The sequence below is a fragment of the Chlorocebus sabaeus genome, chromosome 21, assembly GCF_047675955.1.
Source record: "Chlorocebus sabaeus isolate Y175 chromosome 21, mChlSab1.0.hap1, whole genome shotgun sequence".
Classification (NCBI taxonomy): Eukaryota; Metazoa; Chordata; class Mammalia; order Primates; family Cercopithecidae; genus Chlorocebus; species Chlorocebus sabaeus.
In genome coordinates, this window is record NC_132924.1 from 115277786 (window position 1) to 115349874 (window position 72089).

General features: G+C 40.9%; 3 protein-coding genes and 1 pseudogene across 3 annotated transcripts; all 4 read right to left on the reverse strand.

The window, feature by feature from the left end:
- Positions 1-3761: 3761 nt before the first annotated feature.
- Positions 3762-11551, reverse strand: LOC103227050 (putative DBH-like monooxygenase protein 2). Its single transcript, XM_037991111.2, is given in 14 exon segments — positions 3762-3871; positions 3874-3991; positions 4282-4396; positions 5198-5328; positions 6780-6839; positions 6973-7069; positions 7346-7437; positions 7788-7954; positions 8147-8249; positions 8441-8608; positions 9448-9531; positions 9777-9938; positions 10474-10620; positions 11264-11551. Coding segments are annotated over 14 exon segments (1842 nt in total).
- Positions 11552-22671: 11120 nt separating this feature from the next.
- On the reverse strand, positions 22672-29493 carry PRSS58 (serine protease 58). Its single transcript, XM_073009422.1, has 6 exons — positions 29373-29493; positions 28395-28467; positions 26287-26425; positions 25799-26055; positions 23230-23369; positions 22672-23128 (listed from the first exon to the last, which is right to left on the reverse strand). The coding sequence occupies exons 2-6, from the start codon at positions 28432-28434 to the stop codon at positions 22979-22981; spliced, it is 726 nt and encodes a 241-aa protein (XP_072865523.1). The 5' UTR covers positions 28435-28467; positions 29373-29493; the 3' UTR covers positions 22672-22978.
- A 7605-nt stretch (positions 29494-37098) lies between these two features.
- Positions 37099-42567, reverse strand: LOC103227055 (uncharacterized; annotated as a pseudogene).
- Positions 42568-53965: 11398 nt separating this feature from the next.
- Positions 53966-55718, reverse strand: LOC119621596 (trypsin-like). Its single transcript, XM_037991112.2, has 3 exons — positions 55507-55718; positions 54805-54941; positions 53966-54250 (listed from the first exon to the last, which is right to left on the reverse strand). Exons 1-3 carry the CDS (start codon positions 55634-55636, stop codon positions 54101-54103), a joined length of 417 nt encoding a protein of 138 aa, XP_037847040.2. The 5' UTR covers positions 55637-55718; the 3' UTR covers positions 53966-54100.
- Positions 55719-72089: the final 16371 nt, after the last annotated feature.

A 72089-nucleotide genomic window follows, 5' to 3' on the forward strand; every position in this document is an offset into this window, starting at 1 on the left:
CACTGATGTTCATTTTGACTGGTCAGTGCCTGTGCTGTGGCTTAAATGTGTGGTATTAGAATGTGATTTCTGTTCCATCCAGGAAGTAGGCTAGTGAAGAACATTTGAACTTCTAATTCAGGGGTCCTCAGTCTTAATAGCATATTGTTCAACACTAGGCCTCTGGAGTAGTGACACAGAGTTTGCTGAGACTATAGTTCTGGTTTCTAGGGGATTAAGATCCCTCTAAACACCTTTGGATATCCAGAGTAGGAGTTCCTCTTAGATGACATGAACAATGAGCAAAGCGATTCATAGATGAGAATGGAGAAATGCCTCGAGAATTCAATAACCTACAAATGCCTGGGTGGTACCTCATCATCAGGTGATGCTAATATGCAGTCAAGATTGACAGCCACTGGGTTCGTGTAGTCGAGAGCTTTCCTGTTCATTCTCAGCTAACTAAGTAGTAGCAGAGAATTAGACACTGATGGAAACCCTCGCAAACAGAGAGAAGAAACTAAATTATTAGACTCACGAAGGTATGGAGAGGGAGGGAGGAAGACAGAAAGAGGAGAAGGAGGAGGAGAAATAAGAAAAAACAGAAGGAGAAAGAAATGGAGCCAAATGTAATCAATGGTTAGATTTGGGTAAAGAATATATGTGAGTTACTGCCCTTCTTTATGAATTTGAAATTGTATCAAAATATTCTTAATTCACAGGAAAAGACAAAAGTCACCGTAAACATTAGCCCACGGCTCCTCTTGTCCTCATAGAACCACAGAGAAAAGTAAAACTAAGGAATACATCTTTTGTTCACCCTCCACATTTAATATGGAGTTGTGAGTAGAGGAGGTGAGGGAGAAAAGGAGTTACATTCTCATAGTCACTAGGAGCAAACCTGACCTCAGAAACCCCTGAAGGATGAGAGATGCCAGACAGGCCCAAGTGACAGAGTGTCCTCGGAGGAAGTTGAGATATTTTTCTCCTGCAGCGTGTAATGCAGTCAGGAAACTGCCATCCAGAACGTATGATCTGGAGAGGATCCTAAAGTCATCGAATTCAAGCTCCCACCACCTGTGGGAGTGTTTAAAGCACTTTACCAGTGGTATTCATATGCACTCTCTGTCTAATATGTGTAATACGAACACATAACTTTTAACTATAGAAATGCATTATTCTCTACAGGTTGACAAAAATATAGTCCATTTCTTGAGGCGACTGGAAGAGGAAACATTAGGTGGTATGGAGTAAGGCTCAGAGGGGGACAGTGTGAGCTCAAGCAGAGAATGGCTGCTGAGGGGCTTGTAGGCATGTAACTGCAGCTCTGTAAGGGAAGATAAATGCATGATCCATTTCCTGTTTATTTCAGTGGCACCTGTTCTTGACCTGATGTCAAGCAGATAGATGGTGCTCAATAAATATGTTCATGATGACTGAATGCTGAGACGAGCAATAGATAGAAAAATAAAAGGAGAAAAAGGAGGCTACAAAGGAATATAAAACTGAAGGAGAGAGCAAGGAAGAACAGCACAGCCTGGGAATCTTATTGGCCACGACCTGGGCAAAGCGAGCCATTGGAAGGTTCTGGCTGCAGAATCTGGGGGCACTACCCAGCTTGAACCTGCTAGAAAAGGCCCAAGAGTAAGACTGTAGCACAAACTGAGGGATAGCATCTGAAATCCAGCCAAAAAGGGTTTTGTTTTGTTTTGTTTTGTTTTGTTTTGTGTGTGTGTGTTTACCTAAAAGATGCTGAAAGAGTATGCTTGGGGACACTTGGAGAAAAACAAGTTGGATTAGAAATGATAGACTTGCTCACAAATTGGACAAAGCAATGAAGAACAAGTGATCTGTTCTGGTTGTTTTAAGTTTTAATGTAGTTAATATTTTTATCTGTGTGTTTCCTCATACTGTAGAGAGTACAGTCATCCCTAGGTATACGTGAAAGATTCATTCTAGGACTGCCCATAGATACCAAATTTCAAGTATACTCAAATCCCGTAGTGGGCCCTTCACAACGTGTGTATACAAAGAAAATCAGTCCTCCATGTATACAGGTTTTGCATCCCATAAATACTATATTCTCAATATGCACATTTGGTTGAAAAAAATTCATGTATAAGTGAACCAATGCAGTCCAAACCTGTGTTGTTCAAGGGTCAACTATATTGTGTTTACCTCAAATAGTGGGCAGACATCTTTGGATTATTACATAAAATGATAATTTTAATTTCCCTTGAATAGTGACAAGGGGGAAGACCAGCAATGAATATAGACACCGTAGGATTCAGTTGAGCCTAGTTTTTTTCCTAATCACGAACTTTAAAACGCATCTTCAGGTACAGCAAGCCCCGTGCTCAAACACGGCCTGGAAGTGATGCTGATCTATGAGAAGGGTCAACGTTGAGACTGCAGGCACTGAATGTGAACACCGAGGATTTTGCAGAGTCTCAAAGTGGAGCATCCAGAATTCTCCAGGGGAAAAGATAGCAAAGGCCAAGGGCTCATTACCTCTCATGTCACCAATCCCAGAGGGACATATTGCTCTGCCAGGAAGCAGAGCTATGATATTAGCTCAACACTAGGCCTCTGGAGTAGTGACACAGAGTTCGCTGAGGCCGTAGTCCTGGTTTCCAGAGGATTCAGATCCCTCTAAACACCTTTGGATATCCAGAGTAGGGGTCCCTCTTAGATGACATGAACAATGAGCAAAGCGATTCATAGATGAGAATGGTGACTTTAAAACTTGAAGAATAGGGTGGTGCTGAGCTTGTCAAGCTTAGAAAAATACATAAATGACTCCGGAAATTCTCAAGGCAGCCACATTGAAAATTGTCCTTTCCTGAAAACTGACGTTGTGAACTGCAGCCTGACTCCATGAACCATTTGCACCTAGTCACTGCTCTGTTCCTGTGCGAACCTCCTTGACATGCCTGGGCTCCAGTGCTAAGGACTGCCTCTCTCTGTCTTGCCCTTGTCCTGATCTTAGCATTTAATCCAGCCTGCCTGCTCAGGTAGGCTCTTGAAACCTAGTGGCCTCAGTGTTGACAACGTGACACTCAATGGGATAAACAAAGATCGTTGGACAGTAGGGATACAGGTGAACAGAGCAAAGCTGTGCATTAAATGTCACATTTGGACAACCAGGTCCTCAAGTGCTCCCTGAGGACCTAATATAGAGCAATTTGAGACCGTCCAGCTGCCCCTCCTGGAATAAAAGCTCAAAGGAAAGAGATGGCAACAGGAAGCGAGCCGAGTTTTCTTTAATACGATGTATTGAGATGTGTCCTTTATAAACAGAGCCCCTCCCTTTACTGCAATTACTGTTTTCTCTCCTCAACATACAGGGTCAGGCACAAATGCCAGAAGAAACAGAAACAGAAACCACCTCCAGGGCCAGGTATGGGCCAAGGGAGGTTTACAGGGCTCTCTCTCTGATTCAAGTCCCTTCCTTTTCATACATCTTCTTAAGAAAGCTGGGGCACCAGCCTCCTCAGAGAGTGGATCCATGACCTCACACCCAGCCTTGGAACAAGACTCTGCCAGAAAATATGTGGCCCCACCAGTGATTCTAATGCTTTACAGGATGATTTGCATAGCTTGTCACAGAAGAATCTTTATGGAATATGTGCAGTACCCAGGCCTGCAGTGTCAAGACCTGGGTCATGAGAAGGAACACAGATGAGGGATTTAGAGGGGCAAAGCAGGGAGGAGTTTCTGTGTTTGATGATAAGGGAGGACTGAGGAGAGAGCGTCGTCGGTATGTACATGAAGAGACAGCATCAGACTCCAGTCTGCGGCATAGCCAGGAGCCAGGAGAGTGTGCGCTGCACCAGCAGGACAGCTGCCAGGGGGAGATGCCTCAGGGTGGCCCTGCTAGAGCTTGAGAGGGCCTGAAGCCTGCAGGGGTCTTGTCCTGGGCCTCCACTTTGCCTCCCAAGGACTCCAGGCAGGGCCCCCGGGGAGTAGGGATGATGTCTGGAATCCAGCCTGTTGTATTTTCCACCACCTCCTGCAAGAGAGGGGAAAAAACAAGCTAAAGGTAAAGATCTCCCTTTTCTTTCCTGAGATCATCCCCAGTCCTCACAGCGCTCACAGGCTAACCATGAGGCTCTGACCACATCTGCAACCCAGGACGGCAACAACTCACCTTTCTGCTTTCTCAGCACCCTGTTCCCTGACCCAGTGTTCCTACCATTGCCATTCATGTCCCTCATTCTTCTCTTTTCCTGCTTCCAACCAGCACCACCCCCGACCCCTCCATCTCTAACTCTAGAGGGTGGTCTCTCCTGGGACACTCACATCAATGGTCTTTATTATCACTGTCTGCTGGGCCTCCTTGCAGGCTTTCTCAGCTTTCTTAATGCTCTCCGGGGTCCACTCGACATTGTTCATGGCCATGATTCCCTCCATGGAGCTGCCGTGGGTGGTACGATCAGGACAGGGGGAACAAATCGTAGTTTAGGGTTGACTCAGAGCTTCGGCAAAACATGTACCCTCATTTTTGTTAGAATCAATTCCATGTCAGTAAAAGCCATAAGTAATGTCTTACAATACAAAGAGAAAATTATAAGGAGTTTGACAAGAGAAATATGAGAACTCAGAGATGAGAATTTTAAAACATGAAAAAGCGGATCTTCTGACTCTTTAGGAAGTGGTCCTTCCTCTGGAGGGCATGGAATGAGACAGGTTCCCTGAAGTCACTTTATTGCCTCCTTCTTGGAAGCAACTTCATTGCCCTGAAATTGTATGTGAAATAGGATGTATTTGCATAGATGTACATTTTTTTCATGCAAAAACATTTCATAGTTCTCATGAGAACCTCAGAGGGGATCCTTACCCCAAAGTAATGAAAGGTCATGACTTGAAAGTAAACACAGTCTTTGGCTGAGTCAAGTAGTGTAAGCGAAAAGAGGCAGACAAAGAATTTGTAAATAGAGGATCTCACTTCTAGGGTTCAGATTTATCGGTTCCTCTGAATGACCTTGCTGATATGGGAAAAGAAGTCCCACAAAAATTCCTGTCTTGTGCCAGAGCTTTCAGAGTTAGATCCTGAGGGGAACAGGAGCGAGGTGGGCAGGAGCTGGTCAGGCAGCCCCCGAAGGAATCCTGGCTCACCAACTTAAGAGGTAGTGGGTAGGGCTTCTTTTCTTCCTCCCCCAGTCCTCCCCAAGGTCCCTCCCCCACACACAAGGTCTTATATTTCAGGATGACTCACTCTGATGCCTCCTCCCCCAGCTCGTGGGCCACGTAGATAATGTCAGGGTACCCCATGCAGCTGGAGATGTTATTTCGGGGATAGTAGAAGAGGAAGATGAGGCACATCTCATTCACGGTGCTGGGGCCTCCCTGGAGGAAATAGACAAAGACAGAGAGACAGAGATACAAAGGCATGCAGAGAGAGGAGGACAAAACAAACAGAAAATAGTTGAAGTGGTTATCTTACCAGTGATGCCATTCTCCTTTTCCCTTAAGGTAGAGCCAGCTCACTCCCCTATTTGCTGCTCTGTTTTCATTGGTGGACAATTATTGATATTATTTCCAAAAAACCATTCCATATATCTGCCCTGTCCTCAGCTTCACTGCCACTATCCTGGTTTGGGCTAGATCATCTGCCTCTCCACTAGTGTCAGTTACTCATCTGTTCTAATTGCAAGCTGACCTCTGTAGAGCTGCCAGACAAGTTGTTTATAATTGAGCTTGCATCCTGCCATTTGCCTATTCCGAAACCTCCAGTGGCTTCCAGTAGTCCATTAAACAATAGTCAGTCATCACTAAACCAATTATTTGATTCTATCTAATAAATTCCAACCTATTCATTCATTCTATTTACTTACCTGGCAAACATTTACAGAGTTAGCCCTCCTGTCCTGGAGATATAGGTAGGTCGGGATCACCCCTGCTTCCAGGACTGTTTCCAAGTTTATCATCCTCATCCTCATTCCATTCCTTCAGATATCTTTTCCCAATTTTTAACTTCCAGCCAAACTTCTTCATGTGCACCCCATGCTTTCCTTATATATGGCTTTCTCAGTTTTCTCCTTCTCTGGAATTCCCCTTCTCTATGTGCCTAAAACAGGACTCATTCACCTACGTCACATGTTCAGTTCACTGTGGTAGGATCTCGTGATTCTTTCCTGTGAATTTCCCCAGTGGATTATTCCCATTCTTCTTTCATGGTATATATCACTTACTACCTTATATTATAATCATTTGTAGGGCAGTATTTTTTTCCTCAGTAGCCTGCAACACCTTTTGAACCCCACAAGCACTGAACCACTCCTGATGCACAAAACAGGGGATTTTCTTGTGATCATAGAAACAATAGCCAACTTTAACTGATCATCTACTACAACTCAGGCAATGATCTAGGTGTTTTGCGTGTGTCAACCAACTCTCACAACAATCTTTATGAGGTAGAAAGTAGTATTAATCTTATGCAAATTGGGAAACTGAGATACAAAGAAGTCAAATAACTTGTCTAAAAATGTACTAAATGATTGCGCTGACATTCAAACCCAGGCAGTGAGGCCCCAGCATCTCTGCTGTTAGTTGCTATAGCATACTATATTTCCATGATCTTGGTGAGTTATTGGCAGAGAATGTGAGAAATCCCTGTTCCTATCTTACATGCATGGGGTGTGAGAACATGAAAAGCCCTGTGTGGATATGTGATGCCATTGGAGGAAGGAAGGGGCTTCAGTGAAATCACAGGGGTCACTGGATAGCGAAAGCTATGAGTGGGCTTTCCACTGGGGTTATGGTCCATGGTGACCATGGTGGGGAGAGAGGTCACTTACAAATGTCATGAAGTCACGCTCCAGTGTCTGGTAGTGACATTCTACCAGCAATTCATCTCCCTGTTCAGAGTGAAACATGAAGGCTGAGAGTAAGACACAGAGGGACTGGCACAGCTTGAGAACTTTCTTGGCTGGCAGTAATGACATATGATGCTGCTGCCCCCAACTCTTCTGGCCTCCCTCAGACTCTCACCGGCTTGATCTCCACTCGAGAGGGCAAATCTCGAGTCTCCTGCAGATTAAAGTCATAGGAATCGTCTTTACAGATTGTTCGAAGTTGTGTTCCATTCCTAGAGGAAGGCGAGAATTCAGTGAAAAAGAGATGAAATAGAGAGGGATCTGCCAATAAAGATGTAGCACGTGGGTGGGGTCATTCTGTGAGTAGATTATCCACAAAAATAAACAAAAAACTTCTTCCACTATCTTATTCCAGTTATTTCTACTCTAAAGATAGTTCTAGCTCTTCCTTATTCTCAACCGGGCATAACCATATGATACAGAATAAATCACTATTCTTGAAACTCATTGTCAACTACAGAAGGGAAAGCTTCGAGGTCTTTCCTCACCTGTATTGCACAGCTTGCAGAGCCCGTCCAGCCAAGTGGGTGTGCAGCAGGTAGCCATACACCTGTATGTCAGGCACGGGGCCTCCATTCATCTGTAACAGGGAAGAGGTGCACCTGATTTGTTAAGGACGCTGTTCTTGACCTGCTGCTTGATTTTCCTCCCTTGATATTTGACACCTTCCTCTGATGACTGACATTTGCCAATGTAATTCTTATTAAACCTTTCTGGCCTTTCTTCCTTCCCCACTCCCCTTGTTCTCAAAGCCCCTACTCCTTCCCTTCCTTGCAAAAGTCATGTTAGTGAATTTCCTGAGCACCAGGCTGTAATTATTCTCCAAGTCTGGGGCTCAGGCTGTGTGGGCTTGTGGATCAGACCAGATCTGGGATGGGGGGCGAGGAGAGCGTGTTTCCTCCTCAGGAAGGGTGCGCCTCCCAGCTCCACCTCCTCAAACTTCTCCGTCCTACATAGCCCATAGGACAGGAAGGACTCAGCGCCCGGGGGGATGAAGTGGATGGGAAACGTGAAGAAGCCCAGCTGGAGGACGCCCATGTCATATTTGCGCAGCTGAGAAGTGTAGTACACGCGAATCCCCGAGGAATCATACACACCTGGTGCAGAGAGGAAAAGTCAATCACAGGAGGCAGGAGAGCGGGTCACAATGCAGACAGAAAGAGGCCCAGGAAAGCTGGAGTGGGGCTGTGACCACACAGAGTCAGCACGCATCCCACAGTGCGCTCTCAATACCGAAAGAACCAGCCAGCCCCACCAGCCTCCCTTCCTTAAATCCTCTGGGTGCTCACCAGGCAGGTTGTTAAAATTGCTGTAATGAATCTCCAGTCGGATCCACTGAGGGTCCAAGGGAGTCCCAATAGAGACACCCACATCATCTGGAAACTGGTAGCTCTGTTGGAAGAAGGGACATTTGGCAGCAAGAAGGACTGGGAACCAGGTGTAGGGACTCGGGGCTCCTGCCCTTGTTTTCTAATTGTCATCCCAGACTTCCCCTATCCCCTGGTCTTCCACCAGCCCAGTGATCTCATTACCCAACCACATGCACCTGCTTAGCCATGTGTTTCCCCCATCACAGGACTCACAGTGCCCCCGACAGCCCAGCCCACGATGACCTGTGAGCAGAGGGAGAAGGCAGGGTCGGCCCCATAGCAGTCGCTGATGCCTGTGGGGAGAACGCTAGCATTGCCACAGGCATACACCAGGATGTGATGCACCATTGTCTCATTGTGGTAGACCAACTTAGGCTCAAACTGGGTGGAAAAAGGAGAGCAGAGCATGATCAAGACCACCTACATCAAATCCATATTATCTTCCTTCCTTTTTGTCAAATAAAACTATACCCATTTCCCTCTTCTCTCTGTTTGTCTCTCTCCCTTTTTCTCTGGTTTTGTTCCCCAAGCTATCATTTTCCCACCCACTCAGTTTGACTCTTCTCTCAACTCCCTCCTCCTTTAAGCCTCTTCTGGAGAGCAGACATATGAAATCTAGCCAGGGACATTCCAAGACTTCTGCCTTCCCTTAGTAACCTCCTCAGTTCACTGTATCTGAACATGTAGCCATGCCTTCTCAAATTATCTGCCTAAAGAAAAAAAGTCTCCACATTTGTCAGTTACGATTGTGAGATCATACCTTTATTTATTTGATCAAAATTGAAATCACTCAAATATGAAATTGAGTTACCTAGTTTGAGTTCATTCTAGCCAGACTTCACTAACCTCCTGACAGCCCCTGGCCACATCCTCTCCCTGCCTTTACCTCCTCTTGGGCTAAGAAAGCACAATTCTGGGGCCAGGTTGAGGCTCATACTTTGTTCTTTGCAAACAATTATTAATTCGTAACCTTCATCAACATGTCTGTTGCATTGTGGGGCTTAAATAAAACAGCGCTGGGAGTTACAGTTCTGGGCTCAGGAAATGATGTAGCCACAGCCTCCACCAAGCCCCGCCTGTCCCCCTGTTCTTGCAACTACTTCCCTCTTGCTTCCTCCAAGAAATTTTCCAGACTTCATCATCCGGGGTTGACCACACCCCCTGCTCCGCTTCAGCACCCTTCCCTGCCTTGACAATGCCCCACATCTGGTCCACCATACCTTGTAAATGTGATGTTTCTCGCTAACAATGGGGAGAGGAAGAAAGGTGCAGGCGTATGTGGTGTCATCCTCTGGAATGAGGAACTGTGGAAGGGTGCACAGAAGCTGAGCCAGATGACAGTGAGGCTCCAAAGAAATAGGGTAAGGGCCAGGCCGGGGAAGGAGTTTCATGTTAGGGTCAGACTGGCAGTCCTTAGGGGACAGAGAAGAGTCAGAGTAATCTCCACCCAAGGGATGTACTGAATACTAAGGGCTAGAGGCGGGATCTGGGTTGAGTGGGGAAAGGAGAAGGGAGCTGGAGGCTGCTGGGTGGGACCAAGGCATCTTACATCAGTGATCTCCAAGTCATGGATGATGGTGTCCTTGGGGACATCCAGATCGTCAGGGTGGACAACTTGTAGCAGAAAGATGGACTTGACAAAAGTACGCTCCTGATCCAGCTTCAGAGTGTCATCCAGACCGTAGGCGGCCAGCACCCTCACAGTGTCACTCTGCGGGATGCCGTGAACATTGAGGTGCTGTCACCTCCGAGCAGCACTCTTCATATCCCTGTACCCGAGGACCTACACAAGGTACTTGCTCATATCTACGTGGTGGAATGGAAGAAGCTTCACACTAGGAGTGAGAACTGGTCAGGCTCTATTTCTGCCTCTGAGGCTCACTTGCTGGTGATCTTGAGCAAGTCACATTCCCTCTCGCATGCCCTCTCTAAGCCTGTGTCCACATCTGTAAAATGAAAGGACTGAATTAAACTCTTAAATCCTAACACTCTAAAGGTCAACGAAACTGGTTAGAATTCTTCAAGAGGAGAGCCCTGGGCTGGGTGGGCAGGAGGTGAATCAGTGGGAGGCCACCCTGCGGAAGGCTTGTGGATTTCAGCAGGTGGCACAATTGGAATATGACCTGAGAAGGCTGAGAGGAATAGAAGTCCTGGGAATGATGACTAGCTGCCTGACTGGGGGCAACTATCTCTCCAGAAGGAAAACCTGCTTGTGATTAAACGCTTTTCTCTCCTCGCTATTTTACCGTAATATCCAGGTCATGCGGGTCGCAGGAGCGGAAGGGCCTGGAAAAGCGCATGGTGGTGTAGACAGCATCTTCTGTCAGCCCCAGCAGCTCAGCATCCTGGCTCCCATCCTCCTTCAGAGTGTCTCCGTTTACCAAGTGCTGATCCTTGGGTCCAGTGAAGGTCAAGAAGTAAGAACTAGGAACTTCAAGTTTCATGCTTTGGAGCAGTAGCTGTCCCTTCAGCTCCCCTAGGATACTAGAGTAGCAGAACCCAGGTGTTCTTTATTGTGTAGTTTTCTCCTTGGGCAGAGCATGGGCTGAAGAACATGGCAGAGCACCCTTTTATGGATAATGGAGTTTCACCACCCGACCTTGCTTTACTTCTCCCATTTCAAATCTCATCTCCATAAAGTCTGATATTCCTGCATCCCTAATACTTGAAGACTCACATATTATCTGAAGTATGCATGACATTCATTTTCTCTCATGTGGCTCTTCATGTAACTCTTTCTCAAACAGTTTTGAATTTTCCCCAGTGACCTGCATTTAGTGGGCTATCAGCAAGTAAGGGGTGCAAAAGTATCTCACAATTTAATGGTTTCATTCTCTCAGCAGTCTTAGAGACATGTGGTATAGAAGACCTAGATTTCAAACTCTACAGTGGATTATTTCTGGAGGGAGACAACCAGCATTCATTCTGGGAGTGTGTTTAGATATCCTTGGGGAATGTGGATTGTTTCTGGACAGGAAACCAACCTCAACCCAACAAAGACCCTCATCCTTGGAAGCAAGTCACCCCCAGACTTACCGAGAAATAGACATTGCCATTGGGCAAGACTCCTCCGACAACCAGATCACTTCCCACGTTGGTGTAGCGATTTGTGACACCTAAGCCCACCCAGCCAGCTGTCCGGACCTGGAGCTCAAAACTGATGATTTCAGCCTCAAGGTCAAAGTCCCAACGCAGGAAAATGACATTGGAAGGATCTAAGAACCTGGAATAGCGCAGGCGAGAGGTGGGGCCAGGGCGGTTGCTTTGTAAGGGGGCTGCCAGGGCCAAAAGCGGAAAAAGCCTGAAGAGAAGGTCATGGGCCATGGCTCCTGGGACCTGGAGCAACTCCCCTGCAGAGGAACATTGGAGAGCTTTGGAGTTTTATGTCCTACCTGGGCCAGGCACCATGCCACGGGGGAGGGCCAGGCTGGGGCACTTCTGATCTGATTATCCTTCAGGTTCAGAGCGGTGCCCCTTACATAACTCTGGAAGTGAGAGGTGCCCGGAGAGGATACAGGGCAAGTTGCTTTCACTCTGAAGCAGGGGCCTGGCAGAAAATTCTCATGATGGAGTCATTTAGACTTTCCACCCTGACCCCATGCCAGCGTCCTGCCAGTGGGGACCCTGTAGAATCAAGAAAGTTTAGTTTCTTTTACTCCCCCTCCCTTCCTGCCCCTCTCTTCCATCTTCTATCCTGGGATGTCTTTACAGGACATTCTGCCTCTGGAATATGCCCCTACCCCACTTTTTACGGGTATTTTCCATTTTGTCTATGTATAGAACTGCAGTACTAGCAGGGATATGGGACCGCTTGTAAACCTAGTCTTTTAGTTTCCCAGTGCAGTGCAGGAAGGAGGGAAGTTGCTGGCAGGGACTGCGGGGAAGGCTGTGATTTCCATCTGCTGGAGGAGGCTTTGCTACTAATCCCTAGAAGGACACTGAGAGGAGGGATAATCAGCTTCTCAGATGGTTGAGTCTGGGGCAGCTTTGGATTTCTGCACACTCCTGGGGAGGAGCAGGAAGCGGGGGGAGGTGAGGGGAAGAAGAGGGAGAAGATGAGAAATAAACATGAGTTTGCCTTTGGGATGCTTTGTGCTTTCTCTTCCGGCCATCAATTAACTTTCAGAGAAATTAGTTTAATGGCTCTATGGCAGGCTGAACTTGCCCGATTGAGCACATTAGTATTATGCAAACAATGTAAGCAACACAGAAGGAAGGTTAGAATATTACAACACCAGAATAGAAAAGAACTTTAGAGCCACTTAGTTTTCCAAACATTCCAATCCAGTTAATTTCTAGATGATGTGAAACGGGAGCTCCAAAGGATAACAAGAGTGGTGCTTGTTGCCCCTTGAGTCAATGGCGGGTCATGGTCCCTGACCATAATTTCCTTAGGCCACAGACACCCCACAGGTACCAGATCCCTGCCATGCGTTTCCACATGGCTTGTCCTGGAGGAGGAATTTAGTGACATTTGTTGGCTGCTTCTTAGGGAAGAAATCAAAGCCTGACTCTAACTCCACAGTATTTTTCCCCTGGAGACTGACACAGCTGACCTAGAGCTAGAATTCACCTCATCTGACTCCCGGTTGCTAGCTCTCCATTTGACAATGGAGAAGACACGGGCCCTGAGGGCCTCTCCCATACAGACTGGACCTCACATCTCCACAGAAGAATTCAGCTCAGGTGTGGGTGTACGGATGCCAGTGCGGTCTGCTTACAGCTTCTCATTGCAGGCACAGTCTTCCTTTCAGCTACTGAGCTCCTCAAAGCTGGTAAGGACTCAGCTAAAGTTGTTTGCTGCTGCTGTGAGCACTTGAATAGTAACTGGGGTGGGGTTAGGGAGAAAACAAATGCCCCAAGGGGGCAGTCACAGCCCCTAACTCTACGACTGACAGAGAAGGTAGGGAGCTAGGCAGCCACCTGGAAGCAAGAGGCATATCTTGGCCTAGGACCAGAGCTGAGCCAAGAGGAGAGGAGACGTCGGGGCCTGGGAGGCACTGACCTTGAGGAGCATTAACACCAGAGAGATAACAGGTGCACGGAGACACTCTGATCCCAATCTCACTTGAGGATTAAGGGAGGGGGCAGCAGGGAGACAGGAGAGCCAGTCCTGTAAATTGAGACGGGCCCAGGATCACTTATCCTGCAATCTGTCCTGCTGGCCAGAGCACCCTCCTCAGCAAAGAGGCAAGGTACTCACCAAAGAGCTGGAGCAGCGACTGCAGACTCAGGGGGTCTCTTCTCCTGGACCCTTATCTGGCTTCCACCCCAGGAAGCCAGGCCATTGCTACACCTACGTGGGGCTCTCTAGGGAGATGGGGCTGGGGTTGACCCTGCTTCCCTTCTGCATTTATCAAGTGCCTGTGACAGGAAAGACACCGCAGGAGGGACACTGACCTGAGGGCAGTGCAGTCCCAGTTCTTGAAATAGTGAAGTTCAGCTTCTAAACTCCTCTGTGCCTCCTTCTTGCTCTCTGTAAAATGCTGAGTTTGGAGAGATGGTGGATACAGGGCCTTTTAAGTCGAATTTCCCAGATGATTGGTTTCCAAGCTTTCTGAAAAATGAGGCCTCTTGTTAATGTTGAAAAATAGGTGGATCTCATTCTTTTTTATGGCTGAACTTAAAGAATGTAATTGGATTGTTTGTAACTCAAAGGATAAATGCTATTTATTTATTTATTTATTTATTGAGACAAGGTCTCAGCTTGTCACCTAGGCTGGATTGCAGTGGCGTAATCATGGTTCACTGCAGCCTGGACCTCTCAGGCTCAGGCGACCCTCCTGCCTCAGCCTCCTGAGTAGCTGGGATTGTAGGTGTACACCACTATGCCCAGCTAATTTTTGTATTTTTTGTAGAGACAGCACATCACCATGTTGCCCAAACTGGTCTCAAACTCCTGGGCTCAAGCGATCCGCCTGCCTCCGCCTTCCAAACTGCTGGAATTACAGGCATGAGCCACCGTACCTGGCCTAGGCTAAATGCTTGATGTGCTTATTTTACATTGCATGCCTGTATCAAAATATCTCATGTACCCCACACCTACTATGTACCCATAAATTTTAAAAAAAATAATTTTAAAAATTGAAAAAATTATGAGAATTCAAGCTTTTTAAAAAAAATTATACTTCAAGTTCTAGGGTACATAATCTCGGTTGAGTACTAAGTGAATGGTAATTAAAGACTGAAGTGACTACCAGTTGTCATATTTTAATTGAATTTAAAATTTACCATTGCAATCATAGAAGTCAACTCTTACTGAAAGCTTGGTCTGTGCCAAACTCTATTCTAAAATGTATTGACCCTCCATTTATAGTTTTTGTTATTATTTCCATCCTATGGATGAAGCTGCAGAAGCCCAAGGTCACACTGCTGGGTAGTGGCAGCATTATGAGTTGTTGGGAAAATATAACTAAATCTATTATTGAGTTTCAGTAAAATAACTGAATGTTATATACTTATATGAATTAATCAAATATAATTAAATATATTTCATAAGTAATTAAATATTATTAGAAATAATTCAGGGAGAAAAAAATCCCCCATCCCGGAAAACCTCTCTACAAAGGTAGATGATAACAAAAATAGTTTTAAAATCTTTTTTTTTTTTTTTTTGAGATGGAGTCTCGCTTTGTCACCCAGGCTGGAGTACAATGGTGTGATCTCAACTCACTGCAGTGTTTGCCTCCCAAGTTCAAGCGATTCTCCTGTCTCAGCCTCCGGAGTAGCTGGGATTACAGGTGCCCGCCACCACGCATGTTTAATTTTTATACTTTTAGTAAAGGCAGGGTTTTACCATATTGATCACGCTGGTCTCAAATTTCTGACCTTAAGTGATCCACCCACGTCGCCTCCCAAAGTGCTGGGATTGATTACAAGCGTGAGCCACTGTGCTCGACCAAAAATCTTTTTTTTTTTTTTTTTTTAACTTATTTTAAGTTCAGGGGTACATGTATGTGCAGGCTTGTTATAAAGGTAAACTTGTTTCATGGGGGGTAGTTGTACAGATTATTTTGTCACCCAGGTATTAAACTAGTTATTATTGGATAAACATTAAGCCAGAATGTGATGCAAGTTAATGCCAACCTGCAAAGAGATTGTGAAAATAGAAAGAAATCTCCTCTGCTGTACAGCTCAGCAGATACAACCTACTACATACATGTTCTCAAGATAAACAGCATCTACTCCTCAAGTTAAGAGGACTTGACAGGCTCAGGCAGGTGGATCACCTGAGGTCAGGAGTTCGAGACCAGCCTGGCCAACATGGTGAAACCCTCTCTCTACTAAAAATACAACAAAATTAGCTGGGCATGGTGGCATGTGCTTGTAATCCCAGCTACCGGGGAGACTGAGGCAGGACAATCACTTGAACCAGGGAGACATAGGTTGCAGTGAGCTGAGATGGTGCCACTGCACTTCAACCTGGGTGTCAGAGCAAGTCTCCATCTCAAAATAAGTAAATAAATAATAAATAAATAAATGTAAGACCTCAAACTACAAAAATTCTAGAAGAAACCAGGAAATGCCCTTTTTGAAATTGGCCTTGGCAAATAATGTTTTGCTAAGTCCCCCAAAGCAATTACGACAAAAATTAAAATTGACAAGTGAGACTTAATTAAACTAAAGAGGTTCTGCACAGTGAAAGAGACTATCAACAGAATAGACAACCTACAGATTGGAAGAAAACATTCACAAGCTATACATCCAACAAAAATCAAATATCCAGATTTGATAAGGAATTTAAATAAGTTAAGAAGCAATAAATCAAATAATCCCATTAAAAAAATAGGCAAAGGAGATGAACAGACAGTTCTCGAAAGAAAACATACGAGCAGCTGAAAAACATGAAAAATGCTCATCATCACTAATCATCAGAGAAAGGCAAATCAAAACCACAACACAATAGCATCTCACACAAGTCAGAATGAACATTATTAAAAAGTCAAAAAAGCAACAGATGCTGGTGAAGCTGCAGAGAAAAGGAAATGCTTATACATTGTTGGTGGCAATGTAAACTAGTTCAGCCACTGTGGAGAACAGTTTGGGGATTTCTCAAAGAACTTAAAACAGACCTACTATTTGACCCAGCAGTCCCATTTGGGTAATTATATTACCCAAAAGAATATAAATCATTCTACCAAAAAGACACATGCACTCATATGTTCATCCTTATGCTGGCCACAGTAGCAAAGACCTAGGTGCCCATCAACGGCAGACTGGATAAAGAAAATGTGGTATATATACACCATGGAATACTATGCAGCCATAAAAAAGAATAAAAGCATGTCCTTTGCAGAAACGTGGTTGGATCTGGAGGCCATTATCCTAAGCAAATTAATGCAAGAGTAGAAAATAAAATATGCATGTTCACTGTTATAAGTGGGAGCTAAACACTGAGCACACATGGACATAAACTTGGGAACAAGGGGCATTGTGGACTACTAGAGAGGGGAGGGAGGAAAGGGGATGTGGGTTGAAAAACTACTTATCTAGTACTATGCTCACTACCTGGGTGCAATATTCCCACGTAACAAACCAACACATGTAGCCCCTGTATTTAAAATAAAAGTTGAGATTTTAAAAAAGTATTTGAGTATAGTTTTTCAGTAAGTATTTAAGTGACTTCTCTCTGCTTAATTTACTAACTTTAAAATCTGAGAAAATGTCATTGCCACACCACCAAACAAAATTATTTCAAATTTACCTTGTGAAAAATTACAACTTCTAAGAAAGAAATTTGAATTTTTACTATTTGTATGAACAAAATACATTACATGCTTGCCAATAGTTATCATCTAGCAGTACTCAGATAGATTAACTATTTAACTAATTGGGCGTCTACAACAGAGACTGTCACTAAAGAGTCCAATTACAGCAAATTCTCAACTACCCTTATAAATGAATTAAATTACAGTCTGTGAAAGGAATGAAGATCTTACTAGACCACTGTTGGTGGTGTAGTTACCCAATTTGAGGTTAAATTTATTTCTCTAAAATTTGAAAATGGTAGAAAATAAGAAACTATGGGCAAGAGATAAAAATTAAGTTTCTAAGACAATATTGCTGATTTGCAAAGAGATACACCAAACTATAAGTAAATAAAAGATAATTACTTCCTTTTAATTATCTACTAATTCACAGCTAATTCTTAATGCTCTTTCTACATACATATATATGCTAATATATGTATGTGTATAATACAAGCATATAAAACAAATAATTATTTCACAAAAGTCAGCTAGTAAAATGGCCTAATTTTTGAAATCTGAATTTATACAACAATTAAAGTAGATATGACTTTATATCATAGAAAGGATTTTTTAACCTTGTGAACAGTATTCACCAAGAGTTTCCTTTACCTTACACATGCTAGGTATAAAAATGTATGATTTGATATTTACAAAACTTTTCAGAAAGTGTACTATTTATTTGCCACTTGCAAATAACATTTAATTATCCTTCACAATAGTCCTGTGAAGCATAGTTATGAATTATGCATAAATATAATTAGATAAGGGCCTATGTAATGAGAAGTCCAACTACCAATAAATGTACTTGTCAACCTGACTATAATACCCTATGTCTATTTTTCACTTATGCCTGTCTATTACCTATTACAGAATCTGTCTATTAGAAGCTATCCTTTTAATATTCCCCTCAAAAAATGTATTGTTGAAACAGAAAAGCAGCCATTTAAAATGGAAAAATGCCCATCCATTCAAAACTTCGATAATGAGAAATGATTTTGTTAGCATTGTGCCATTTTCTTACATTTAGCAAGGAAAAAGAAAACTATTCAAGTAAGAATAAAGCCTACAAATTAATGCATTCCTCTTCTCCACACAAAAAAAATATTGTGGAATTCTAAGACTGGTAAGTGAATATAGCCACTTAAGAGAGCTGTTTGTTCTCCCTTGTCTCTGTCACCCTCTCAATTAACCGATAAATGTATACGATACTTATTCAACTTTTAGATGTTTACTAGATACAATGTGACTTTCAAGAAATATGTGGCGTATTTCCTCTTCACTTCCTCCAGATTTTACTCCTTTTCTTTCCTTTATTATTTCTTCATTTAAAACATTCTCAGAGAACAAAAAGCATGAGCTCAAAAATTCACTTGCACTTCTGAAGGCAGAGAGAGGAGAATACTCCTTTATCATCCAGATTTATGCAAACCAAGCAGAAACATAGCCTGAATTTATGGCCTATATCCCATTATTTCAGGGCGTCTGAGGAGGAGAGCAGAAATGGATCTAATGGAGAGGTAGGGGCTTAGACACAGGTGAGCCTGAGGAGGCGTTCATAATGGGCTAATATGTATTAGGGCTTCAGGGTTGGTGGGAGGCCCTTGAGCTTAGGCACACATCCAGCGTTCTCTGTTGGGAGCTAATATTAAGGAGTCCATAAACAGATAAATGGCGTTTGGTGGACTTAACACATCCTGACATGAATTAGCAGCTAGTAATCTAAGGAGGAAGTACAGAATACTAGAAAACTCTACACAATTACTTGTATAATTAGTTACATAGGGGTATGGCGACTTTAACACTGTTTTGCTAATTTTGGGGTTTTATTCATTTTCTGCAATAGGTGTTCATTAATTCTGAAATCAGGGGGAAATACTTCAATAGCAAAGCATCTTTATATAGAAATTGGTTATCAAAATGTTAAAATGTACTTGTCTTATGGTTATTATATTTATAGACTTCTATCCAAAGAAGTACAATACTATTGTTTAAAAAGATCTTCTCTATATTTTATATTTAAGGGCCTCTCTTTCAGTCAGGCTGGGTAAGGCACAGGTGCCTCAAACTTGAGAAGGAGTAACATATACAGGCAAATTCAGTTAGAATCTTTGGCTCTCTGACTTACGAGTTATCAATTATTTTGTGGACATGAAAATAGTTCCCACTCTGATTGAAGAAAGATAAACACAGGTGTTATGTTTGAATGTTTGTGTCCCCCCTGACATTTGCATTGAAATTTAATTCCCAGTGTTAAGAGGTGGAGCCTTCAGGAGGTGATTAGACTACATGGGGTCCACTCTCGTGGGAGGATTAGAGCCTCATAAAAAGGCTCTTGGGAACTAGCTAGTCCCTTGTTTGTCTTCTGCCTGCTGCCATGTGAGGATGCAGCCAAAAGGTCTTCACCAGACACTGATTGCTGGCATCTTCATTTTGGACTTTACAGTCTTCAGAACCATAGGAAATAATTTTCTTTTGTTTATGAATTACACAGTCTCAGCTATTTTGTTGTAGCAGCACAAATAGACAAAGACAAGTGTGAAAAAAAATAGTGATCTAGATTACCAATCATTCCTTGTCAAAGACATAAGTGAAATTACAATTTATTGAATGCCTACTGTGTGCTAAGTACTATGCTACATGGCTTACATAAGTCATTTTATTTATTCCCAACAATCCAGAGAAATATTATTGATCTCATTTTAGAGATAAAGAAAGTGGGACCAGAAAGGTTTAATTACTAATTATTGGCTTAAGGGCACATAACTAGTAGCTGTTGAAGTTGAAATCAATGATTGATCTCAAATCTGTGCTCTTTGTACTACACTACAGTGGACAATTTGATTCTATTCCAGCTGTTATAGACAGTGACTTCAAATCAAAGCTTTTTTCTACCCTGATTTCCTATTTCACAAAACCAGTTTTATGATTTATAAAATCCACCTGTTCCTGGAGTGAATACACAAAGAGGAGAGTTGCAAATTCTAAGAAGTCTTGAAAGTCTCATCAGTGCAGTAACTAGTGTTCATCTCTGTGCACAAAAATAGGCTCTACCTTGTTTTTGTCAGATCTTGTCCTATCAATGGGCATTTATCTTTTAAGATCATAGCTTTTCAAATTTGATAGAGGTATTTATAGAGGATCTTTCTTACTAAATACCACATGAAAGGCAAATAAAATCTTGAGACCCTAAACTCACTATGCCAAAGGGAACAGTTAAGCTTCAGAACTGAGTAATGCAAAACTGTCTCCCATTTTGTTCTTAAATAATAGCTGCGAAGATAGGATGCCACACATCTTTCCAGGGAGCCCACCTCACAATTTTCTCACAAGAAAATTCCTTGTGGGTCGCAAGATCTTTATCCTAAAAGAGAGTTCTGTTGAATTCCACCCTGACGATGTAAATCAGCAGCTTATTGTTACAGGTATGGATAAAGACTGAACTAAGAGTCACTCCCCCCTCACCTGAGACAAATGCATATCTGACTGTGTCCTCTATTCTATGTCTATCTTAAGTAAAAATGCAGATTCACTGAGTGGAGAGGAATGCATAGTTGACCATTCCTCTACCCCTCTTTTCAGATGCAAAATGTGAATTTAGTGAATGCTAATCAAGGCCTCAAAAGAATGCACCCACTTGCCTTATTGATCTACCATCCCCCTTTTACTTTCCTCTTTCCCCTACTAACCCTTCTTTCCCCTTTAGTTATTGAAGTACCAAACTCTCTTTGGAAAAAGTATGGGCCACTGATCCTACTGTGGCTTGTGTCTCTTTTTCCCTGGGTATGTTCTCAATTGCAGCAAAATAAACTTCTAAATTGATGGAAACGTGCCTCAGTCATTATTCTTTGGTTTTACAAGAACAACTTTCTCTCCAAATCCTAACATATTGTTAGAGTTTGAGGAGGTTAAAAAATGACACTCTTACTGATACAATAATTGATAGAAAAATTATTTAGGTAGTGAGGGCAAGAGAGTCCTTGGCAGGGCTTCCCTTCCAACAAAAAACAGCCAAAGAAATGATTTTTTTTTCTTTTTCTTTTTCTTTTCTTCTCTTTTTCTTTTTTTTTTTTTTTTTTTTTTTTTTTTTTTTTTTTTTTTTGAGACAGAGTCTCACTGTTGCCCAGGCTGGAGTGTAGTGGTGTGATCTCAGTTCATTGCAACCTCCACCTCCCGGGTTCCAACAATTCTCCTGCCTCAGTCTCCCAAGTAGCTGGGACTACAGGCACACGCCACCACTCCTGGCTATTTTTTTTTTTTTTTTGTATTTTAGTAGAGATGGGGTTTCACCATGTTAGCCAGGATGGTCCCAATCTCCTGACCTCGTGATCTGCCTGCCTCGGCCTCCCAAAGTGCTGGGATTACAGGTGTAAGCCACTGCACCTGGCCTCATTTTTTTTTTTTTCCTAACAAAGAGTATACAGAAATATTAAGCTACAAACATAGGTAAGAAAGCTGGAAACTTGCATGGGGAGATGCCTGCAGCTACGCCAGAAGAAAAGGTGTACCTGGGGGCCAGGCATGTCCACCATGGAAGCTCCATCTTCCCTTTTTTGTTAGCACATGTACAGTAAGAAAGAAATGGGCAGCATGGTGCAGCTCAGGCCAGAGGGAGTAGCTACTTGTCCTCACGCAAAATAACATATACTGAATTTGGATTTTCTTTCCCCATCACCGTTACTGTCCTAGCATCACATCCCTTGGATTCTCTGAACGCCTTATTGCATTCCACACAAAAATGATGTGTTCTCCAACCAAGGAGGTCACCTCACTGTGCTAGTGGAGTCTTATGGATAATGCTAATGCTCATGGAATCCAGTGACCTTTCCATGTTTCACCACCTAGGATCAGCTGACCTTATACAATATCACTATGATCTATTGAAATTTTAGGACCAGCTCAAGTTGGGAGACATCTTTAGAGGCTAAGGTGCCCCTCTGAAAAGTGGCCTCCCAACCATTTTTCTCCCGAACTAAAATTTCAGTTAATAAAATATGTGACGATGAAGCCCTCACAGTTGCACTTAATAATTCACACTCAAAATTTAGCTTCTCCACACTGCCAGCTAGGCATTACTGATTTAGGGGTTTCAGAGCCCTGGAGAGATCAAGTCTTCCTACTGGAACTTCTGCTTCCTGAGGGGGTTCTCTTCTTCCCTAGCTGGGCTGAAAGACTCCAGTAGTCCACTTGTAGCAGCCACAGGCTGAACTCTCTAAAATCTCTTCTTGTTTTTGTTTTTTTAAATACTCAGTCAACTGGCCAAAAAAACACCTCCCCACGTAAAACTATCGATTAAAACTCTCAGGAGGTAACAGACTACAGGGTGAAGTTGAAAGAGAAGGAAGGAAGGGAGGAAAAAATACTATAGAGTGAGAAAGTGGAGTTCCTGGGCAACTAGCTTTATGTAAAAGGCAAGTATGTACTAGGAAACTCTGTCATTGGTTTCCCATTTATCTGCTGTGCCATAAACCTCAGTTAACTTTTAGAGTAACTCCTCATGTCTCCAGCAAACACCCAGAATCCTGCAAAATGAATGACCAGAATCCATCCATGGCATTGAGAGCTGTACGGGCAAGGAGAAGTTAGTGTAACACCTCCCTCTCACCTTTGCCCTCCCCTACACTTCTATTTAGATGACTCTTTATTAGACTTTCTTTTTTCAATCAGCATAGTAATGTGCCAAAATCACACATTGTCTAATGGCTGTGGAGTGGTCTTTATTTTATGTCAGTTACCAATTCGTTACAGAGAACATAATTACCACTTCATAAACTTCAGTTGTTTAAGGAATTTGGGGTTTTCCATTTTTATCTAGAAGGCAAGAAGGGTTGTTAGGAATAATCACAGTGAAGATATGTACAAGTAAAACTGCTCAAGCACCCATTCTGTTTAGCAGAAGTGAGACAGGTATGCATGGGGCAATGTAAGGAATTAATTTATATTCAATTCTAAAGCTGAACGATGGGGACAAGCGTGTCACATGGTCCACAACTGCCGCAGGAGCTCAGTTATTTTGGATTACATTTTCAATCCAGGGTACATAGTAAAAAATTTTGGCATAGATGCCAACATCGGCTCTCAAAACACATCCATCCGCAAAAGACAGGATTCCTTGAAGCATCCCATTGCAGATTGCCGGGGCAGCAGAAACTTCCTGCCAGGAAAACAATAATAACAGCAACAAAAAAGCAGGTTATCTTTCTGGCAAGACAGAAGGAAGAAAATGGGAAAATTAAAGCATGGAGAGTATTTTACCTTGCAGGGCTGCCTCCTTCCTGGCACGATGCCCACACACAGCATATTTTCCTTGATGTTGTAGGTTTGATAGGCATCGCGGCACTGAGGCTTGGAGATTACAGAGATGTTCACAGTTTGCAGTGAATCAGGCTCCTTGTCTAAAGAAAAGACAGAAGTCAAACTTCCTTAAGAGTTCTCTTAGGTATTCAACCTTCTTCTAAAAAACTTTTCTTCTCCTACCATCAGAAATTAAAAGAGATCAAACATTCAGAGAAATCAGAACTGTGGCACTTAGGACAACGAAGGTGCAGGAGATAGCTCAGATTAACAATTTCTTATGATGCAAATGTCTGACCTTATAAAAGCGATCAAATTCTTGGAAGTTATATGTAAATATGAGACACTCCTGCAATGAAATGAAACACTTTGTTTTAAACTGTTTTGGAAATTTGGCTGGGCACAGTGGCTCACGCCTGTAATCCCAGCACTTTGGGAGGCCGAGACAGGCGGATCACCTGAGGTCAGGGGTTCGAGACTAGCTTGGCCAACATGGTAAAACCCTCTCTCTACTAAAAGTAGAAAAATTAGCTGAGTGTGCTGCTGAGGGCCTGTCATCCCAGCTACTTGGGAGGCAGGAGAATCACTGGAATTTGAGAGGTGGAGGTTGCTGTGAGCTGAGACCCTGCCACTGCACTCTAGCCTCGGTGATAAGAGTGAGACTCCATCTCAAAAAAAAAAAAACACTTTTCTCAAAATTTAAGCATTCAAAGAGTTTCCTTTGACATGTAATTTTTAGAGTCTGGAGGAATTTATAGATATCTGGCCTACTTTCTCATTTGTCAGGTCAAAACAAAACCAAGTATCTGCACAAAAAAGTCACTGAAAAAACAGTTTTCTTAAACATATAAAGCTGGTCTGTGGTAAAGCTGGGATTTAAAACTGGATTTCCTGGTTCCTAATTAAAGTTCTTTTCTTTATGTCAATGGTCCACAAATACTGTGAACTGTGCACACTTATAACAAAATTTGTCCAATCTGAAACAAAATGAGAAAAGCAACAAAGTAATATGAACACATGCGGCACATGTTCTTTCCACAGATGTTTCTTTGGGAAGAAGTGCTGAATTTTAAGATTTTTTTTTTAATAATGGAGGAGTATGTTTAATGTTTTCATTTGAAAATAATGTGTTAGTTCTTGAAAAGAAAATGTTTGAGATCCTTCACTTTATTTTCCAAGCAATAATTTCATGGCTAAACATTTCTTTTGGGAATACTTCCGTAGGAAATTCTTACTTAACTACTTCATGAGCCAGATAAAAATAAGATGCATTTTTTTTTTTGAAGTTATATCTCGTTTTGACCCATGTGCCATAACCCAGATGAATCAAACATACTGCTCACCGGAAGGACATTTGGCTCTTTCCAAAAATCAAATTGACTCTCAGAGGACAAATAATTTCTACTTCTTAATATATGCAAGAAAATGTGCTCCAAATCTGAAGGTATTTACTAAGGAGTAGTTTTAAAAGGCTTGAATCATGGCAACAATGATAGAATAAGTATATATCTGCCCACTGGCTTCTGTAAAAAGAAAGTAGTGATGGATAGATGAATGTAACCTGACAGGCTTGTTTCAAATAAATCTCCTTTTCATACTATAGTATCTAGTGTATGATGTGTATTATGCATTCTCAAACTTATGAGTAAAGTTGCATTAATAATTCTTCATGAGGGATTATATCATTGTTCTATTTTGCTAATAGGTAATCAACTCCCTTTCACCACGACTCTCAACTCTCATAATTAACAACTATAAACAGTTAATTAGGATTTGCATAAAAATTTGGAGATGGGGTAATGGGCAGATGGGGATGCAACTTAGAAAACAGAAAGCTGCCTTGAGTTGTGGGAGGTTTTTATGGACTATGAAATATGAGGCATAGAAGAAAGCGTAGATAGAATATCTAGTTCAGGAGTTTCAATTTATGTATAGAAGATTTTCATTGATAAAAATAATGGGAACTCTTTGTCAGTTTTCTGAAGAAATGAGTGAATGCTTAGAATGTTACCAGTTAAAAATGTTTATTTCAGAAGTTCTTCTTAAAATTTTAACTATGTATCTTTATTACAATCTTTCATAAGGAAGTTCTATCTCATTTAGTAAAATATGATGCATTTATTTTACATTTAATACATTGATATTTATTTCAAGTTGCTTTATTGCCTGAAATGGTTTGAAAATACACAGCGTCGTAGTCTGCTTTATTTTAGAGTTAAGGAAATTGAGGCTCCAAGGTAAAATGATCTGCTGTCACATAGAAAATTAGGATTAGAATACAAATGTTTTCTTTCCACTAAAACTACTTCTATCATATATGAAAGAGAAAATGATAGAAAGATACAGTGAGTGAGTAAAAAACCCAAAAACCTTGAAGCACTCCTTCAGTGAGGTACAGAGAAAAGGAAAGGGGAGAAAGAGGATGAATAAAGAGGTTAGAAGAAAGCTTCACTAAGCAGAATTGAAGAAGCCAAGAGTTGGAAGGTGTAGAAGCATGTCTAATTCTGAGAGAACATTGTCTTGAACTCACAGATATCACACACGTTGTAGCTCCAGGTGGAGACAGAGCACATGGTATTCTCAGAGATAGTTTGGTAGGGCAGGTTGGCTAGTTTCACGTAGTCGTTGAGTTCAGCCTCTGTTTTCAGCTTGATGAGCATGATGTCATGATCAATAGACGTGATTGAGAAGCGTGGGTGATGAATCATCTTCTCATAGCCAATCACTTGCAGATGGTTTTCATTGGAGTCTGCTGGGATTGTAACCCCCAATATCACCCGAAGCTTTCTGGAACAATATAGACGTTTATGAGTGGACTTAACAGAGATGGCTTCTCCATCTTTATGAGCCTATATTATTATATTATTCCTCCCCACAGACCTTTTTCTGTACCCTCCTATGTCTCCCAAAGGCCTTTCTCATCCCATTTAATTGGGAGATGGTCTCAGACAGGGGTAAGAGTCTGTGCCCAACCTGAGAACCCAAGGAACGGAGTACCTTTGAAGGCTTATCACTCACGGTAAATTGCAGTGTGCAGCTGTGATCACCCAAAGTGGGTGGATCAGGACTCCAGCGCAGGGCAAGTAGTCAGATTTCAAGTAGACCAAGTAGGGAGGAGTGGAACTGACTGTGTAATCTGGATTAAAGGCCAAAGCAACTGGAAAGAGAAGCATAGAAAAGAAATTCCAAGATTTCTCAGTCATCACTAGAAGAACTTCAGGAAAGTCATTTAATAGGCTCCAAGTTCCCCTACCCTTTTCTCTAGCAACTTTATCTGTAAACTAAATCTGTAAAATGACTTACTTTGTTTTAAAACATGAAGAAAATGATAAATGGTAGAAACAGATCTCTTTTGAAAAACAAAAAGTGTTTGGTTTTTTCGTTGTCAATAAAGTCTTTCAAATTAAATGTTAAACTTTCTTAAATACCTTCCACAATTTAGTGGGTTGTATGCTAAGTCAATGCATTTTTTTTTTTTACTAGCAATTTTAGAATGCTTTAATAAGTCTTATCTCTTTTTCCCAACAACAACTCAAGACAGAATTGTGTAAGTATCACGACAAGAACAGACCAAATGCTAAGAGTCTGAGGAGGGGAAAAATAATTTATTGTTTTAACAAATATACATTGAGCATCTACTATATGTCAAGCTGTGTTTTAGGGGCTTGGGCTAAATAGTGAACAAAGTAGATATTCCTGCTCTCATTTACTATGATTAATGAATATATTCAGTAATAATAAACACAACACACAAATAAACTATGTAGGTTATTAAATGGTGATTAGTGCTCTGGAAAAACACACAAGTAAACTATACATGATGTTAAATGTTGATTAGTGCTATGGAAATAAAAGTAGGACAGGGAAAGAGAGAAAGGTATTACCAATTGTGTGTTGGGGGAGAAGGAGGGGTATCAGGCAGTATTTGTTTGTTGTTTGTTTGAGACAGGATCTCACTCTGTTGCCCAGACTGGAATGCAGTGGCAAGATCAGGCTCACTGCAGCCTCAACCTCCTGGGCTCAAGCAATCCTCCTGAGTAGCTTGAACTACAGGTGTGTGCCACTACATCTGGCTAATTTTTAAATTTTTGAATTTTTTTTATAGAGATGGAGTCTTGCTATGTTGCCCAGGCTGGTCTCTTGGGCTCAAGTGATCCTCCCACCTCAGCCTCCCAAAGTGCTGGGATTATAGGTGTGAGCCACCACATCCAGCCTCAGGTAATATTAAACCAGTCATCAGAGTAGAACTTCATGGGCAATGTTGAACAATAACATGAAGATGGGGGAAGTTGCATAGTCAAATATCTGGGTGAAGGGATTTCAGGCAGAGGAAACAGCTGCAACATGGGTCCTGAGGCTTATGTCAGTTATGTCACAGAGGCCATGGCTGCTGACCCAGAGTGAATGAAGGGGAGCAGAGCAGGAAAGGGGCTCAAAGGTGAATGGAGGGTTTTGTAGACTATTATAAGAACTCGGCCTTGTTCCCTGAGTACAAATGGAACCACTCAAGGATTTGTGCAAAGAAATGATGACAGTCTCCTCACGGAGAACCTGTAGAGTGCAGAAGTATAGAGGTAGAGGAATCTGTTAGGAGACTAATTTGCTAATCCAGGCAAGAGGTGGTGGCTTGGATCATTGTGAGCAGTGGAGACGGTGAGATGTGATTGGATTTAGGATACGTTTAGAAGACAAAGCCAATAACGTTTTTCTAAGAGATCAAATGTGGGGTATGAGAGAAAGAGAAGATTTATGAATAAACCTGGGTTTATGCCTGAGTAACAGGAACTGTGCCAGGAGATATCTGACTCTTCAGTGTTCTGCTGTGCCCCCTGTGGTGCAGAACATCAATTCTGTTGCAGGCAGGTCCAGAGTCAGCTCTTAGGAGTGGGGCTGGTATTTGAGTGACAATGTCCACACCTCCCCCAAAAACACATAAGCAATCCTCCTGTGGCAGGCAGGCAGGCACTATCACAGGAGGAAACTTGATGGGAACGGGGCAGTGGGGAGGGACAGAGAACCACTCTACACTTGAGTTCTGGAATGACACCTCTCGCCGTTACCCATCTTTCTTGCTTTTCCCAGGATTTCTCTTTGGTGAGTAAAGGGACAAATATGCACACACTCACCAGTCAGATTCAAGAGAGCCCAAAGGAGGATAAACTTCATGTTGATGTTGAAAGCCCAGTTTAACTGCAGTCTCTGGAAAACATGGAAGAGAGAGAGAAAACGACTAAATAAAATAAAGCAAGATTCTAGAATTGGAAAAATATATCATCTGAATTATTTTAGTAGCAAGATTCAGTTTTAGAAATGGTGTCCATTACTCAGAGGAGGGCGTAGTGTCATCTGTCAGAGAGATAAGAATAGAATCAAGTGACTGGTCCCCAAAACGATTGAAATGATTCTGGAATTCAGAGTTCTGCACTCTGTCTTCAGGGAAGAAAGTACCAAAGCTAAGATAAGTTGAAGTTCATGATGTCTCTATAGCCACCTCCTGTCTGGTCTCCTTTTTGCCAGCCTTGGCAGGCAGGTGCCCCTTTAAACTATGTGTGGGCTGCTGCCCCTCCTGTCTGTGTGATGCTATCCCCCACTATGAGATGGTATTTTTCTCCAGTTGACATAACATAGCCCTGTGGAGCTGACATTGCTTCCTCTGCCTGACATTAAACTCCTCTTCGAAATACATTAACCTTTTCCTTCATGTCACTGTTTATCCATTTATTCTGTGAACCAACCTGCATATTATTTATCTTATGTATCTAACTTGTACCAGGATCTGTGCTTGCTGTTGGGGTTGCCTCAATTTAAGGACTTCTTCTTTACCTTCCAAGGGCTTACAGACTAGTGGGAAAGATACTTAAGCTGATGGTTATGAAACAAAGTATTCAGGGCTAAAAATTGAGATATGCCACAGACTAGACACAAATATTTGCAAAACACATATCCATTAAATAATTCATGTATAAACAAATCTTAAAATTCAACATTAAGAAAACAACACAACCTAAAAGTGGGCCAAAGATCCTTACCAAATGTTTGAGTCTGCTTGGACTACCATAAAAAAAATACCACAGTCTAGGTGTCTTACATGACAGATAACTTACTTTCTTATAGTTCTGGAGGTCAGAAGTCCATGATCAAGGTGCTATCAAATTCAGTTTCTGGTGAGGCCTCTCTCCCTGGCTTGTGGATGATCACCTTCTTACCATGTCCTCACATGGCCTTTCCTCTGTGCACACAGAGAGAAAGAGGGAAAGAAAGCTCTCTGGTGACTCTTTTTATAAGGACACAAATCCTATTGGATCAGGGTCCCACCCTTCTAACCTAATTTAACCTTAATTAGTTCCTTTTAGGCCCTATCTTCAATACAGTTGCATTAAGGTTTAGGGCTTCAAACAGATATATTTTGCAGTGATGGGGAAGATAACACCAGAGGATATAAGCAGATGGTAAATGGCATATGAAAAAATTCTTAACTTAATATGTCATTAGAGAATTACAACAACCATGGGATACCACTACATACCCTGTGGAAGGGCTTAAATCCAAAGAGTGAAAAAAAACAGATGCTAGTGAGGATATGAAGTGTCAGGAACTGATGATGCTGGTGAGAATTTATTGCTGATGAGAGTGCCAAATGGTACAGTCACTTCAGAAAATAGCTTGGAAGTTTCTTATTAAGCTCACCATAACCTTACTATATGATACAGCTATTACACTTCTTGATACACCAAAGGGAGATGAGAAGCTTGAGAAGCTTGCTGTCATACATCATAATGCTTAATGAGGGGGAGACAGATGTAATAAGAATAATCATCGTGAATGTCAAAGGAAAAGGGAGGTAGAGAAGCATGTCACAGGACCCTAATATAAAGTCAGAAGAAGACCTCCTTTGGGAAGTGAAGTTTGAGACTTGAAGGATGAGTAGAAGTTAGCCAAATGAAGAGTTGGGGAGGAAATCTCCAGGTGGATGAACCAGAGCTCCAAGGAGAACATGGAATGTAAAAAAGAGAATGGAGAGAGAGACAGGCAAGGAGACACAGATAGGAGAATCCTATGAAACAGACTTTGCAGGATTTGTCGAGTAAGAACTGCCTGTAAAGGAGTTAGAGGAGGCAACCAGAGAATAGGTCAAAGAAACATGTCCTTGGGTTCTGTATTTTAGATGAATGAGGCTTTATTTTCCTTAAATGATAACAGGAAGAAGGTGATAGATAGGGAAAATTGGAGATAATCAATAAAGCAAGCCCATGAGGAAGTCAGAGAAGATGGGGTCCAATTCACAGGTAGAGATAGAGGCTGTAAATAATGAAGTCTTGTTTCCAATATAGCAGGAAGAATGAAAAAGAGAAAAGGTGGGGGAAAGCAGGTATGTTTGCAGTTTTGGTGGTGGCAGTTTCAGGGACTTTTCCCTACTCACACACTAGAGGTCATCTGCTAAAAGTGAGCATTGAAAGTTTGGGGAGAGAGGCGAGGGTTTGAAATTGCTACTGCAGAGAATTATACAAACAATTTACTTGGAGAAGATAGGATTGCCAATAAGTGCTAAAAATGTAATTCAAGAGTTACAAGAAGTGATTAGTTGAGCTCTATAATCCTAAGCGAATTAACACAGGAACAGAAAACTAAATATTGCATGTTCTCACTTATAAGTGGGAGCTAAACATTGAGCACACATGGACATAAACACGAGAACAATAGACACTGCAGATTACTAGAAGTGAGAGGGAGGGAGAGGGGCATGGGTTGAAAAACTACCTACCAGGTACTGTGCTTACTCCCTGGGTGATGAGATCCATACCCCAAACCTCAGTATAACACGATATACCCGTGTAACATACCTACGCATGTCCCCCCGCGTCTAAAATACAAGTTGAAATTTAAAAAAAAAAAAAAAAAAAACCTCTGGAACAAATACAGACATGATTCATTAAGGGTGCTTTGGGCAGTGAATCAGAGACAGGAAACTGGGGAAAATGTGAGAGAAGACTGGCAAACTGAGGATGTGCTGTTCGGATGGGGCCAGAGATTACAGAAAAAAAGTCATACAGTGAATGAAATGGCCTTAGTATCTAGATTTGAGAAAAAAGAAAATTTCTGTGAATGGGCCAGAACAAGCTATTGGTCTTAGATGCACCTAAGCTCTCTGGTTTTGGTTTTTGTTGTTGTTTGAGAGACAGGGTCTTGCTCTGTCACCCAGGCTGGAATTCAGTGGCACAATAATGACTCATTGCAGCCACGACCTCTTCCTCTGTCAGCCTCCCATGACTCAGGAGTTTTTTTTTATTACTGTTTTACGTAGAGACAAAGGTCTCTCTATGTTGCCAAGGCTGGTCTTAAACTCCTGGTCTCAAACAATCCTCCCACCTCAGCCTCCAAAAGTGCTGGGAGTATAGACATGAGTCATCACATGTGGGTTTTGTTTTGTTTTGTTTTTTTGCTTTAGGAGAAGAGAAAACACATTCAGTCATCCAGGTTCAGGGTCCAAAAACCTACTCACCTCTGTGGCCTTTATGGGTGTCCTAGATTCACTGCGCCCCTCAAGGGAAGAAACCTCAAACCTCTTTATGCCTCCCACAGAGGTTTTCTCCTATGGTGTGGTTCTCTGTTCCCAACTTCTCTGGCCTCCTCTGCCCATCTTTTCTTTTTTAACATAAGGTCCCTATGTCACATTGACCCTTTTCTCCCTGATGCTCTTTGGTCTCTCCTATGTCACTCAAATCCCTAAGTTTGGGGGGCCACTCAGAATCCCCTTAACTCTGTCTCTGTTTTTAGATGCCTTAGTCAGTGACTATGGGATGCTGCATATCTCCCCAACATATGCCAGTGTGCGAGAAGGGCTGAGCACCCACCATAGCTCTTCTCCATAGCAGAGAGCCCTCCCAAACCCCGCAGTTCCCACCCACCAATGTAGGACTCCTATTTGTTAGTCACTCCTCAGACAGCATCTGGGTTTCAGATCACTGTCTCCAACTGCCTGCTGGAAATAACCACCTCTACATCCTTAAAGGATTTCAATATAGCAGGCCACCTGTCTCCTCATGCAGGACCATGCTCTTGATATCTTGCACACAAATGCACTTGTTATCCTCATATTATCTTTGAGAATCACCATCTTACCTGTTGTCCAAGTCAAAAGACTTAGGAGTTATCTCTGACACCTCCCTTGCCTTTTCTTCTTACAGTAAGTGTGTCCAAATCTTACAGATGTTACTTCCTTAGTATCTCTCAAATCAGAAATTGCATAGTATTCTGTTTACTGTAAAAGCTTCAATGACACCCCCTCTAATGCCTATGAGATAAAAATCTAAGTTCCTTTATAGAGCAGGTCAGGCCCTTCATCATCCAACTTTTGCCTGCCTATATAGAATAATATTTTGTCACATTATTTTTCCTTTTCTACAATTTATTTTCTACCCTCAAGGACTGCTTATTTACATATATTTTCCAGATTTTACCACACTTTCATATGCTTTTTTGTCTTTTAATAAACTATGTGTTCAGTTTTACAATATCCTCCCCTAATTTGTCTGCCTCTCTGGTGTTACTTCTCCTGACACTGCCACTCAGAATGTTTTATTTTATGGGTTCATGGAGCTTACTGCTCATCTCTGTTATAGCAGTTATCACAAGGTACTATAATTAGCTAACTGATGGCCAAGGTCATGTCGTAGTCACTCAGGCATCCTTAGCAAAGGCAGTGCCTACTAAACAGCTAGTGGTTAATTTTTGAATGAATAAACACAAGGTGAAGAGGTTGCTAAATTTCTCATTATCCTCAAAGTTTACATGACAAAGGCATCAGGAGTCATGGCATGGGTTCTTAGCCACTCATTTTTTTTTAATCAGATGTTTCCTCTTTGGATTTTGTTCCAAAATAACAAAGATGAAGAGAGTTGTAGATCCAGTATAAAAATTATGAAGAGGTGGTACCAAGGGGATATGGGAACAGAGGCGCCTCAGTGGGTATCCATAATTTTCAAGATCCATCTTGCATAGTGATGAACATCTGTGAAGAATCCTTCACTTCCTAGGGTGACGCTTCCTTCTGCCCAGGACAAGATTCCATGCAACCTCCCATTGCAGATGGCTGGGGCTGCCGAAACTTCCTTATAGAGGGAAGGAACAGAAGGTCAATGTGTCCTTGTCCTTACGGAACAAGAGTAAATGCCAGCTGGGCGTGGTGGCTCAAGCCTGTAATCCCAGTACTTTGGGAGGCCAAGGTGGGTGAATCACAAGGTCAGGAGATCAAGACCATCCTGGCCAAATGGTGAAACCCCATCTCTACTAAAATACAAAAATTAGCCAGGCGTAGTGGTGTGTGCCTGTAGTCCCAGCTACTCAGCAGGCTAAGGCAGGAGAATCGCTTGAACCTGGGAGACGGAGGTTGCAGTGAGCCACGATCACTGCACTCCAGGCTGGGTGACAGGGTAAGACAACATCTCCAAAAAAAAAAAAAAAAAAAAAGTAAATGCCAAAAAGTGGCACATAAGAGTAGCAAAACCATCTAAGAGAATGCGCTTATTTTTCTTGAGAGGTGGCAGACCTCTCTTTACATCCACAGAAGTCTTACCTCTAAGGTTCAAGATTGACCCAACCCCAGTGCAAGCAAGACAAAGGACAAATAGTTCTACCCTAAATCTCTCCCACTCTGAAAGATGAGAAGGGCAGTGGTTAGAAACCCAGAGGTGAGTGGGGAGGGGAGAGGGACTTCAGCTCTTTGCTCCTCACTCTTGGGAGGCCTTTTGGATGAGTGCTCTTTGATTCTGCATTATCACCACCCGTCCCATGGGACTCTTGCTATCTTCCTGTAAACAGAAGGGAGAAATACCTTGTTTTCAGATAGGATCCTTAGAGGGTGTCCCACACAAATGATGCTTCCTGCCTGTTCTTCTTTGAGTCTATCCTGACAGTTATGGAATGGAAGAGAATGTTGGTTGATCCATGTCAGGATGTCAGGATCACTGACTGTGGGAAAGAGAAAACAAACTCCAGAGTGACTCTCCTTATCACAAGGGCTCTTGTAACCAGACCCTGTTTTGTAAATAAATTCAGTCCTGAGAATATTCAATGCAGGTAGCAGCAGACACTCCATTCTCCACAGGATTCCTTGTTCAGTAATCTCCATGTTGGAGAAGTAGGTTTATAAGTCCCCTTTGTCAGATATCAAATCCATAGTTCTTTCTGTACTATGCATCATTTATAAAAAAATGGAAAAAACTGTGAGTTATTAGTGACCACAAGGAGAAAGAGACAGTAATGAAGCCATCGTCCCAAAGATTTTGCCCCTACACATACACCTTTATTGGGTATCTACTTGATCCTTTTCACATTTAGTTATAAAGGGAAAAACTATTTTAATGCATATAAAACTGCTTTTGAAGTTAAACAGATTATTTATAAGTGTTTCTAGTATGTGTATTGATATAAATATACATATGTTTCCCCATAAGTAGTTGCCATGTTGTTCAACTCCATAATAGCAATTGCTATTATACTGTCAACTTCAGGATATAGGGACTTTAACCAAGGTATTATGTAATTTAAATTTCTGGTAGAGAATAGCAAAGAGAGAGGGAAAAAAAAAACATTGACCAGAGATTGCTCAAACTAAGTCCAGTGTTGTTTAAGGAGCAGGGTTTTTTCTGATAGAGTGCATCCAATCAAATGCCCTAAAGCAGATTAGACCAGAAGGTGTCAGGTCAGAGAAGAAAGAGAAATTATGTTCAGTTTTATGTTTTTATGGGAACTCAATTAAAATATGTGTAAAAAGCTAGGTGAAAGTAAGTTAAGTTACTTGAAATAATGAATTTCTAACAAAATATTGGAAGTCCTGCACCAGAAAGCTTATAGAGGTATAGTTTGTCACTGTGATTTTGACATGCAGAGCCTGTATACCTCTGTATAGTTTTGTTTTGTTTTCAAATGGTAAGGAATAAGTTACATCTGTAAGTTGTAATTCAATTACTTTGAATAAGACTCATAAAGGACAAAAATCATACAAGCTGCAATTGTTCAGAAAACATGTTCACCTAGATTCCCAAGTACTTTGTTTCTAAATTGAAAAATGAAGCTGTAAAATACTGAGAATATAATAGTTCCTGCTTTTAATTTCTGGGTTTTTGTTTGTTTGTTTGTTTGTTTTTTACCAAAGACTGACTTTTAAAATTCTACTTTTAATTGCTTTTACAGAACAGGTGCATTGTTCTGTAGCCACAAGAGAAAGATTTAAACCTGATTAATAGATCCAGGACAACTTGCTTGAGCGAACATGGCTTTTGCAAGATAATCAATGTCAGCCTTCACTTCTTAAAATCAGCTGATCAGGATCAGAGGTCCTCTGACAGACACGTCTCAAAGCACCAACCAGTAGCCAGGCCTCGACAGATGATGGGACCCATTCATACCTCTGAAAGTCCTCCAATCCCTCAACACCAAGCTTCCCACAAACCCCATATGCTAATCAGCACTCCACTTTGCTTAGTGGGATGGTGCCTGGTCAGCATTGCTCTGACTTGCTGTAATAAGCAATAGATTTAGATTTGTCATTTCATTTCAGATATGAAGTGGTGGCATCCTTATCCTCAACAATACCTAAAGAGAGAATAGTGGAGTAACAGCCAACAAGGACCAACAAACACATTAGAAAGTAACTTTCTTCATAAGTGTTCTTTACTAGACAGACTCCTGCAGAGACCAGATCTTTCTGCTCATCCCAGTTTCAGCTCACAGGGGAGACGAGTGTGTGCTTACGACATGGGCTGCCACTGTTTTTCCCATGAGGCATGTCAGGCCAGGGAGATACCAACTGATTATGCCATAATAATCAATTTCCTTATGAACCACCCAAGTCTCCACCTCTTAGTGGGAACTCTGGGAAGGAGCAGTAGGTATGAGTAGCACTCTGTGTGGGGAACCAGCTCTGGTGACAGGACAGGTGCTCCCTCAACCATTCTCTTGTCTCCCAGGGTTCTCTGTACATAACTGGGTTCTCTGTGGAGGGTGTAGGAAGCATCCTCTGCTGCTTCACCGCATCATATATATTTTATGTTCATTTCCCCCACTGTTCTTCCATTGTGTGATGGGTTTTCAGCAACTATCAACGACTAAGTCACCCTCCCACAGACTGCCTTCATGCTGTCTTTTGTGCATGAGGACTCCTATTTCTCCCACCTGTATTTCAATCCAGTTCTCTGAACTCTTGTCTTCAATATTCTAGAGATATAAAAATTACTGTCTGCTCCATTTTTTGATGTCAGAGCGGCTGCCCTTTATCAGTCTCTTTGAATTTTATCTTTTTTTTTTTTTTGAGACGGAGTCTCGCTCTGTCGCCCAGGCTGGAGTGCAGTGGCCGGATCTCAGCTCACTGCAAGCTCCGCCTCCCGGGTTCACGCCATTCTCCTGCCTCAGCCTCCCGAGTAGCTGCGACTACAGGCGCCGGCCACCTCACCTGGCTAATTTTTTGTATTTTTAGTAGAGATGGTGTTTCACCGTGTTAGCCAGGATGGTCTCGATCTCCTAACCTCGCGATCCGCCCACCTCGGCCTCCCAAAGTGCTGGGATTACAGGCGTGAGCCACCGCGCCCGGCCGAATTTTATCTTTGACCTCCAGTGATGGTGGTTTGGGGCCCTGGCAGGAATCCCTCTATGGTGATAACTTTGTCTCATAGCAGCGATTTCCATTAGGGACATCCCACTACATTTTCTCCCAGCTCCAACCTCCTTAGCATAAAAAACACAGCATCCAACACTTACGGTTTTTATATTCATTCCAGGTCCAGGTTGGAATAAAGCAGGACTCATTAAATGGAATGGGTTCCAAGGCTATGGCTATAGTCCCCACATGGGGTTGAGTGAAGCCGGCATTGACAGTTTGATCATCATTAGGTCATTGTTCAAGGATTTTGCATCAAAGTCAGGGTAGGTCACAATCGATGAATAGTTTCGTATCTGTTGTTTCTTATTTGTGATGCTAGGTTGAGAAACTCCCAGTCGGATTTCAACACTTTGGAAGAAAGAGGGCAGAGAGATGAGAAGAAAGAGAGTCATAGGATGACAGATTACAAGAAATTCTACAGGCCACCCTCTTTAATTGTTTTAACTTTATTTCTTAACCTGAGAACAGACATGGTCTTCCTTTGTCTATAAAATAATAGCAATAATTTACAGAATTGTTCTATTAGAGACATAAATTTGTAAAATGTCTGACATGGGGTCTGGCACCTAAAACACAGTCAGTGGAGCCTTGTTATTAAGATTTTTATCATCTGAATTAGCAGCTAATAGAGAGGCACCACACATCCTGTTCATGGGTTAAGTATGGATGTAAGAAAGAACATCTGCGTTTTCAATTCTTATTCTGGAAGGATGTAAACTGTGTATTTCCTTTGTATTTCCCATATACCACAGAGCAGAGGTTAGTCTGTGTTAAACTAAACTGCCTTGAACAGCCAGATGGCTGAGATTTCTGAATTTGAAAGGATCCTTCTATACTCATGAAACTGAGTAGGTCTTGATCACACAACACATTCTCACATACAGCAGAAACACTGAGATTTGCAAGGAATTGCTTTATTTTGTACTGTGCTCCCGTGCCCTCTACTGTCACTGAGTGATACGGCTTTTGCCTAAATCTTTGACCTCATCCTATGGGCATCCCCCCTACTCATTACCCTTAGTTCCTGCTGATTTCTCTGCTTGCCAAATACCTTAATGTCTTTGCTACTTCAGGGAGTATATGAATATTGTTTCCTTGGTCTGGAATATCCCCCAGGATTTATTCATTTGGCTGGCTCCTCTTCCTATGGATCTCACCTCTTCAGAGATGATGGACATGACCACATTAACTAAAGCAGATCTCTTGTTTCATGCCCATATATTACAGCTTGCCATTAAAAAAAAAAAAAGAAAAAAAAAACTTTGTTTTTGGCAGTTTATTTGTGTTGGCTACACCCTCTACTAAAATGTAAGCTCCATGAGGGAACACTTATTTTCATCTTGTTCCTTCACAGTTTTATCAGTGATTAAACAGCCCTTGCTATATAATAAATGTTTAACAAGTATTGTTGATGAATGAATATTATTTCCTACCCATGAGAGGGAATCCTCTGACATCTTCCTACTGATCTCCTCCTAAACTGCCCAAATTTGTATTCTATTTCCCATTGGGAACAAGAGTCTCTCTTTTTCCGTGTCTTCTGATTTTACTAAAAATTTTCTGGGATGCTTCACCAGATCTACATTTGTTTGAACAGATTCCTCCTGGCTCACAAGAGAAAGGGATACTTACGGTAAGGGGCAGTGGGCAGCTGTCAATACCCAGTCAGGATGAATGAGAGACCCCACACAGGGTTCTGGGAAGGACTGAAGATAGACCATGTAAGGAATAGTAAAATTGTATGATGATTCCTGATTATCTTCAGAGTGTTTAGCCAGAACAGCTCCTGGAAAATCAAGGGGCCATAGGTCAAAAGAGAAAAAGAAGTTAAAAGGCCACAGCTGGCTAGGGTAGTTTTCCCTAACCTAAGGTTTTCAAACGTAACATAAAGGTCTTCAATTTATCTTTTATATTTTAATCAAAGAAAATTATGCACCTCCCCCAAGTTATACACAATAAGAAAATTGACACATAGCTTTGCTGAGATGAAATTACATAAAAATTCTGTGAAACTAAATTACATGCTGATCAGAAACTCTGACTGTCAGTGCTTGTGTGTTACAAAGGTGAAAAAATGACTACTTGAAATTTTTTTTTAATATTCACTTTTGCCATAAATTGGTGTAAAAAATTACTGCCTGACTTTGGTGATGAAATAAATAGAAAAGCTTAGGGCTTCCAGAGCCCCTGACTCAGCTCACCCCCCTTTTCCAGGCCCATGTCCTCTAATGTGGTTCCTTTTGTTTTCTTCAACAGTTGTTTTATTTAAGTGTCCTCCAGTTCCTAGCTCATTAGTTGTGCCCAGCTAATCCTCTTTCCAATCTTTCATAGACTACCCTGGGTGTCACGTTAGGCAGAAACAAAGCCCCAAACTCTCACCAGCTGCACTCAAGAGAGCGACGATGAGAAAACCCTTCATGGCAGACTGATCTCGCCAGGAGCAGACAAGTTGATCAAGCTGTAAACTGTCCCAATCTTTAGTCCAAGTGTCCTTGTCAGGAACAGCTGTGGAGAAACACTAATTATGGGCAGAAGAGAGATGAGAAGAGAGCAGTCTTCAAACAAGTCCTTATCAAGACCCAAATATATACGGCATTGCTGAGAGCCGTGTCTGATGTGGGTGAAAGATAGTGGCACAGACCAAGTCAAGGTCCTGGTGCCCCCTTTCCTATCCTACAAATCTTGCCCAGAGTCATTATGTACCTGCTGATTTTCCCTCCCCTCTCTGTGACACAGCCTTTCATTGTTGTTCCCTCCTCCCTCTGTGACTTAAACCTCTCTCCTTGCCCCCCCACTCCCGCTGCCATCTCACCTCTTCCAGAGACTTCCAGAAGATTGGGGTATGAAATGCACTGAATAAATCATTGCTTTTTTCATCCCTTCTAATTTTAGTGATGAGGAAGCTGTGGTTCTCTTGGAAGTTAGTGGCAAAGACAGGACTCAGAATTCAGTCTCCATATTCTCTGTGTCAAGGCTGAACTCTATCTTTAGCCTGTGTTCCCACAAAAAAGCAATGGTTAAGAAATCCCCCCACCGTTTTGTGTTCTTGGAAATGAATTACCACAAAGAACTACCTTTCCCATATGCCTTAGATAAGACTCTCTCCCCCTTCTATCTCCCAACTTCCAGAACATTTCACATGGTTCTCTTGCTTACCCGTGACACATTAAACACAGACCTTTCCTCTTTTGCCCATACTTGCTGACATGGCCAGACACCGACCATCCAACTCCCCACTTTTTGTTTCAAAAATGTTTAGCTGAGATTAGAATGGTTTGTCTCCTCAAAAGTAGCTACATTCAAAAATAAACATATCCTATTCAGCCAACTGACTGAGACTTCCCCCTGATTGTAAAACAACCCCAACTATAAATCTCCCCACCTCAAACTTATATTTCTCTCCCTACAAAAGGTCCAGGGCAAAACCACCCTGCTAAGACACTTCATAATCTTCAGATCTGGGATGCTCTCCTATTGGGTGGTCTGACTACAACCAGACTCCTTGCTAGTTCACTTTTTGTCTTCTATGCTGATTATTCTCTCAAAATGCACCCCATGTTTTCTTTTTATTAGCTACCCTTGTATGATAACTTCCAGGCTGTCCCACAGAGGCAAGTAATAACAGTAGGTTCAATCCCACATTTTGTATAGAGTACACTGGACAAATGCAAACTGATCAGGATCAAACTGACCTTTATCAGAGTAATTAAAGAGCTGATCAGTTATAAAAGTCCATAAACTTAACATTCCTATGTCTGTAAAAATTGTAGGCAAACTTAGTTCTGCTAAAATTTAATTATTAACTTAAAACATGTCATCAGTATGTGCCTATGTACTCTAAACTTTTGGAGACAACATTTCTTTAGTACCCAAAGGTTTTAAAACAATAATAATTGTAATAATAAAGTTGGTATTTGTTTTGTACCATGTGAAAAATACCGTGTTATATGCCCAGCATGTGTGACCTAATTTATCCTTTATCACAGGCCTATACATTAAATATCATTATTACTCACTTTCAAGCTGAAGCTCTATGTGGTTAAAAACCTTGCTTACTGCCAAGACCAGCTCAGCTGGGGAGACCCTAATCCAGTGGCACTAGAGGAATTAAAGACACACACACACACAGAAATATAGAGGTGTGAAGTGGGAAATCAGGGGTCTCACAGCCTTCAGAGCTGAGCGCCCCAAACAGAGATTTACCCACATATTTATTAATGGTAAACCAGTCATTAGTATTGTTTCTATAGATATTAAATTAACTAAAAGTATCCCTTATGGGAAACAAAGGGATGGGCCAAATTAAAGGAATAGGTTGGGCTAGTTAACTGCAGCAGGAGCATGTCCTTAAGGCATGGATTGCTCATGCTATTATTTGTGGCTTAAGAATGCCTTTAAGTGGTTTTCTGCCCTGGGCGGGCCAGGTGTTCCTTGCCCTCATTCCCATAAACCCACAATGTTCCAGCGTGGGCATTAGGGCCATTATGAACATGTCATAGTGCTGCAGAGATTTTGTTTATGGCCAGTCTTGGGGCCAGTTTATGGCCAGATTTTGGGGGGCTTGCTTCCAACATGTCCCCCTTCTCTGATTTGCAAAGAGATAAAAACAAGGGCAACTTTGTCACGATGAATTACTTCTCTCAGGAGTCAGGATCTGCATCTGCAGACTGTACAAAGACAAACAACATAGATTAAAAGCACAGTCATCATTGAAATCACAGAGCTTCCAAGTGTTTTTATCCATTTTGATGGGTTACTAGCTGCTACTTTGTCTGCAGCTCCTTTAAGCACTCCAGTCTCTGGCATTAAGGTCAGGTGTGCCTGGGATTCTTTAAATATTTGTTCTTTTAATTTTGCTATATCCAAAAACAAGTTTGTAGAGTGTCTTTCTAGGTGCTCTTTTAGCTTTTCCCAAATTTTGATCTTATTAAGAGCATTTAATAGTTTCCACAAATCCTTATGTTTAGCTCCTAGAGCGGGCCATATCATTTGAGGTTGAGGTGCCACTATACCACCGTGGTTCCAGATAATAGGAATTTTGCCATACTTCTTATCATTTCTACCATCTGATCGTTTTGTTCAGATCATCTGAACATAATGTGACCGTGTCATGCAGACTGAGGGGTGCAATTCAAGCTAAACATCCCCTTAGGGGACCAATTAATGATTCCATAGGAATCGTTGTGCAGCACCTCTGCCTGTTCTGCAAAGCAATCTTCCTAAACAACTACATTCATTTTTTCTAACTGGATCCAATCCTGCTTACAAATAGGTTTTTAAGGGCTGTATGCCTCAATTATAGGAGCAGATTTATTATGGTAAATACTGAGATCAGAAAGCATGTGTAACAGTGTTATAGAGTGATTGCATCCAGGCATTATTACCAGCCCTTATTGAAGGAATACTCACGGCAGTGGTGATAACCGCTATCATAGCTACCATAAATTATTCATTGTGACTGGTTGTCCCGCTTTCCACAGGTGTTTTTCCGCCATCTGTGACAGCTTCTTGATCTGTCCCGAGGTGGGTGGCTGTGTTGGATGGGTGTTGCTCGTGACAGTTGGGGTCCTCCTCAACATCAGTCTCCACATGGCTGCAACTGGGGGGTCCTTGGGATTCTCCCGGAGTCTCTTCCTTGGCATCTGGCTTATGATAAGGTTTCAGGTGTCTTGATGGTATCCAAATCGGCTATTGATTTTGACCTGGAGAAATACAAGCATAACCTCTACCCCAAGTTATTATTTAATAACTTTAGCTTCTTTCCAGGTAATGCTGGGTCTGCATTTGAGACCAGAGACACTAACGTGGGTCAAATTGTGAAAGTGGCTAGCATTAGATATTGCAGTAGCAACCAAGCGATCAGCCATCTGATTTCCTTCAGTCAAAGGTCCTGGAAGAGGTGTATGAGCTCCAATGTGAGTGATATTAAAAGGGTGCATTCTATTCCTAACTGCTGTTTGCAATTGGGTAAATAAAGTCATAAGTTGTTCATCTGTATGAAATCATAACTGAGCATTTTCAATTAACTGTGTGGAATGAACCACGTATGAAGAATCAGAAATCACATTAATAGGCATAGCAAAAACAATCAATACCTCAATTATAGCTACAAGCTCTGTTTTTGAGCTGAAGTATGGGACACCTGGAAAGCTTTACTTTTCATTCCAGAATAAGAAGTTTTACCATTATTTGACCCATCTGTAAAAACATTCTCAGTACCTTCAGTTGGTTTAAATTTAGTTATTTTAGGGAGAATCCAATTAGTTAATTTCAAAAACTGAAGCAGCTTTGTTTTAGGAAAATGATTATTGAGAATACCCACAAAGTCAGCTAAATGGGTTTGCCAAGTAAAACTATTTATAAATGCTTGCTGTATTTGTGCCTTCGTGAGAGGGACAATAATATTTCCAGGATCATATCCATGTAATCCATCATATCCAGGTTCCTCTAATCCCTGTCATAGTAGCAATTTGATCTAAATAAGGAGTTACAGTCTATGAGTTAGTATGTGGAAGAAAAAGCCACTCTACTAAGTCCTGTTCTTAGACAATAACACCAGTAGGTGAATGCTGTGTTGAAAAAATTAGCAAATCTAAAGCCTTCTCTGGATCTATTCTATTTATCTGAGCTTTATGGACTTCCTTCTCAATCAGTTGTAACTCTGCCTCCGCCTCCTTTGTTAATTGCCGAGGGCTAGTCAGACTAGGATTTCCTCTAAGGATAGAAAACAGATTACTCGTGGCATAGGTAGAAATGCCTAGTAATTTTTGAAAGTCATTTAATGTTTCTAGTTGATTCCTATGTATGGTTACTTTCTGTGGCACAATGGTAGTGTCATTTACTAAGGTCCCCAATTAGGAGGAAGGAGTAGCAGTCTGAATTTTGTCAGGAGCTATAATTAAACCAGTGCGAGAAATCGAATTTTGCAAGTGATCATAACATTGGAGTAGTATTTCTCTAGTGGGGGCAGCACAAAGTATATCATCCATATAGTGAATAATGTAACACTGTGAAAATTTTTTACCAGTAGGTTCAATTGCTTGCCCCACATGTGTCTGGCAGATTGTTGGGCTATTCGACATGCCCTGTGGCAACACTTTCCAATACGCTTTGCAGGCTGCAGGTTGTTTACTGCGGGAATTGTAAATGCAAACTGTTCACAGTCTTGCTCAGTTAAAGGGATAGTAAAGAAACAGTCTTTTAAATCTATAACTATTGAAGGCCAGTTTTTTGGAATTATAGCCGGGGAAGGCAATCTTGGCTGTAATGCTCCCACAGGTTGTACAACTGAATTGATGGCTCTTAAGTCAGTTAACATTCTCCATTTACCTGATTTTTTCTTAATTACAAAACCTGGAGAATTCCAAGGGGAAATGTTGGAGCTATGTGCCCATTTCTAATTGTTTAGTAACTCATTTCTCTAAAGCCTCCAGTTTCTCTTTACTTACCGGCTATTACTCTATCCAAATTGGCTTATCTATTAACCATTTTAAAGGTATAGGTTCTGGAGGCTTAACAATGGCTGCCTTTAAAAATTATTTCCTAATCTTTGGCGGGAACTTTGTTTTTCCACTTGAAGCAGTTCTTTCAAACCTTGCAAACTTTTTTCTAGTCCCGTACCAAGGACATACCCCACTTCATGCATCATATGTTGACTTTGAGGGCTACATAATTGTTCTGGAATTAGAACTTGTGCTCCCCATTGTTGTAATAAATCTCTTCCCTATAAATTTATAGGTACAGAAGTTATAACTGATTGAATAGTCAGTCCCAGCTTGTCCATCGGGCCCTTCACAATGCAAAATATAACACTTTGATATACTTCAGCGGCTTTACCAACTCCAACTATGTTAAATTGTGTGGGTTGAATTGGCCACGTGGACAGCCAGTGCTATAGAGAAATGATTGAAATGTCCACTCCTGTATCTACCAAATCTTTAAATTTCTTTCCTTGAATAGCTATTTCACAGGTAGGACGTTTATCACTAATTTGATTTACCCAATAAGCTGCTTTGCCTTGTTTATCTGTGGTTCCAAATCCTCCTGTTAGTTTAATTTCAGCCTTACAATCATGGCAGAAGGCAAGAAAGAGTAAGTCACATCTTACATGATGGCAGCAGGCAAAGAGAGAGACCTTGTGTAGGGGAACTACTCTTTTTAAAGCCATCAGATCTTGTGAGACTTATTCACTATCACAGAAATAGCATGAGAAAGACTTGCTGCCATGATTCAGTTACCTCGCACCAGGTCCCTCCCACAACACATGGGAATTCAAGTTGAGATTTGGGTGGGGACATAGCCAAACCATATTAATGACAAAGACACCAAAAGCAATCACAACAAAAGAAAAAATTGACAAGTGGGATCTAATTAAACTTAAGAGTTTCTGCACAGCAAAAGAAACTATCAACAGAGTAAACAGACAACCTTCAGAATGGGAGAAAATTTTTACAAACTGACAAAGGTCTAATATCCAGCATCTATAAGGAACTTAAGCAAACTTACAAAAGGAAAACAAACGACCCTATTAAAAAGTGGGCAAAGGACACGAAAAAACACTTCTCAAAAGAAGACATACATGTGGCCAACAAGCATATGAAAAAAGCTCAATACCACTGATTATAAGGTAAATGCAAATCAAAACCACAAGGAGATGTCTCACACCACTCAGAATGGCTATTATTAAAAAGTCAAAAAGTAACAGACACTGGCGAGGTTTCAGAGGAAAGGGAACACTTATACACTGTTGATGGGAGTGTAAATTAGTTCAACCATTGTCGAAAGCAGCACAACAATCCCTCAATGAGCTAAAAGCAGAACTACCATTTGACCCAGCAATCTCACTATTGGGTATATACCCAGAGGAATATAAAGGGTTCTACCATAAAGAGACATGCACGTAAATGTTCATTGCAGCACTGCTCACAATAGCAAAGACACGGAATCAACCTAAATGCCCATCAATGATGCACTGGATAAAATAAATGTGGTACATATACCCCATGAAATATTAGAAAAGAATGAAATCATGTCTTTTGTAGGAACATGGATGGAGCGAAAGGCTATCATCAAATTAGCAAACTAACACAGGAAAGGAAAACCAAATACCACACGATCTCACATGTAAGTGAGAGCTGAAAGATAAGAACTTATGAACGCGAGAAGGAGACATCAGACACTGAGGTCTACTTGACGGGGGATGGTGGGAGAAGGGAGAGGAGCAGAAAAGATAACTATTGGGTACTGAGCTTAATACCTGGGTGATATAATAATATGTACAACAAACCCCTATGGCACGTGTTTATGTACGTAACAAACCTTTATATGTACCCCAAAACCTAAAATACAACTTCTAAAAAAGCATAATTCAGTTTCCAAGAGATTTTTCCTGGATGTGAGATGATGTGGTGGCTTAGACAGTACTCCTTTATTGTTTGGCTCTCTTCTCTACAATATGTAAATTCTAATTTGGTTCCTCTTAAATGTGAACTGGCATAATTTTGGAGAACAGATTCTAAAAGTCAATAAATTTCGTCTGGCTCTCTTCTTCAAATATTCTTAGAGTACATATGCTTTGCTATAAGTAAGCCCAAGCCATCCCATCTGAAGGCACATAGAGAAGCTATGCACAGGTGCTCTGGCCAAAAATCAAGCTGAAGGCCCAGCTGACAGCCAGTATCAGCCACCAGACCTATGAGTGAGGAAGTCTTTGAGATGGCTCCAAGCCCAGTCACCAGCTGCCTGCAAAGCATGAGAGATTCCCAGCAATGATGCCTAGAGGAGCCCAGTCACACCCTGAAGCCATGAGAAATAGTAATAGCAAGTGATTGATGTTGCCATACTCTGCTAAATTTGAGGTGGTTTTCTATGCAGTAATCAATAACCAGGACTGGAGACAAATCATTTCCAACTCTACTCCATTTTAAAATGGTGGCAGGTGAAGCAAGTGTTCCAAGGGGGTGACTCTGCCTGAGTGGTTCCCAGTTCCACTGTTGTGTCCTCTCAATCCTGAAGGACTCAAAAACAATTTATCTGGGTTCGTTAGTTTGCTCTAATTTCATGTTTAACCCTCAACTCTGAGGAGTGGTGGCTTGGTGGAGGGAAGGATCAAGATCATCTGGAGAAGGGTTTGGTGGGGCAGTTTAAAGTGAGCATGAGGTGTGATTCTTTCCACCTTTAGGAGTAAAATAGAAAAAGGATTAGACAATGCTCCTATGAGAGAAGATGTTGGAATCTATGGTAGAAAAGATAAGAGTATGAGTCATTCATAATATACTGCCTATAATAATCATGGTAGCCTCTGAAACTTGCTATTAATGAGCTCTGATTATGACATATTTTGTAGTCATACACCCTTGGGCAAATTTCTTATCTCTGTCTTTATCAGTTTCCTTTCCTATCAAATGAAGAGCCCATCACATCGATTGTTTTTAGGAAAATGAAGAGTTCACGTTTTTGAAGTGGCTTTGGACACTGCCTAACAAATAGTATATTTAAATGTTAGTTAAATAAAGTAACTGTAACTTTAGGATTCCCATATTTTCCAGGCTTTCAGGAACAGTAATTTATCTTAATGTAAAAATATTGTGATGTTCTTAAATCTTTATGATATTTTCTTGTGTTTTTTTTGTTGTGTTTTTTTGTTTTGTTTTGTTTTGTTTTTGACATGATTAAGAGCGTGGGTTTTGGAGTTGGCCTGATAGAGTTCAATTCCTATTGACTTATCAGCTGCCTTATCCTGAAGACATTTAACTATCTTAAGCCTCAGTATTCTAAGCTATAAAATGGAAAGAAGATTAGTACTTACCTCATAAGATAGTCATGAGGATTAAATATTATTTAAAAACACTTAAGCATAGTATATGACAAACAGAAGATAATAAATATGAGTTATCGTGACTATCATCTTTTTCACCTCTGCAAAACTCCTGAGTACTAGAAAGGAGAAAATCTTCTGGATGCTACTGGCTCACAGAATTGTGTGATTTGGCTCCAGCAATGTCCCAGAAATGGGTCCCTCCTGAAGTTAGGAATTCAGAATTACTGGGTTTCTTAGGCTTCAGCTCTTCCTAGCTCAATACCCCTCTCTCTACGAGAAAATGTATTAACTCCTACAATTCTACTCATGTTTCACTAGGGACATCTTGTGACAAGCATGAGGCTCAGAAAAGATGTGGGGGGATGAGAGGATGGAGGAGGTCAGTGCTGGGAAACCTCCTAGCCCGACTGGGTTGCACTCGTTGTCAACTGGCTTTCTTCCTGCAGATTAGGGTGGATTAAGGGATTTTTGTAAGGTGAGAAAGATTAATACTAAATTTTATAAGCCAAACATCCTGGAAATTTCATTAAAGACAAATGTTATCTTTGTTTTATAAAACCTAACACTTGTTTATCAAGAAAAATGCAGAAAAGGAACATAAATATGAAACAACAATAAAAACCTGCAACTCCTTTTACAGTTGTTTGCATTAACATGTCAGGCACTGCAAAATGATCTTTTTGCTTTGCCCCATTCTCTATATTTTTTCCCTCACCAAAAAAGTAAACAATTCTTTTTTCTCAAGTGATTCTCCTTCCTCAGCCTCCTGAATACCTGGACCTGCAAGCATGCACTACCATACCCCGCTAATTATTATTATTATTATTATTGAGACAAAGCCTTGCTATGTTGCCCAGGCTGGTCTCAATCTCCTGGCCTCAAGAGATCCTCCTGCCTCAGCCTCCCAAAGTGCTGGGATTGCAGGCACGAGCCACTGCACCCGGCCAAAAGTTAATAGTTCTTTATACTAAAATTTCTCCTCTTTATATTGCTGATGTGGTTTGTATTTCCTGAATGAATCTGGAGTAATACAATGTCTGAGGAAAAATCTTTGGTGGAACTCAGAGCTATGGGAGGTAAATTTTCCATGGTGTGAAGACATTTTATTTCTAATATTTGGTAACTGTTATGATTGACAAATAAATATACCTTCCCCATCCTGCCTCATTCTTGTTACCCAGATGTGGATCGTCTTTCGCCCCAAGCCAATGTTAAAGCTCATCTAACTACTATTTTATTCCATTGTCCAAATCAGATTCAAAACTAAAATACAGTAGCAAAAATAAAAATTGTTCTGGACACTACACTAAACAATTTTTAGAACACTAAAAATTGTTCTTTAGTTTCTTTAGGAAAACTAAAGAAGATAATTTGTATTATATTACCACACAGCATAATTTTCTAAAGATCTATTTTAGATATTTTTATTCTTTTTTGAAATTTCTTCCTAAGTCTTATCCTACCTTACTTCTTTTCTTCTTCTACTTCTCTAACGTCTCTCTCTCTCTCTTTCTTTTTTTAAGATTATTGTCTTCACCATTAGATACAGCCTTCAGTTTGCATATCTCACTCAGTAGAACATGGCAGCTAGCTGTCCCGTGCGAGGGTGTAACTCTCCCATCCCATGTGGCTTATGAAGTTATTGATTGAACAAAAATGTAGCTGATTTGGGTTGAAGGAAGGGGGTTAAATCACATAGCTAAAAAAAGCAATAAAATATTTTGTTATGCCTTTTTCTCAAATGAAATGAGAGATTTTGTCTTTTTTTTTTTTTTTTTTTGGTAAACACATGTAAAACAATGTAATAATGTGGAGACCATGCTAAGTTACAGTGAAGAAAATTTATTTTTCCTAGACATGGCAGTAAATGTAAATTTCTTTTTCGAGGGCAAAATAATCCTAGTAGTTAAACAGGAAGAAGAAAATGAAAAGGACTTCAGGGGATTAAAGTGTTGATCATCAAAAATGGAAAATGTGATTTTGAAGTGAGGAAACCCCAAAAGCAAGTTATATGGTAATTCAATGGTAAGAGTCACATCAGAGCAGTGTCTGTAATTCTGTGTGAGTGCTCCTTGAAAAAGAAAATGGAGGAAGAGGTTCTGTGGAAGAGGCAGTCACGTGTAAAGAAAGTTTAGGAGCTTGGAGAGGCATTTCTCAGAAATCTGGCAAGCCATTCCATTCTACATGTAATGGAGAGGAAATGCAGTGGGGTGATGAGGAAAGCTTCTAACACACCAGGATGACAATCCAGTGACTCCCAGGGAAGCATAATCTTTTATCTTATAATTTTTTTAACTGCAGATATAGTATATGAGTGGTATGAGAAATTACCATAACACAAAATTGTGTGAACTGTGAAAGTTCCCCTTATGAATAAAGACAAAACAGACTTTCCATCAGTTCTTCAGACCATATGGCCTTATTTTCTATTTGGAAAACAGGGTACTCTACTGCTATCAGATCTTTGAGCCAGAAGCTGGCCTTGGAGGAAATCTGTGGTCTTTCAGTGGTAGCTACCATGGGTCCCTCCAAGTCTAGTAAGAGTCTCAGAGGCAGAGCTGGCAAGGGCTAAGAACACTGCAAATAGAAATGGACCATAAAAATAGGAAAGTCATTTAAAAAATGAACTTGGATTATACACATGGATGTGTCCTTAATAATGAACTCTGTTAAGTAATGAAGGCTTTGCATGGGGACTGTGTACATAAAATCACAGTAGACTGTTGAGGTCGTGTTAGAGTGCTTATATAACTCTCAGGTAAGTTTTGATGAAGGAATTTGTGCCTCACAGTGAGAAGATGAGATCAGTTGGTAAAGGAGAAAATGAGTTTATTTATTCTGTGGAAGTTGGGAACTTGTAAAAAAAATGGAGAAACAAATAAATTATTGAAAACTGTGATTTCTTCAAGAGGTCTGGAAATCCTACAGTTTAGATGGCATACAAATAGAAAGTGGTTAGCCTGAGCTAGTCAGAACAAATGAGTATCTCTGAGACTAAGACTTTTGTATTTGTGCCCCATCAACAAATTTACATTTTAAATTGACTTTTAAAAGTAAGACTAAATAATACGAGGATAGCAAATAGTTTTAAAGACCTTTTAAAATTTGATTTCAAAACTAAAGTCACTTTCCATGAAAGATAAATAGTGCTGTTACAGCAAAATAATAAATTAAATAAGATGTATAGAGAAAAATAGATAATTTATTTATAGAGATAAATTTAGTAATTTATCTTATTAAAACAAATGTTCTTATATAAATGTTCTTGAAGCCCTCCTTACTCCTAAGCTTCCATTTGTGAATTTTTTAAAGACTGTATTAGTTAGATATTCTGTTCCTTGCAACTTCCTAAGAGATGTGTTCACATTTCTACCTTTTTTTTTTTTAACTTAAATGCTGATTTTATTAGGGTGAATTTATAAAAGCTAAGTTGTTGGTTAAAATGGCGTATGACATATACAATTTAATAAAAATTCACAAATTATAAAGCATTAAACAAAATAAGAGACTGAAAATGGCAAGAATAAGTACTAAACAAACACTATTGGATAACATAAAGGATTAATAATTTGTTTGCCCTTTTCTTTTCTCTGGACCTGCCCTGATCTCTCATCTTTTGTGTATCTCACACTTCCTGTCAAGTCTTGGAACCTTCCCTCTATCTGGGGTGGGAAGGTGAATAGGTAGATATTGATGGTGGTAATTAAGTGGAGCAGAAAAGTATTTCAGAGAGAACAGGGAAAATTTAATCTCAATTTGTTCAAGAGAGAAGCCCAAGATGTTTAGTTGGGGTAGATCCAAGGCTACTTATTTACACAAAGAGAGTTATATACGAAATTAAGTTAGATTATACACAAACAGAAAAACAATTCAATGAGAACAAAGGAAATAAGACAGGAAAGGTTAGTTGTGATCAAATATTTGAGAATGTTGAATCCAAGGCTAAGCAATTTTGGCTGCATTTTAGGGGCAGTGATAAGGCAGTATTAAGAGCTCAGCTTTTCTCTACAAATGTGCCATCCATATTTACAAAAGGATAGAAAATTGCTAATGGGCAAATATATCTTTTAATACTCTCCTCCTCTGACATATTTATTATGGACTGCATGTTTGTGCCTCCCCACCAAATTCATATATTAAAAATTCAGCCTCCAATGGGATAGTGTTGAGGTGGAGTCTTTGGGAGGTAATTAGGTTTAGATAAGGTCTAGAGAGTGGTGCTCCCATAGTAGGATTAATGTACTAATTTGTAAGAAGAGAAAAAGGACTAGAACTGACTCTCTTGGCCATGAGTGGATGCAACTAGAAGATGGCCATTAGGAAACCTGGAAGCTATCCTCATCAGACACCACACTACCTGTTGTCTTGATCTTGGACTTCACAGCCTCCACTGCAAGAAATAAGTGTCTGTTGTGCAAGCCACCCAGTCTGTGATATTTTTGTTATAGCTGACTGAGCTGCCTAAGACAGTACCCTTCCTTCACTTTATCACTGAACCACAAATACACTCCCATTTCCAACTGCATGAACCCGTACCATTCTGTTCTCTGATCCCAGTGTGTCTTTTCCCTTGTCTCATTCCAGATAATCATGAGAATCATGTGCAGGGTCTTGTGCTCCAAGCCCTCCTTTCAATGATGCACAGAACAAAGAAGATTTGAGGGACGGCTCATGGAAGAACTAAAGCCAGAGTCTGTGATGCACTCTCCAGACAGGACTGAAGAGAACAAATAATACATCTGTGGCCATTTATGACCTCAAGGGGCAATATCTATTTTCTGCAAACTTATCTGCATTTGTACTTTTTTGTTTTTGTTTCTAGTTTAAATTAGCACATCATCTGGTCTGGGATTTGGAGGAACTTGTGGTGAAAAAGGGGCATAGATTGTCTCCAGAGACCAGACCTGCTATAGCAAATTTCTAGTTGGAAAACAAGAAAGATCTTGGAGGAAAGGAATATACAGATAGGTGAAACCTTGGAAAACAAAGGAAACCTGTGATTTTAAATATTTCTGCATCTAGAGGTTTCTGTTACCTAGCCTCGCAGAGTTTCAGATAGATTGAAGAAAAAGGAAAAAAAGACCATTCTGTTATATCAGCAGCAATCCACTGGGAATACCCACTTGGGCTTTATCTTAGCTTCACTGTGAATTATTTAAATGATTTCGGGCAATTAATTTTAATTTTCTGCATTTTAGTGTCATTATATCTGGTAAGGTATGAATGCATGATCTATCATAAAAGTTCATGTTTTCAATTAATTTATTTTTATTTTTAGAGATAGGGTCTTGTGTCTCCCAGGCTGAAGTGCAGTGGCACAATCAAAGCTCACTGCAGCCTCAAACTCCTGGGCTCAAGCAATCTTCTCACCTTAGCTTTTCAAGTAGCTGGAACTACAGGCATGCACCACCATGCCCAGATAATTTTTTGATTTTTTGTAGAGGCAGTGTTGTTCAGGCTGGTCTCTGTGTTGCCCAGGCTGATCTCAAACTCCTGACCTCAAGTGATCCTCCCAGCCTGGCTTCTCAAAGAGTTTGTATTACAGACATGAGCCACCATACCTGGCCCCACAAATGCACATCAAAATATATAGTGCAGTCAAATCTTAAACAATATTTATCTGACATAATTTTTAAGTTCTGGATTTTGTAAAAAAACAAAAGGTGGTGGTAACAGTGACCCCTAGACTTGTTCACCTTTTTATTCTCAGTGTATCACATAGAGTTTGGCATATAGTTGGCGATCAGTAAACTTATATTGATTAGGTTGAATTAATGACTAAATAACTGTATTAGTCCATTCTCACACTGCTATAAAGATGTACATGCAACTGCGTAATTTATAAAGAAAAGAGGTTTAGGCAGCTCATGGTTCTGCAGACTGTACAGGCTTCTGCTTCTTGGGAGGCTCAGGAAACTTATAATCATGGTAGAAGGGAAAGCAAGCACATCTTCACATGGATGGCAGGATTAGCGGGGTGCTACCCACTTGAACCAAGCAGGTTTTGGGAGAACTCTATCACAGGAACAGCAAGGGGAAAGCCTGCCCCCACGATTCAATCACCTTCCACCAGGCCTCACCTCCAACACTGGGAATTACAATTCGACCTGAGATTTGGGTGGGGACACAGAGCCAAACCATATCAATAACTTTTCACATTTTCTCAATATAATAGTTTGACCCTATGTCCACCTTCTTAACAGCTAGTTTCAAGAGAAAGTTAATCAATACCAACAGGGACCATTCTTGGAAAGATGTGGTACAAGACAGTATATCTTTATTTAGATACTGTTTTTTGGCATAGAAAGAAGGTGAAGTTGATGAATAGGATATGGAACATGAAGAGATAAAGGTGTTCAGTTGGCAGCAATGGTCTGCTGAATCCATTTCACGTAGTTGCAAACTTTAGTGTAGACTCCAGGTTTGTTTTTCTGAGCACAACCATTACCGCAGGAGACAATGCCCTGGAGTTCACTGTTGCAGACCACAGGGCCACCAGAGTCACCCTGGGCAAAAAGGAAGGGATATTAGAGCTCTTATTTATGACCAGATGGGAGAAGGGACTGTAAGATGTTCTTCCATTGCGCTGGGGCCATTGTCCCACACTGCTGATCCACCATGAAGCACTTTCTCTTCCTCTTAAAACCCTCCAACCCTCAATCTACTTACTCTATCAGTAGTTAGTCTTCCTTATACCTCATCTGAGCCCCTTCTCTTTCCTTGGTAGGCCAATTGGCCCAAGAGGAGGCGAGGACTCTGGAGGTTTCATGCTGCTTAACTGGCTCTGTTCCTTCCACTAGAGTTCCTTTCCGCAGTTTACCTCCTCAGAAGGGCACTTGGAAGTACTATTTGCACACCATCTTCTGTGCATCTTTTAACTCTTAAACCTAGACATTAATACAATAAAAATAAAATATTTAATTTGTTCCAAGCCTATCCTTCACCTCTCACAATCAATTATAGGGACAGTTTTACAATCCTCTGTGTTTCTGAAAAGGGGAATTATGGTGGAGAAAACTAAAAATGAGCTGGAATTGAGAAGCAGTACAAAGAAACTAACCTGGCAAGAGTCCTTTCCACCCTCCAGGAATCCCAGACATATCATGTTTGTAGTAATCTTGCCCGGGTAGGCTGTGCGGCAAGCAGTGTTAGAGAGAATGGGAGCATTCAGACACTGCAGGAGGTCAGGGTAGTTGGCTGTGGAGTGGAAGAGTAAAAAATGCAAGATTACTCATGAGGTTTCCAAAAATTTCTTTCTCAATACTTCTCCCCTCTTCCCCAATACTCTCACTCTTTCTTTCAATTAACCAATGACTTCTCATTTGAGAGAACAATATTTTTTTTCTAGAAGCTTTCCCAAATAGTTCTAATCAATGAATTGTTCTTTCTCTGACACTAGCATCAGTGACCACGATCTCACATCTATGACTTTATTTCTCAAGCAGGTATATGCTCCAGGCAAGACCAAATCCCTCAGTCTTTATTTTGTTTACCTCCTCAGTTTATAGTTCTCTGCCCATCACTAATCACACTTCAGTTAAATACCCTGATATCTTCATAGCACTTCATTATTGTGTCTTCTACATGGTTCCAGCAAAAGAATCTTCTTCATTTCAATTATTAATAGTATATTTCTGAGATTCCATATATCCAAAAACTACGCTCTGGGAACTTAGCCTTAAGTGAGTTTGGACTAGCTGACTTTCCACATGTCATTCAGCTCTAAAACTGTCATACTTGGTACTTCTGTTTCAGGTGACACTGCCACTGCTCAGGGTGTTGCCCCAGCCAGAGATGAGGCACTGAGTACCATCCGCTGCACAGGATCTTGGTAGAGAGACGGTGGCCACTTGAGAGTTGATGGTGGCGGCTGAGCTCAGCTTAATCAGCATGATGTCATTATCAATGGTGGCTGAGTTATACTCGGGGTGGCGAATAATCTTGGCTGCATTTATGAATTGTTCATTGCCTTCATAGACCTTAATGTTGTATTCTCCCAGACGCACTTGGATTCGGCTGGATCAAAAGATATAATAGGTTCCTAAGTATCTAGTTTGAGCTATTTCTACTTCTCCTGACCCCCTATTTATGAGCATAAACACAGACACCATCCTTTCCAAGCATTCAGTCACACAGTAATTGAGCACTTAAGGTAGCATTCTGCACCACCACATGGTACAGGTTAGAGTTTTCCTTAGGGAAGTGTTACTGCAAGTGCAGATTCACAGCCTGCCATCTTGTTAGAATAGTAAGGAATGGGAATAAGAACCCAAGGACTTGAATAAAACAGTTGGAGATAAAAAGGAAGTTGGTGGAGTTTGATCAGCACTTGCCATTTCTCTCTGGTTGGGATCACCAGTTATCACAGGGAATGAAGCAAGAGTCAGAAAAATGGCAGAATGTTAAGGAGCAGAATGAATAATGCATATTTTTAATGTTGCACTGTAAATTCTCTGTATTTTATTGCCTCCATATACAGTTTATACTGGCTGAGCTATAGTAATTAGCACTATGTACTGATTCATGTCTTAGGCTATTTCTAGGGATACTTCACCACTCACAATTTCCCTTCTGTATCTTGAATACCATCATTTGGGAAGACATCAGGGAATCCTGAAGGGTACCTCCCATGCAAAAGCCCCTTTATACATCAGATAATGCCTGAGAAAATAAAAAGTCTCTGGAAGTCTGAATGCCTCACCCTCAAGCACAACTCTGCAGTTTACTCTGAATTGTGTTTTGTCAGGGATAGAGGATTAATTAATCTTAGTGCATAAGAAAGTGAGTATCAATGACTTACGACTTGTAGCAGTGAGTAGCGGACACCACCCATTTTTTATCGATGAGGGAGCCGCCACAGAAGTGATAGCCAGCATTCAGGGACACCTGATAGGGAACAGAATTCCTCTGACAGGTGTAGCCCCCAACGATCTTGTCATCATCATCACTAGTGGGGAAAGCGGCTGACAGAGGAAAGTTGGGAACAATTAAACAGATCCATCTTAAAGTTCCTACAATACCATGAAGTTTTCTCAGATTTACCAAAAGAGCGGAATGTTCTCTTGACTCACATAATCAGGAAATGGTGGTTTTAAGGTCATTTGGTGAGGGGGAAATTTATTATTCCATATCTTTAAATTGTACCCCACTTATAACATTATAAGTATCTATTTTTTATTTATGCTTTAACTCTGATAAATGCATTCTTTTTAAAATATATGTACTATTCAGACACACATACACACACACACAAACACACACAGACACACACAAAGATCAGAAACTCTTGACACAGTAAATGTCCTGAATATCACTTCCTGAAGACACAAGGAAACTTTTTTCACAGAACTCTGCTCCGCAGCCATGCAATTAGGTGTAATGCTTTTCAGTAGTCATGCTGATGTTGGTTTGTGGTGGTTGGTGGGATGTTAGTATGGGAGAGAGAGCTCCATACGGTAACAGAAAGGAAGCTTTAAAAAGTTACCTGAGAATTTTCTGGTCTGGAAGGAAATTAGAGATTTATACTCTTGCTCTCCCAATTTCTCCTCTTTTTTTTTTCGAGACGGAGTCTCGCTCTGTCGCCCAGGCAGGAGTGCAGTGGCCGGATCTCAGCTCACTGCAAGCTCCGCCTCCCGGGTTCACGCCATTCTCCTGCCTCAGCCTCCCGAGTAGCTGGGACTACAGGCGCCCGCCACCTCGCCCGGCTAGTTTTTTTGTATTTTTTAGTAGAGACAGGGTTTCACCGTGTTAGCCAGGATGGTCTCGATCTCCTGACCTCGTGATCCACCTGTCTTGGCCTCCCAAAGTGCTGGGATTACAGGCTTGAACCATTGCGCCCGGCCCCAATTTCTCTTCTTGATTCCAGTCTAGAATTTGTATTAAAATCATTTTACAGAGCATTATAGGATGACCCTCTTCAGCCTTTCCTCTTATCCCAATTATCTTTCCAACACTTATGAATTTATTCAGCTTTTAAAGTCTAGCCCACTGATGTATTAAGACATCTTGTGGCTCCAAAAGTTTGTGATTATATTTTATGAGCCCCATTGTTCAGAGATTTTTAATACTTTTAGGAAAGAAGTTAGCAGGTATGTAGACAGATGCATTGAATTTATACCTACCTAACTTGAGAAAATTTAGTATTAAGTTTTAGTCGTATAAAATTTAGTAGTATAAAAGGATAACTCATCATTTTTCTATTATATTCATGATGAAATGACATGTTACTTTACACCAGAGAGATTTCCATGGCAGAAATATTGTAAAACACAGCCCATAGTTTTTATTCATGAGAAAGAAAATAGTTTCTCCCGTTGACTTTATATCACTAGCCCTTTTGTGTGGAGAAGATGCAGGCTCTGACACCTGCAGCCTCTTTAAGAGCATACGATTATCTTCAATTATTAACTCCAAATTCTTGGAAAGGTCATGATAAGTGCCTCCTTAATCTGGGCTATCTTTTCCTTTTCTCTCCTTCTTCATTAATTTTACCCAGAAGTTGACAGCAAGTCCTGTGTCTTTATATCTTCCACCCTGATCACTTTTGCTAATTGTGATCTTCCTCCAACAAATGAAATTTAATTATCCACAAACGTATGTATTTTACACAATTGTTTCAATATTTTAAGCTTCTTGAATACAGAGACCAGATTCAACATTCATTGTTGTCTTCCAGAGTATAAAGTACAAACTTAAGTTTATGTTAGACACCCACTGATTCACTCATTAAAAGAGACTCACCAGCAGCTCCCAGGAAAGCAAAGATGAAGGTCTTCAAGGTTGCTCACTTCACCTGGACTGGGAAATAGGATGACAGCTTTTCTTCCACAGCTATTTATCCCTCCGGACTTGTCTTGACATTCATGGCCACATGTGCAAAAAAAGTGATTTCACTGTAAACTCACAAATCTAAATCTAAATTCTGTGACATACGGAAGATAACAACATCAATTTTAAACATTAACATTTGCCTACTTTTCTAGGGGGTCTTGGGACTGAAAGTAATAAAACCACCTGGTGAAAACTGTGCCCCATAATAGGTAAGTAAGGTCACAGGACAGAGTTGCAGGTGTCCGGATTCCCAGATAAAAAATCTTAAGTAGTTGGGTGTCTCAACTGTAAATGTTTATTCTAAGAACTACTGCACTTTTGAAGTTTCATAATGTGGACTCTTTTACAATTATATATTTGTCTTATGACCGCTCTGGTCTTATATATCCATGTTAGCTTTTCTCTTTTTAAAATTTCAACTCTTATTATAAATTAAATGGTACACGTGCAGGTTTTTTACATAAGTAAATTACGTGACACTGAGGCTTGGAGTCCCAACAACCTCATCACCCAGGCAGTAAGCATAGTACCCAACAGGTGGTACTTCACCTTTTCATTATTAAAGGAACAGCCTGTTTCCCTAAGAAAAAGGTTGCTATTAATTGAACTTAGAGAAAAAAAGGAAAGTTTAAAAATGCTAATAACTGATAATTATCTTGAGCTTATAATTATCTTGAGCTTACTGTACTTATTCTAAGTACTTATTGAGTAAGTGTGTAAGTACATAAATACAGTTTGCTGTGTATGTCAGGGATATTTTAAGTATTTTCCTATATTAATTTAGCAATCTTCACAACAACCATATAAGATACCTATTATAATTCCCACTTCACAGATGCGAAAACTAAGGCACACAAAACTGTAGGGGATTTGACCAAAATCACATAGCAAATACATGGTAACATCGGCATTTCAACCCAGAAAAATCTTCCTTCGGAGTCTGTGATCCTGACCACTGTGAAACACTTATCTCAGTAAGTTCACCAAAATCTGGATGCCAAGATAATGCAAAATTATTGGACAATGATAACACAACTGAAATTTATAAAGTATTTACTGTGTGTCCAGCACTGTGGAAGTGGATTATGTGCATCAACTCATTCAATCTTCACAAGCAGCACTGTAAATGTTAAACTACAAATTTCACCATTTAAGAGATGTGGAGAAAGAGGCTAAAAGAAGTCAAGTGAGTATATCAAAGTTTCATAGCTGTTAAGTGGCCAATCTATGGTTAAAACTTAAACAGCCTCCCTTCAGGGTTCATGCTCTCAACAGTGATGCCATGAATATAATAAGAGAGAACAGGGCCAGGCGCGGTGGCTCACGCCTATAATCCCAGCACTTTGGGAGGCCGAGGTGGGCAGATCACAAGGTCAGGAGATCGAGACCATCCTGGCCAACATGGTGAAACCCCATCTCTACTAAAACACACAAAAAATTAGCCAGGCATGGTGGCAGACACCTGTAGCCCCAGCTACTCAGGAGGCTGAGGCAACGGAATCACTTGAACCTGGGAGTGGAGGTTGCAGTGAGCCGAGATCATGCCACTGCACTCTAGCTTGGCAACAGAGTGAGACTCTGTCTCAAAAAATAAAAATGAAATAAAATAAGGGAGAACAGTTTGAACTCTACCAAACTAATGGCTAACTTCAAGGACTATTTGGAATTCTGGAAAATCCAAGAAATAGGTTGCTAGAGTAGGAGTTTTAAGAATTAATACAACATGACAGAAACATACAGTTGAGTGAATCTCAGTGAGAAGTAACTCCTGGCCAGATGTAGCTAGATTTGACATCTATGCAAAACATTTGAAACGTCCTATCGGGATCTATTTCTGCTTAAGCAAATTATCACTCCTGAAGTAGTTTCTGCTTCTTTTACATTTAAACTACTACCGCTATCAAGATGACTTACTCATCAGCAGAGTTTCTCAACCTTGGCACTACAGACATGCTGGGCCAGATATTTCTTGGTTGTGGGTAACTGTCCTGTGCATTGCAGGATGTTTATCTGCATATGTCTGGTATCTGGAAGAAAACAGCAATACCTTTGTCTCCCAGTCGTAATGACCAAGAATGTCACCAGACATTGCCAAATGTCACCTGGGAGGCAAAATCATCCCCAGTTGAGAACCAGAGCTCTAAGGGATAAAGAAGGGAAATGGGGCTTTGCTTCTAAGGTGATAGCCTTTAAAAAGTGCCTTGAGCTGTGGGACAATATAGACACTCAATAACTACTGAATAAATGGCACCCAAAGTGGGGAGCTGCCTTTAATTGATTCCTAAAAATTAGAAAATATTAAGGAGTAAGGGAAGGAGTGGTGCCCAAATGAGAAGGGGGAGTCTTCTTAGCCTGTTCAATATTTTCCATTGCTGATACTTTAACCTGTGAGGTGATAGAACTTGTTTAATTCTATATCATTCTTGGAACTTCCCCAGAGATTCCTCAGAGATCTTGGCCTGTATAAAAAATACAGCATTGTAGAACTTTTTAGAATAATTGGCTCATGTACTCTTTTGGCCTAGAAAGCTGCCTGTGGTGTGCCCTGGGCTTGATCATTTGGACTCCTTCCAGGAGCAAAAGAGTGAGAGTTGCCAGACTGGGAGTAGGTGGTGTGGGTTATCATCTAGGAACACTTGCACTATCCCACACAAAAAAAATCCTGAGACAAGAAAAGTCTCGTCCCCTCTGGCTACTGGGATGGTTCTCTAGCCATCTAAAGCAGTGGAGGGCATGTGAGGAAAATGCTAAGTGGTGGTTTCTAGACTTCAGTTTCCAGACTTCAGTTGCTTTTACTTTTTATTTTTTTGCATGTAAACCACTTACATTTTGATTTTTAAATAGACTTCTTTTTTTTTAGACTCTTTTTAGCAATGACATCGACGTTTCTTGTGTTGGTGGCTTTTTTATCTAATGCATACTAAAATGAACATATGCTTTTCAAATAAAAATGCTCGTCTGAGTATTATCTAAAATTATGTTGAGGACTGCTGGTGATGAGTCTACCAGCCTTTGGGAAACATGGTGTTAGGTAGATGACTGGAGGGTGGGCAAAACCAAGGATAATGGTGGTGCTGCAGTGTTGCCTGTGAGTGGAAGGGGTGTGGAGCAGAGTGGATCGGGATGTTAAGTGAAAGTGATTAGGAGAACGCTCCCTGTAGAAGAGGCCAGGTGAATACAGGATTAGTATGCGGTGCCTTTGTACATATGCATGTGTATTTGTCATTCGTGTGAATACAGCTGAGTACATCTGAGTCAAATATTCTTACATTATTGTGTGGGAGCTTGGACCTGTAAGATATCCTGTGTTTCTGAGATACTGTGAGTCATTTTGTAAAGTGTGACACTGGAGAAGTGGGTTGAAAGTTCTCAGACTTGATGAAGTATTTTTGTCTGCATTTTATGTGTGCAAAACTTCTGTTCCCGATGACATCAATAAATTCTTATTTGTAATCAATACTGGACATGCTACAATGTGTGGGGGCCTCCTTCCTCAGCCTCATCTCACAAGATCCATCAGCTGTGGGGAATGCCCATATTTTTTCTTTTGCCCAGCAGAGTGGTTCAGTATCCATACTTCTTTTCCAAACTTCAAACACAGGGTGACCCATAGGCAGATGCCAATATTTAGCCTGTATTTGTCACCTCTTTTTCCCATGCACACGACTTAGTGGCTTTGGAAGACTATTTGAACTTGTGCCTAACTTAGGGGCTGATTAGGTTCCAGCAAATATATTGACATTTGTATTGGCAAGAAGAAAAGGCTCCAGACTCTAAAGACAATTTCATACTCTTTTTCTCCATAGATTTTTTTTTTCTTATCTTCTCCAGCCACTTTTGTAGCTAATACATCACTAGATCATGCTGGCTTTTAACCACTCTAGTGTGTGGAGACAATTTTAAGTAAAAATTTTTTTCCTGAAAAAAAATGAGTACACACACACACACACATATACACACACACACACACCATAAACAGTCAGGGGGAAAAAAGTGCAAAAGAGAACAAGGTGTAAAGTATATGCTTGTGAACCTGGAAGTCTACATTAAGCTGAATTGCTCATCTTTGTAACATATAGAAAATCATTATTAGTGAATAGAATGATCTTTCTGGAGAAATTGAACCCTAGAACCAGATCTAAGTTTTCTTGAGAACCTGCTCAGGGGTGGAATTAGTTTGGAGGCATTTTTACTCTGGCTACATGTGATTCTCTCCATAAAATCGTTTGCAGGACTCAGCAAACCTTTCCAAGGGAAGCCCTAACAGTAAATATTTCACATGCTTGGCCGGCAATGTAGTCTGTCATGAATACTCTGCTGGCCTGCAATGAAAGCATGTAAATAAATGAGTGTGGCTGTGTTTCAGTAAAAGCTTCTTTACTAAAGTTAGCTGTAGGCCAGATTTTTTCCCCAGGCCATAATTGGTCAACCCTGCTCAGAAGATAGGGAAGAAACCATTTTCATACCCTGTCTCTAGATCAAAAATTAAATGGTGGTTCAGTTTCAATGATCAAGAATGGCTTAAAATAAAATTAATAATCTTACTGAGAATATCTCACTTTTTACTTCACTCCAAATGCTTTCGGGAGAAAGGAAGAAGTGGACAAATGGATATTTAGGGCTGGGGTATTAGAGTGACAGAGAATAATGCAGGAAAAAAAGGAAATCTTGACGGAGACAGAAAATGTACATCAAAGTATCGGAAACAATAAAATGTGGAGAAAGAACATTTAAATATGGTGACCAGCGTTCTAGACTTTATTATGTGTCTAGCTTTTTATTGGTCTCTGGACTTTAAAATACTCAGTATAAAATGAATACCCACAGAAACTAATGGGAAAATAGGACAAACTAACACAATTTTTCAGCCACATATTAGAGTTTTGTTAAGGTACAAACTTACGTCTCTGTCAGAATTTACTTTATATTGCTCTGTATTCCTGTTCATGCCCATATTCTACCTCCATCACACAAAATTCCATGGTAAAGCATACCTAACAAAAGAAATTGTTTCATCACAGAAACAGACAAGTGTGTATATGTGAAACCCACAGCTGTCAGAACATGCACAAATGCTATCATGAAATAATTGCAAATTTGCCACTTCTGAATATAAGGGGTCAGTGAGGAATTTATGCAGAGAAAGCATTCTATTAGATCAGAAGGAAATGGGATTAGGAAGAAAAACAGAGATGAAGACGGAGATTAAATTGAAGCTAACAACCAAATAGAGCATCATAAGTGATAAATGACATGAAACATGGAAAGAATGTATAATATGCACCTCATATTAATTTTTAATGTATAATACATACTTCATGTTAATTTTTAGATAAAGACAATTTCTGTCAAATATAGTTATATCCCCACAACCATGTTGAGCATATAATAGGAACTTGATAATTTTAAAAAATTTTTTCATGGATGCATAACATTTGCACACATTTATGGGATGCACATGATATTTTGTTACATGCACAGAATGTGTAATGGTCAATTCAGGGTGTTTGGAGTATCCATCATCTAGAGTATTAATCATTTCTATGTGTTGGGAACATTTCCAATCCTCTCTTCTAGCTATTTTGAAATATATAATACATTGTTGTTAACTATAGTCACCCAACTCCGCTATTGAACATTAGGATTTATTAATTCTAACTGTATTTTTTATTTCCTCCTAGCTCCATTATCCCAGCCCCCTTTAATAGACCCACCTTAATATTATGGGATGCATTTCCTAAATCCAAATAAATTGATATGCAAAGAGAAATGTTACTTAGCTCAGCCATGCTTTCCTGTTACAATTTTGGAAATTGTAGTTTGGAGAGTAGAAAACAGAAACTTATAAGCATCTTGAATTACAACCTAGGAAGAATGACTCGGTCCCACTGAGACACAAGGAGACACATTGTGAGCAAACAATTCACAAATACAGTGACCCTTAGAGCCTCAGAATCATTGTCACTCTCCCCACCCCACTCCCTCTGAGTGACAGTCGTCAGATTAGGAATATTTAGTGAATTTAGCAGAGAACACTGGTTCACTAAGAGCAAGTCATGTTAAACTAAACCCATTTTCCTTTGGGTGAGCTTATTAGGTTGCAGAGTGAGGAGAAGATCTGGAACCTAGCACACTTGTTTTCTGCAAAGTACTTGTTGATTTTTTCATGATATTTTTGCAGTTAAGGTTCTTGATGTGATACTACAAGGTAGATGCTGTTGATTAGCAGATGTTCTCTCAAGTCTTGTCTCACAGCCCGTATGAACTCCAGTAAGAAAATCCCTACTGTCTCTGATTTGAGAACATAGAAGCCAAACAGCTGATTTACTAATGACTCAAAGCTGAGAAGAATCAATGCCACCAAAGATTGATTTAAGACACAAAGAAATCACACTCCATGTAAAAATCTGCCTAGCTCATACTAATAGCTCTCCAATCATCCTAGTCTTTTAAGTACTAGTATCAGACTTGGTTTTCACTCACAATTAGATATAATGCCATTCCTAGACAAGTGGAATCTAAGGAGACAGAGAGGCCAGTGACACAGCAACAGGCTACCTTTGCTGGTTGCCCACCTGAGATCTTGTCTCTTCTCTGTTCAGGCATCTCAGCTTTGCCCTGTTCCCTGTGACCGAGTCCACATTTGACACCATCTCCAGTAAATGGGTGCTCGCCTGTCCCCAGTTTTCTGTGCTAATATCCATGCTGGTATCCTGACTCCTTCGAGACAACATTCATTCTTGCTCTTACCAGTCCCCATGACCAAATTGACAACCCCAAGCCTTCTTCCAGTTCCTCTGAAGCTGGCAGCTACCTTCTTGAGCTTTCCCCTGTTCTCATTCAAAATCCTCCATCACTGCGCTGCCAATCCTACTGCCCAATGTTGGCATCTGTGGAGAGCATCTGCTCCAACTACCGTGACTTGAACAGATATAGCCAAAGGGAACTCTGTCTTGAGGACTTGGTTAGAGGAGTGCAGATCCCATCACTCAGTGGTGGCTAGAGACCAGGGCCTGGAAAAGATATGCTAAAGGAATGTGTTAGTTACTATCGAACATCTGAAGCACTCTTGTGTTAGAAGCACAGAATCATGCCACGGGATTCTAGAGGACAGGACACACACAAAGAAGTGGAAGTCACAAAAGGACATGTCATCATTTAATGCAACCAAGAACTTTGTAAGAATGGATGGCAACTCATCTGGGTAGCAGCAAGAAGCTCATCTTTATGTGATACAGGAGGATAGATTTATAAGGTTCTTTTCTTACTGTTGGAAGGGCAGGTTTTGATGTTCCTCGGTAAACTTTATTTTATCTTGGTATTTATCACTTAAGCATTTACTTTTTCACATAAATAAGTAGACTTTGATGTTTGAGGTGCTCTGAAGCAAGCTATCTTTGTAGTTGCCAGTTGTATAGGTTTAAGGAAAATCATGGTAGCAGCCTGTGTTGGTCTGACTAAGCATGGCTGATGCCCTCATAGTAGCAAGCTGAGCTCAGCCAAAGGTTGGAGAGGAAGGAAAGATCCTTTCTGGGCCAATGTTCTCTAACCCTGGAGCCCATAAACATCATAAGAAAGTTGTGGTTAGAAATGTGGAAGAATTTTGATTATTGGTAGAACCCAGTAGTATAACATTTTTAAAAACTCCTTGGAATTATTCTAATGTAGGTGATTTGTCGACCTCATTTTGGTGAAACACTACTCTAAATCTTTCCCTTGAAACCTGGAATAATTTTAAAGGATGGCAACACCAGTTTTAGTGAAAGTATTTTATTGACATCTCTATGTGAGAAATATGAGTCCCTCCAGAGGTAAGACAGTTACAGTGGATTCCAGGTTCTGGACCTGGACCCAGGGAGGATAGAAATCCCTCAGTTTGCTTTCCATGATGTCTGGACCCATTTGATGTAGTTGCAAACTTTGGTATAAATGCCAGGTTTGCCTTTGTGGGCACAGCCTGCACCCATGGAAACAATACCCTGAGGAATTCCATTGTAGACCACAAGACAACTAGAGTCATCCCAAAGGGAGAGGAAGTGAGTATCAGAAGTGTGCCTACCTCCTGAGCAGATGCAGGGCCCAGGGTAGGGATAAATTAAACCCAGCCAACAGGCATTCTTCCTGTGCTCAAGAAAGCCGGGAACACCATGCTGTCTCTCATCGGGCCCAGGAAGGCTTCATAGCATGTGCTGTTGGAGTGCACAGGCACTTTTAAACATTGCAAGGAATTAGGGAGCTAGGATCCAGCCTTTTCTTTACTCTTTGAACTGTGTTCTGTGGAAGAACTCATTCATGAATAAAATACATGGTGATAACCGTTATCCTCAGACAATAAGTGACACCCATACCCCAAAGATATGAACTTCTCCAAATCCTCCTAGTGCCCCTCTTTCCAAACTCCCCAGGGGGTCAGGTCCCCCAAAGGGCAGCAACAAGCCAGTAATAATAATTATAATAACAATGAACATTTCTTGAGCACTTACTGTTCTAAGCTCATTTTATTTATTTATTTTTAAAAAGTTTATTTTTATTTTGAGTTCTGGGGTACATGTGCAAGATGTGCAAGTTTGTTACATAGGCCAACCATTCACCTAGGCATTAAACCCAGCATGCATTAGCTATTTTTCCTAATGTTCTACCTCTCCACCGCCATCCTCCCAACAGGCCCCAGTGTATGTTGTTTCCCTCCCTGTGTCCACGTGTTCTCATCGTTCAGCTCCCACTTACAAGTGAGAACATGCGGTGTTTGGTTTTCTGTGCCTGTGTTAGTTTGCTGAGGATAATGATCTAAACTTATTTTATATATTATCTTATCTAATCCTTAAACTCAACTAGTGAGCTAGGAATTATTATTATTTTTATTCCCATTTTTCAGAGGAGGAAACCAAAGTTTCCATCCCTCAGCCTCAACCATCCCACAGCCTAACTGAACTCCAACTCTCCTGTAACTGAGTCACACTGAGGCTCACCCACTGGCAGAAAGCTGTGTGCTGTCTCAATCTCAGATCAGGCACCGAGTACTGCTTTTGGGTCGGGAGCTGGGTTGGGAGCTGGTGTTTATGCTTTTGTTGAGGACAGCAGGTTTGGCCAGCTTGATTAGTATGAGGTAATGTCCCATGGTTGCCCTCTTGTATTTAGAGTGTATGATGATCTTAACTGCATTAATGAGCTGTTCGGTCCCTCCAGGAGCTGCAAGATTAGGTTCTCCTAATCTCACCTGGAATTGTCCAGAAAGAAAGAGGCTGCAGAGCTTTTACTAAGCAGTTGGGTCTTACTTTCATAACCATAGCCCATTCTGCGTCACCCCATCAGAACCTTGCAAGCAAATGAGTTGGCCCAGAGACAAAGCTGGGCCCACTAGTGAGCCTTAAAAAAAGCTTTGTCAGCTGGGGGACTCTGTTCCATGCAAAAATGGATGCAGTGAGCTGAGTACTCTCATTTTTGAAACTCTCTCTCAGCAGCTAGAAGTTGCACTACCAGCTGCCAGAAATGTGTCAAGAGAGAAGAGAACAATGTGTGTACTGCCAGTGGAAAGTCAGGTGTCCATGGAGAGGGAGACCTTGAAGTTAATTTGAAAGGCTGGAGACTGGTGAAGACAATAGTATTGGGATTCAGGTCACAAGATCAGAGGACCATGGAAAAGAAAAGGGAGATATTTTTTCTTAGAGAGAAGAGGATGCTCAAGAAGAGCGCCGTAAGACAGATTTCCTTTTTCACTCCTGCACCTCTCTGCCAAGGCCTTGTTTCCTAACAGGATGAATCAGCAGACCTCAGACCAAGGAAGGCAACCCACAGGAGGAATGAACATCCTCTAGGGACACTTCAGGGTCCACACCATGGTCAGTGGCAGTGAGCTGCCCACAGCTGCCCACTGGCTGCTGATGAGAGCCCCAGATAGGTGAGATCCAATGTACAGGGACACCTGGCAGGGGAAGGCATTCTTGTTACAGGTATAGCCCCCAACCATCTGGTCATTGTCATTGTCACAATCCATGGGTAAAGCCTCTAGAGATGAGAAGGAGAAGGAAGGGAACGAAACAAAGGTTACATTTTGTCCCAAAGTTTCTGAATAAGAGGTAGATTTAAAAACATCCACTATAGCCTTCTGGCGGGGAACACTGCCAATGTTCTGCTAGCCTAGATCTTTCATTACCTCTTCTTTTCCCAAATGAAAAAGGCTTTTACATCTACTGTTGTAATAGGTAATATTCATGTAGTAAATCTAAGCAGAACTATAGTACAGTATAAATTAAGCAATATTGAGATAAAAATTATCCCAAATTCTACTTATTGAAAATAACGGGCTGGGTGCGGTGGCACACACCTGTAATCCCGACACTTTGGGAAGCCGAGGTGGGTGGATCACTTGAGGGCAGGAGTTCAAGACCAGCCAGGCCAATGTGGTGAAACCCTGTCTCTACTAAAAGTACAAAAGTTAACCAGGTATGGTGGCATGCACCTGTAGTCCCAGCTATTTGGGTGGCTGAGGCAGGAGAATTACATGAACCCAGGAGGCGGAAGTTGCAGTTAGCAGAGACCACGCCACTGCCCTCCAGCCTGGGTGACAGAGCAAGACCCTGTCAAAAAAAAAAAAAAAAAGAAAAAGAAAAAGGAAGGAATAAATAAATAAATAAATAAATAAATCACTGTAAATTTGCAGCAGTAATTCTTATAGCTATTTGTCTTTGTATATACCTGCACACATCTGCACATCCACACATATATACAGGATACATTTTTCACAAATGAGGCTCTATTTTATATGCTATTTTGCAGATCTTTTGAAACAATGAATTTATCAACTCTAAAATACTTTCAAAAGCTTGAATTTCACAGACATATCTTCAGGGATCTCCCAGTAAGAAAACACAAACATGATTGGTTATGAAGAGTAGAGAAATCAGTACTAGAACTACTTATTGATTCAGTAAAATTATAAAAACTCCACATCTCTTTGGTCTGTTATCCAAGTCTGAATCCACTCCCTGGTTTCTCTTCAGATCATATAAATCTCACCTTTTACCAAGTCTGAATCCTAGACTTTAGAGAGGAGAAAGCTGAGAAGGGCAAGGACCAACAACGTTGGCCTGGTGCATTGCTATTAAATGTAAATGGACTCTAAGTCTTGATTTGCTAAGAACAGTCTGATTTATGCATGCTGTCCTGGGACAGTTACAAATTGCATCACTTTTCTTTCTCAAAAATGTCCCTATTTGGTCAATAAATTGCATATTCACTCTAGTTATATAGCAAAGTCTCAGGTGATCATCAGAACCGGAGGGTGAATGAGGAGTATGTTGCATGCAAGTATTTTGCATGGGGGGAAGTTTTCTATTTCTCCATGCTATTATAGGAGGAATGGAAATTCACAAATTTTCTGTTGAGTTTCTGACCTACGCAAGAGACAATAGAGGCTGAAAGTTCATTCTCTATCACTCTGTCTTTCTACAATATTAAAGGAAGAAAAGCACTTATCAGCAATTCTAGGAACACAACAAAGATAATGTTCTTCATGGTGGCTCTCTGAATTCACTCAATGATGAAGAAAAATGAGAGAATAGTCCCCTTTACACCCCTTGAATGAACCAACTTTATTGATATTCCAAGACCTCTGAGAAATAGCAAGAGCATGATAGGAGACACCCGGACATTCATCAAGAGGATTCTTCATTTCTCAAGTATGGCAAATATTGTTGCTGAGGTTATTCATAAACATGCCTTCAGAGGGAAGTATGGGATTTACAGACCCCATCTGGTTAAGGACTACTCATGGCCTTCCTGATTTAATAAGAATTTACTATGGAACACAAAAAGCACTGTTAAACAGAGCTGCATTACTTGAAGAATGAAATGCTTTCAATACAACTAATAGATAAATTCTTCTCTCACTGTACACATTACCTCTCTTTGCCTTTTTATGATCTAATTTCTTATCATTCATAATCAGTCCTTGAAATACCCACTCTCTCCTGAGCTTTTCTCAGACCCAACTTCTACGAAACATATCTGCTCCTGTACCTTGGGTTAACTATTCTAGCGCTGAATTCATCATAGCTTTCTCTTTCTATATTTTCTGTCAGTGTAATGAAGCTACACACATATGGTTAGCCAAACCTGAAACACGGAAGCCACCCCTAACTTTTTTTTTTTTTTTTGACGGAGTTTCACTCTTATCACCCAGGCTGGAATGCAAATGGTGTGATCTCGGCCCACTGCAACCTCCTTCTCCTGGCTTCAAGCAATTCTCCTGCCTCAGCCTCCCAAGTAATTGGGATTACAGGCGCGTGCCACCACGCCCGGTTATTTTTGTATTTTTAGTAGAGATGGGATTTCGTCATGTTGGCCAGGCTGGTCTCGAACTCCCGACCTCAGGTGATTCACCTGCCTTGGGCTTCCAAAGTGCTGGGATTACAGGTGTGAGCTACCATGCCCAGCCCACCCTTAACTTTTTTACCCACCTTGCTCACCACCTGTATTCAAAGTCTTGACAATTTTACCTGTCTTAAAGATCCTTGACTTTTCTTTGAAGATTCTTGATTTTTCCTTCAATTCAACCACCTATGACTTGGTTCAGTATCACACTTTCTCTCCTGAATTATTGAAATCATGCTAAAACCACTTCCTTGTTTGTGGCTTTATTCTCCTTCAATTCACTCTCTACATCAGAGTAATCTTTCTAAAATGCACAAGGATCATTACATTTTCCTGCTTACAATGCTTTGGCGGCTCCACATTGACACCAGGATAAGTTTAAGTTCCAGCACTAAAGTTCATGTTCTTGGACACTCTATGCTGTTTTAAACCTCTGTGCCTTCCACACACACCTTACCTGGTCAACTCCCGTCATTCTTGAACTCTAACCGTGGAGAACTCTGAACTCCACCTGCATTCTCCAGCTAAAATCAGTCCTTCCTGAACTTTCTAGGCAGCCTTCACATTCATTACATTTACTTCCAGTCACATATTACTTGTATAAATATCTGCTTAATGTCTATTTTTTCCAGGTGGCTTAAAATTCCTGAGGGCATAAATAATGTCTGATTTGCTCACTATTATGCCTCAAAGTCAGTATGTACATGGCACAGAGTAATTGCTCAGTGAATAATTGCTGAATGAATGAATGAGGTTACTTTCCCTCTTTGCTGGTGAACTTCTAGTCATCCATTAAATTTACCAAAAGTATCATCTCTATCTATAATTAATCTCTGACATTAACCTATTTCCTCCCCTAACTCCACCCCCATAATGGCCCAATTTGTTAGATGCTAATCCGTTCTGTTCCTTATTGGTGCCATTGTAAAACTCTGTGCATGTTGCTATTATAACTTTTGAATTTTGTTGCAGGTTTTGATTTCCTTGTCTCTTCAACTAGATTATGAGCTTCTGAAGAAAATGCTTTATGTTAAAATTTCCAGTTTATAACACTGTCTCTGGCCTAGAGTAGATGCTTCAGTTCTTCTTTGCCCCGATGGGCACTTATGCCTTGTCCAAAACATCCCCACCAACAGTCATCCA

What these genes read in the sequence shown, in the direction of transcription:
- PRSS58 (XM_073009422.1), bottom strand. Translation starts at nt 28,434, where the DNA reads ATGAAGTTTATCCTCCTTTGGGCTCTCTTGAATCTGACTG. An exon ending in GCTGCACACTGCAATTTACC is followed by an intron (nt 26,056 to 26,286) that starts GTGAGTGATAAG and finishes ATATTGTTCCAG; the next exon opens with AAAGCTTCGGGTGATATTGG. An exon ending in CTACAACGTGTGTGATATCT is followed by an intron (nt 23,370 to 25,798) that starts GTGAGTTCAAGA and finishes TCTTTTCTTTAG; the next exon opens with ACAAGGAGCCTGATTCACTG.
- LOC119621596 (XM_037991112.2), bottom strand. Translation starts at nt 55,636, where the DNA reads ATGCTGATTAAGCTGAGCTCAGCCGCCACCATCAACTCTCAAGTGGCC. An exon ending in CAACACCCTGAGCAGTGGCA is followed by an intron (nt 54,942 to 55,506) that starts GTGTCACCTGAA and finishes TCCACTCCACAG; the next exon opens with CCAACTACCCTGACCTCCTG. An exon ending in GTGGAAAGGACTCTTGCCAG is followed by an intron (nt 54,251 to 54,804) that starts GTTAGTTTCTTT and finishes CTTTTTGCCCAG; the next exon opens with GGTGACTCTGGTGGCCCTGT.